General features: G+C 37.9%; 1 protein-coding gene across 1 annotated transcript; it reads right to left on the reverse strand.

Annotated features, from left to right (window-relative positions):
* Nucleotides 1-30,864: 30,864 nt before the first annotated feature.
* On the reverse strand, nt 30,865-42,764 carry LOC129890544 (uncharacterized). The gene is made up of 5 exons (XM_055966079.1): nt 42,641-42,764; nt 34,940-34,999; nt 33,950-34,009; nt 32,156-32,377; nt 30,865-31,412 (listed from the first exon to the last, which is right to left on the reverse strand). The coding sequence occupies exons 1-5, from the start codon at nt 42,762-42,764 to the stop codon at nt 30,865-30,867; spliced, it is 1,014 nt and encodes a 337-aa protein (XP_055822054.1).
* Between the last annotated feature and the right edge of the window lie 18,685 nt (nt 42,765-61,449).

Consider the following 61,449-nt stretch of genomic DNA (forward strand, 5'->3'; position numbering starts at 1 on the left):
ATGTTGCAAGTTTATGTTGTCATGTGACATTTCTTCATTTACTATTCATGGTTTAGACTCTCTTATGATATTTCCGATTTTACTTTACCTTATGTATGCTTATGATATGTACAAAAGGCTTGGTTGGAGACCTTTAGGGTTTCGAGCGTCGTGTTACGACTAGGCCCTAGGTCGAGTCATGATAGTAGGGTATTGTCCCGACACCTATTCATAATAATTAGAGGCTTCATGAACACTGTTAGAGAGTTCATTCAGTTATTTTTAGTTTGATGTTTTAAATGTTAATGTCTTCTAATTCAGAGTTATTTAAAGATTCTTAACTTAAGAATAATCAAGATGATCGAGTTGTCTCTTTTAAATGTTTTGAATACTTATCTTATTTAACTTTTATATTTGAGTTTGGTCATTAGTTTAGAAGTTATCCAGGCCAAGGGTTCGCTTGGAACGAGCAATGGTTTTTGAGTGCTGGTCACGTATAGGGTGTGGACTCTGGGTGTGAAATCATACCACCTAACTACTTTGATAAACTAGTTTTCGAGATATATGAGGTATCGAGGACGTGCTCCTTTCCTACTTTGTAACTTTAGAGTCATGTGGGATGAGATCAGTTTTTACTTGACTAACCGGCATGTCTTCATTCTTTTCTATATTGGTTTTTCTATATAGCTCCAGTACCTGGATGGAGTAGGTCCATACTATTGATTATAAGTCCCGTTTCAGGCACAGACAAGTTATACACACTTCTTGTGTCCCCTATGAGTTTCTTTGTCCATGTAACACATTGAAATGGATAAGGGAGTTGTATGGGGCCCTACCTTGCTATTTGAGGGTTGGGGTGTGGGTGTATGATTCGTTTCAGTTGGCACTTTTTATAGATGAAACTGCTTTCAGATGGTACTATGATTTTTACTACATAACTTGCATTCACATTCATCGCCTATCACCATTATATTGTTTGTTGTTTGCACATCCGTATCTTATAGGGGAGGTTAGATTATGGTTGTTGCTTGTACCTTCTGGGCTTAGGGGGTCAAGTAAGGTTATTGTTTTATTATAGATGTGTTTAGCTTGGATTGCACTGATAGCTGGTTAATTATGTGGCTTATACTTCACTTGATGTTGGTACTCCATGTTAGGTGGAGTTGGATTAGCCTTTAGGTTTGTTATGTTGTTTAGCGGTGATTTTCGTCGGTATGTCCTTGCTTAATTGAATTCTGTAGTACTTCCTTCATGCGAGTAGGCGTTTTGGCTTACGCTTTCAATTACATTCTTTGACTCAGTCTCTTATGTTCTATATACTTTTCCTTCATTCTTATTGTATGTTCTATCAAGCCATATTTTCTAAGTAGATACTTATATTGTGTTGTAAGATTCCAAAAGTTGGAAAGTCAGAAAAATAAAGATCTAAGGATGAATTTCTCAGAACAAACTCAGTTTTGGCACCAAGTGGTCTTCATGGGACCCACTATGGCCCGGCAGAGAACCACAGGCCGTGAAGAGCCACCTTAGTCCAAGCCCTATGTTTTGAGTTCAGAGGTGGTGACCATGAGGGGCCATCACGAATCGTAACATGGATGACTGTTCGTTATGGGCTCCGTGGTGAGCCTCTCCTGCAGTCCTCTGATAGGGCCTGCATCACACCCATAATTCATGCACCGTAGTGACTCCCACGGGCTGTGAAGATCTCCGTGGATAAAAAACTAAAACTTTTTCTACAAATCCTAAAGTTCAAGACCAAGTCTATCACCACGGATGATAACAATCGGTCGTGGTGCCCTTAATGGGCCGTGGTGTGTCCTGTGGTGGCACCCTCCTTTAAAGATCTTTTCCTAAAAGTTCAAGTCTAACTCCACGATCACCACCACAGACCGTGGTGGGTCATCTGTGCAACCCCAATTTTCAGATTTTATGAGGGTTATTTTAGTCATTTCCTTATATTTCATTAATAAATGTGGACGGTTTTTTGGACTAGGTTATCACCTATTAACTACCCTAAATTCTTCTAACCTTCTCATTCTCACATTATTCTCCAAAATCCAAAATCTCTCCCAAGTTTTCTCTCAAACGTCTTCTTCTTCCTTAAGCAATTCAAGGGATTCTTCCAAGGTCAATCTTCCATTCTTTTCAATTTAGGGCTCAAAGAGGTCAAGGTATGTGAGACTTCATCCATGGGTGCCTTTCATCCATGGAATCCCAAAGATTTCTTCTTAATTCTCTTATGATTTATTCAATTAAGCGCCCTAATTTCATGATTGCATTGAGTCTTCTCAATTATGATATATTTCAATGATATTAGCCTAATTATGCATAGTTCACATCACATTTCATGATTTCAAGTTGAATTTGAATGGCCCATGCTTTGTGATAGTTTATAGTATGAATTATGAGATATGATCATGATTTTCAAGTTATTTCAATGCAAGTATATGCTCATAAATGTTATGCTAAGATGCATGGTTGGGGTCCTTCGGAATTCTAATTGATGTGTTATGACTAGGACTTAGGTAGGGTTGTAACATGTGCTTTCCTTAATTACATGTGGTTTATACTTGTATTATATTGGAGCTCAGTTGGCCTATGCCTACAAAGCACCATTTGTTTTCTACTCACACTACACTTCTGCACCCTATAGATCATAGTGCAAATTCTCACTATTGATTTAGATCACGTTCGGAGCATCTATTGGGATTCAGAGACTTTGGTGAGCTTTTGACGTCCAAAGTTACCTATCTCCCTCTATTTTGGGATAAGACTAGTCTTTACTTTTCTTTTAGAGATAGTAAATATATACTTGTATTTTAAAACCATGTATCTATTTTTTATTAGTAGCTCGAGTACCGGATAATTCCAAGTCTTGGGGAGATTGTTGTATACTGATTTTATCTATCTATTTTATTTGGTTAAATTGTTCCTTACTTTCTATATATTCTTCTGCATTATAGCCCATTGCTTCTGGCTCCAGGCTATGGTCTAGTCTTACCTACTGGTGGGTTTTAGTAGGTGTCATCATGGCCTAAAAATTCGGACATGATAATTTTTTATATAAATAAGCATGTTAGCCGTCAGGATCCAACCCACCAGGTCGTGCAGGCATCTACTCCAATACCTAAATAGGATAATCCTTTCAACCCATTTAAATCATGCCATGCATAAATAAATCTAAACTAAACTAAACACCTATTAAATACATAATTAATCCCAAATATATTAAGAACAAGTTCTTTGAAAAAACAATACATTGATCCCTCCCCAAGAAACTAGTTTAAACAGATATAAGAACTTGTAAAAGAATAAGAGATTTAAAATAAATAAGACAAAAATCTTACCATAAAGGAAAGAGAGGTAGAAGCATCTAGAGATCATCTCCGTCTTCACGTAAGAAATATCATTGGCCCTGCAACTAGGCTATGCTAAGTGGAATAGCAAGAGTTGTATCAGTACAACCAACACGTAATGATAGACATGATCAGTCGATTCAAATCCACCATATAATGTCATTGAATCAACCAAGAAACATGAAGCTTGGATATACAATTAGAACGCCGGCCCTCAAATCACCTCCTTACCACAAGCACTATTACCTTGAAACCCATACACTTTATCTCAAGTCATCCTACCTCCTTCCCCTTCCAACTCCACCATCTAGGCAATACCACCCTCATATCAGATTGAAATCTAACCTTTCTATCACATTGGGAGATCCCTCATACACCCCACTACTAAATCTGTTAACCAGCCCACCACCCCACTCCACAAGCCATTGAATAGGCCACACTCTAAATAAACACCCTACCTTAATAACGTTGCATTTATACAACCTACGAATAGGTAACCACAACTTAGTAAAACAAATAACATACAATTATAGCTATAGTCAAAAACATAATCCTTACCCTCGGTCCTCAACCAGACTTAATATTCACAAATCACATGATCCCCATTATTACAACAAGCCAAACCTTAGTTAATCTCCCATTTCAAATAACCCGGATCCCTATTTCCTCAAATATCACTATAATATTTAGTATGTGATGCAGGCCTACACAAGGACAACCCACATATTTAATCCAACCAACATGGCCCCTATAGGACCAACATATAACAATCGATTCACGAAGAACTAAACTTGGTTCTCTCAGAAAATCCACACACAAATTGTTAGTGTACCGGCGTGATTCTAATTTAATTTTTAGTATGTACCAGCGTGGTACCTGATCCACTAGTTAGTATGTATTAGTGTGACACCTGATCCACTCATCAAACACACATCACAAGCACAAGGAATAGCAATCATACTTGTACACCATGTAAACACATTCATCATATCCGATTGACGATTTTTATCATTCAATTCATGTTTTTTTCTTTTTTCCTAATCATATCTCATGCATGCAGTACTAGCAAAATAATTAACAAACACATATATTATAAAAAGGAGAAAACAACTATCACCTATCGAATTCCTTCCCGAATATTTTTTGATCATACTCCTATCACCCACAATTACCTTTCCCAAGAAAATATCCAACAACCGTCACAAATTCACAATAACTAGTTAAATTCATCATTAGCCTACACTAACACTAACCACATGATCAACCATCCAAACTCAGTGCATGATGTCCTATACATGGAATCTCCGACAATCCACAAGATATAACGTAAGTAAAATCAGGTTAATTTCTCAATGAAGAAAACTTAGCCTACCTAGACAACAAACACCATTGTAGAATTCCGAACATAGGCTTCTGGCTCCATGGTGGTGAATCATGATGAACGTAGATTGGGAATCCTTGGATTTTAACCTTCCTTACGCTAAAATTCCTCCCTTCCATGGTTCTTGAGCTTAGAGTGGCTTAGGAGAATTTTTAGAGCAGCCCTCGCATATGTTTTTCCTGAAAAGTGGGAGAAAAAATAAAATACACCATCTTATCTAAAGTCAGATTTTTGTAGCATTGCTATAGCGGTCATGCAGGTGCTATAACGATGCCATAGTGGGAGACTATTGCTATGGCGGGCTTATGCCAGTCCGGATCAATTCGAATTTCTATTTTTTCTCGTACCCAATTTTTAAATTGCCCACGTATTTTAAGAATTTTTGAAATTTTGCACGAGGTTCCCTTTGAATAACTACGGTTCAAATCTTTACAGTTGCTCTCATCAATGTAAGTTTCAATTATCTTCTTTAAAACTATATATAGATTATAGTTTTGAATTATGCTTTTCCATCCCTAAATCAAATGTATTGAAGTCTAGCTAATTTCTTCATCACCAATCTTACGAAATATTGAATATGTGCAACATAAGTTATTTTATATTTTTATTTGTACGCGAGCTTAAATATGACTACAAATTTTGATGTAATTAGATTTCCTTTTTTCCCCCTTTTCAATTTCTTTCGGTGAAAAGCAATATTAATGTATTATCTAATAGCTATGAATTAGATTCATCTAATATAATAGAGAGGGAAAGAAAATGGAGGAGCGAGGGAGGGCATTGAAGAAAGATAGAGGTGAAAATTATTGAATGAATACAACATGTTTCTATTATTGAGAATGACATAGTCGTGTCATGCTTGAAATGTAATCAAATTGTATCACTATCATTCAGGAGGCATATAGACAATCTTAGGAAATATGATGTATGCACCTTTTTTATTTCTTAACTTTTGTTTCATTTTAATACAAGTATATTGCTTATTTATTTATAGCATCATAACTTTTGAAAGTGAAAAGGAAAATAAGAGGAGATCGATAATAGAATGTAGAAGTTAAGTTTCTTTCTATAAATTCAAAAAACAAAACACCATTTTACAATTGAAGCAATCTAATTCATATAAGGAGTACTAAAGAAAATTATTGCGGAAGAATTTATAAATATTATATTTTTATTAACTTGAAAATAGATTTATTGATATAAATTTTGTGCGTATAACTATAGTTGGTAGTTCCAAAGAAATTACTAACTTATTTTCCTATTAACAACACAATACAATACAATGGGTGACAACCATCCAAACAAGTTGTTAATGTAAAATAATGATTTTTGTTTTCATTACTCTCATATTTGTTTTATTATCATAACCTCTAAAATAATTAATAGGCATAGTCATAGGTATTTCATATTGTAATTCTACAAATAGAAACAATGTAAAACTTTTTAAAAATGATCACATTAGTCCTTTAAGTTATTATATTTTCAGTCCTTATTACATGCTTTAGTTTGACTTGAAGATTAAGATAAAGGATATTGAATAATGATTGACTTGTGGGAGTGCACATTGACAAGAGCTCACAAGATTGTGCATTGATTTTATATTTGTTTTCCTTCTATTTTTAATGATTAAGATCGTAAGAATGATGTTGCGCTTTTTTTATATGTTCTCTCTATCATTTTTGTTATTTTGTATTTTATATGAATTTTTTTTATTATCATAAGATTATAAAATTTTTGGGGTTCAAAATAATAACTTATGACTTTGTTGTAAGTCTGCTAACTACTTACTAATATTTTTTCCTCTACATTTTATTTAATAAAATAAGTAATATCTTACTATTTTCTATAACCGCATGAAGCGGGGATAAATTTACTTAATAGATAATAAATTGGAAAGGGAGTGGAGGAGGAGGGGACATTTAGCCATTTTCTCAAAAAATATTCCATGGCAATTGAATCAAACAAACAATAGGGGATAAAACTTTTAGCACAAAAAATAATAGGAAAAGAAGATGAGTATACAAAAATTAGCTTCGTGTTTATTATAAAAAAATACTTTTTTAATATATAAAAATTATCTTCTTTTCTCTTTTTATCAAAAAAAATTCTTTGATCGAAGTTTATAAAACTCGTCACTTGAAAATTGATGTGATAGCTAGCCTTAACTAGTGCATTTATGACTTTTGTAATAACTAAAACATACTAAAATGATTCTTATATAACAAAAAAAAACAGAGATAATTTTTATGTAATAAACACAAAACTAATTAGCCATCCATAAAATTTACTCGATAAAGGACACACTAAAAAGGTGAAAGAAGGATAAAATAATAAGTAACTTTTATGCTATTTTTGAGGTGAATCAATGGAGTAATAATAATTTCTTTTCTACTATATAGAAGCATGAAGAGTTAGGACGACCACAGCTGTAATGACCCTTCAGGTCATTTTTGAATTAAAGCATTCATTCCTTCGTTTAAAGTATTCCTGTAGTGATCCCAAGTCATTGATGACTTGCTGGCACTAACTGCTCGGTCATCAGATCGTTCATTTGGGTTTTAGGCCTGTTTCCCTGTTTTGGAGATTTTATAACTTGAAAAGTTGACTTCGGTCATAACTTCAGCAAAACGACCTCAGAACGAAATTCTAACAGTTCATCAGCTCCGCAATGGCCAAATTATACAAGAAGCATGGTTGGCATGAGTAGTGAGGCAATCGGTACGAGTTTAGAATCTGTTGGCGCTTTTGCCTTTTAAAATTTGGCCTATAGTTGACTTTGGTGAACATTCTTGGAAAACGCACTTGGATGAAAAATCTGACAGTGCGGTTAGCTTTGGAATGTCGAGTTTGGTCTAGAACGACCCTTTGTTCACTTCGCGAGGCTTCCGGTCTACTCTCGAGGCCCCATTGTGGATTTTGGCTCAAAATGGCCCTTGGGTGAGGGACCCACTTTTAGTCATAATGACCTGTCACGAGCCCGATCCACCGTGAATGGCACCCACAATAATTCTCCAGTGGAACAACGATTTTGTCAGGACCCGACCTAGGTCCTAGTCGTAACACGATGATTAAAATCCCAAAGGGCTCTAACCAAGCCTCTTGTACATATCATAAGCATATATAAGGTAAAGTAAAAGCGGAAACATCATAAGAGAGTCTAAATCATAAATAGAAATTTAAGAGCGACACATGACAACATAGACTCAAAACATTTATCCAACTAGATGCCTCTACTCATAAATATGGGCGGGGGCTAAGAGATGTCCCTAGCTCACCCTCAATATGAAACATAGCAAAAGTCTTTGAAAACAATGACTACTCGATAACTAGTCCCCGATAAATGAGGACTCACCACAACCGCTTGATAGAAAAGCTTACCTAGCCATGTAGATGAGTGTGATCTTCAACCTCAACCCCTATATTTTGAGACAATGTAGGCAAAAAATATGCATTAGTACGTTGGAATGTACTAAGTATGTTGGCAATGCAACGCATAGAAAACCATGTTTGTACAACTGACCATTTGAACTAGCATGATAGGAGAAGTAGTAAAAATTATAAGTAGTCTTTAAGAAGGATCAATGCATAATAAATCATAAGAGTACCATATAAAGTAAAAGAGAGGATTAGTCATTTAGAACATGAGAAGACCATACATATGTGGGATAGGAACCATAACCGACAATAAGACCATGCGAGCTATACCATGGAATCCCAATGTTACCCCTACATCGGAGGAAAGGGGGAGACTACTTGCCAAGGTAGACTCCTACATGCCTCAGTGGATCCACTAAGAGGTCGTGTGAACCGGTACTCGCCCCTAGTTCTTAGACTCGGGTACTCACCTCCAAGCCTTGATATTTCGAGTACTCACCTCTTAGAGATTTGGGTATTCACCTCTAATCCCTTTGTACCTATGGTGGCACGTAGTTATGCGACAAAAGACTTTATTTAAGTACCCCATATTTTGAGTCCCCACCTCAAGTCCACATTCAGTGCTTAGTCAAATCTCACAGAATACATACATATCATAGAAATCATAATTTCATATATCATAGTCATTATCATAGGTTTAAAATCATAGAGTAGCTCATTTTCATAACATAAGTGCAATTGGGTATTGTTCTTCCACATTACAAATCATACATACATAAACATATCATTATTGAAATACATAATCATAATTCATTCTTTGAAAATTCATGACCATAGCTTGTACTTGAAATTAAGGTAAGACATGAATGCATGATCAATTGATTTGAAAACCATGAAATTTACTTGAAAATATGGATGATCATAAACTTTCGTTCAGCCCATACATAATTCATATAGATAATATCATTATGAACTATAATTGAAAATACTCATAATTTTCATCATGAACCCTAGAAATCAAAATAGGAGAATTAATGGAAAAACTCTTCAATTGCAATAACCATCAATTTATATCAAAATAGACTCATAATCATACTTTGAATCATAATTCATGCAATAGGAATAGAGATCATAAAACCTATAAAATACCATAATTTAATTTGTTAGAAAATCTTAAGAAATTGATTGGGATTCATAGATGAAGTAATCCATGAATCAATACCCACATACCTTAAGTGAGAACATCAAATAATATGGAAGAACTTGATAGTTTTGATGGAGAGCTTGAGTGAATTTACTTGTAGTCTTCAATGGAGTCCTTGAGAGTCTTTTGTAGAGAGAGAAATATTTGAGTAGGTGAATTGTAGAAGAATGAATAGAATTAGAGGTTTAGGTTAATTTGTAGAGTTGAATTAGGTCCTAAAAACGTTTAGGTTCATTAGCTAACAATTGGAAAAAATTCTAAAATGCCCTTACTAAAAATACAACTCGGCCAAAAACTCTTGCCAGGTCCGCGATGTGGACTTGTCGCGGACCTTTCTATTTTGTGCAGTTTCTTAAAAAATTTATATTTTGATCTACGGGTCCTAAAAATCCACCGAAACTATTTTCCCATAGGTTTTGATCACCTGATCGATATTCCAAACTTGAATTTTTCCAAAAAGATTAAGATTAATGCATTACTTGAGCGGCCTATTTCCAAGGCATTCTTAAGGCACTTATGAGCATTTTGAGGGGTGTTAAACATTTTTACAACCAACTAATCAAACTTAGAAATAACAATTAAAGACTTGTGGAAGAAGGACTAAAACCAGAAATAATGTTGAGTATCCATAAACTCGGCCAACAATTTTAATAACAATGAAATGCGGAAACAACCTAGGAATTGAAAGTTGTCCGTACCAAAACTCTAACCACATGTCAATGTAAGAAAAGGGGAACACTCCCAAAAAAAGTCAAAATACTAAAAAAATGTCTGAACATCTGAGTCCCGAAAGAAGGACTGAGACTAATGAGAAAGTCCACGGCAGCATGACAGAAAAGTTCACCCTAGGACTTCGAGTAAGCTTTTACTTTTCTAATCGAGGTCTCTCCGCAGCTGGCTGAATATGTTATGTACTCAGCAAAAGGCAAAGCAAGAGTAGTATCACTACACAAAAACAATGGTATACTGGTAGGATTATGCGGTTATCCAGTAAGTGAATCATAAACAAGTAAATTCAACACACTTACACACACACACACACACATATATATATATATATATATATATATATATATATATATATATATATATATATATAAAGAATAACTTAACTAATCTCAAGTTTAACTATAATCAGCAATATCATAACTCATTATCTTTCAAATGCTATAACTTCACACAAGGGTCCTCTCAAGGGACCTGCAAATAATCAACCTTGTGTCGGAACATGACACACGATCCAATTATATGCCAGAGCGTGACACTCGATCTAATTATATCATGTCAGAATGTGACACCTGATCTAATTACGTGTCAGAATGTGACAGCCGATCCAAACATATAACAATCACAAATACATTCAATATTTACAATATTTATATCACAAAGAATAGGTTCATCACAAGAACAAGCAGCAAGGGATCATTTCACACATAATCTAGCATGTTTCCCTATTCATATACACACATGCATATCATGAAGCAATTTAATAAGTATATAAAACCTATACGGGAAACTAGACCATCACATACCCCAAATTCATGCTTCAACAACTTTACAATGCAAGAGTTTTCCCTTTTCAGGTTCGTTCCTCTCGTTCTTGGTCTAGAAAATAGTAAAAACATATAAAGGATCAGCACAATGGCCTAACTATCATGAAATATAACACAATTCACACCCTAGACCAAACCCATGATCCTAACCCCGCTCTAGGGATATTTTCCAATATTAGTTTTCAGTTCAAACCCTCCTCCAATGATTACCAACCATAATTTCTAGGTTCTAGGGATCAAAGAATGAATTTAGGGAGTAAATTCCTTACCTCAAGCGTGGAAATCCGTAGGAAATTGATAGAATTCTCCATAGGTCGCCTCCTGAAGCTTTAGGAATTATTTTTGCAGAAAAAGACCGTTCTAGGGTTTTTCCCCAACTTAAGTCACGTTTACCCTGCTCTGGAGGGACCCATCACGCTCTAGCGGGGCCACTCTGGATGGAGAAATCTTGCTCTTATGGGTTGCACAGAAATAGAGCGATCGAAGTTTGAGCTCCAAGCCCCTATTTCACAACTCACCTCCTTCCCAAGTAATATTAAAATATCCTCTTCACACCAATTCCAATTCTAAGAGTTTTACTCACCCAAATGCAATTTCGCGAAAGCATAAATGCTCCATATCATTTAGAATACCATTCTATCTAATAAAATTAGAGATTTGATCTCCCATCATTCACATAATCACCCTAGGCTTTGCCTAACTTAGAATTCCTCCAAGTCTAGCCTAGGCTAAATTTTTTCGAAGTTACTACCCAAAGTTTTCTACCTTGAAGTCCTTACCCATTGGCCTATTCCTAATGAAGGGGATAGGTCATTATAATATATACTAATTTACCCATCACTCATCCTCGAGTGACTAACTAGGGAAAAAGGGCTAAAATAAAGATTGAGTAGTACTTGTTTCATTGAACAATTGAGGATACTCGTCTCACATGTCTTTCTCTGTCTCCCAAGTAGCTTCCTCAATGGAACGATATTTCCATTGCACTTTAACCATGTTTATCTCTTTATTCCTTAACTTGCGAACATCAGGATCAAGAATAGCAACTTCTTTTCCTTATACTAGAGTTCCTTGTCTAATGACACTGAGTCCCATTTAATGATGTAGTCCCCATATCCATGGTAATTTTTCAACATGGACACATGGAACACAGGGTGTACCCCAAACAAGCTAGGTGGTAAGTCCAATTTGTATGTCAGTGGCCCTACACAGTCAAGAATTTCAAAAGGGCCAATATAGTGAGGATTGAGTTTTCCCTTCTTGCCAAACCTCATTACCCCTTTAATAGGTGACACTTTTAGAAGTACTTGCTCACCAGCCTCGAATGTCATATCCCTTAATTTTCAGTCAGCATAGTCCTTCTGATAAATTTGAGCTGCTAGAAGCTTATCTTGGATGCCTCTTACCTTATCCTGAGTATCCCTCACTAAGTTAACCCCCAATAGCTCCACTTCTCCAGCTTCAAACCACCCTATGGGAGACATGCATCCCCTCTCATATAGGGCTTCGAATGGTTCTATATAAATACTGAAGTGGTAGCTATTATTGTAGGAGAACTCACACAAGGGAAAGAACTTATCCCAATGTCCCCCAAAGTCTATAACACACGCCCTCAATATATCTTCCAACACTTAAATAGTCCGTTTTGACTGCCCGTTTGTCTGTGGATGGAAATCTGTGTTGAAAGTGAGTTGAGTGCACAACTCTTCATTCAACTTCCCCCAAAATTTGGAAGTGAACTGTGTACTACGGTCTGAAATGATAGAAAGGGGTACCCCGTGTAGCCTTACTATCTCCTTCACATAAATTCTGGCCAACTATTATGCATTGTAGTCCACTCTAACCGGGATAAAGTATGCTGAATTTGTTAACCTGTCAACCACCGCCCAAATGGAGTCATACTTTTCCAAAATCTTAGGAAGTCCCACCACGAAGTCCATGGATATTCTCTCTTACTTCCATTCAGGAATGGGCATTCTTTGAAGCAAACCTGCAGGTCTTTGGTGCACATATTTCACCTATTCATAGTTCTGACACTTGGCTACATAATCAGCTATGTCTTTCTTCATATCAGGCCACCAATACAACCATTTCAAGTATTGATACATCTTAGTCACTTCCGGGTGAGTAGATTATCGTGAACCATGAGATTCAGACAAAATTTTCTAAATTATTCCATCTACCTGGGGAACACAAATCCTTACCCTAAAGTAAAGCACCCACCTGCATCAAGTGTTGAGTTTTGAGCCTTGCCCATCAACACATTTCCTCTAATTTCATTTAAACTCACATCCTCAAATTGATTGGTCTTGATCACTTCTATGAAAGTGGGTCTTAGATCAACTCCGACCATTATCCCACCTTTCTTTGAGATTCCTAGACTCATAAACCTGGCCTCCAAGGCTTGGATTTCTCTATCCAGGGGTCGCTTAAGAGTTCCCAAATAGGCTAAACTACCTATGCTCATCAGTTTTTGTCTTAATACATTTGCTACCACATTAGCCTTACATGGATGGTACTGGATAGTGACATCATAGTCTTTAAGCAACTCCATTCACCTTCGCTGTCTCAAATTCAAGTTCTTCTGGGTGAACATTGTGTTGCAAGCTATGGTGATCCGTACATACCTCACACTTGACGCCACACAGATAATGTCTTTAGATTTTAGCGAAAATACTTCCGCTGCCAACTTCAAGTCATGAGTAGGGTAGTTCCTCTCATGCATCTTCAATTAATGCGAAGAATATGCTACAATATTCTTATCCTTCATTAACATAGCACCCAAATTGGAATGTGAAGCATCATAATAAACAATGAAGTCTTTACCTTTAACCGGTAGAGTCAGAAATTTTTTGGAAGATCTCTTCACACTTCTCAGTCCAATCAAATGGCATCTCCTATTTAGTCAGCATGATCAAGTGAGTAGCAACAGAAGCAAAGTTTTTCATCAAACAACAATAATAACTAGGTAGTCCCACAAAAACTTTTCACCTCAATCATGGAACTAGGCCTAGCCCAGTTCTTAACTACCTCCATTTTTTGTGGGTCTACCATTACCCCTTCTTTTGAAACAGCATGACCTAAAAAGGCAACTGAAGGCAGTCAGAATTCACACTTAAATAATTTTTCATACAACCTTTATGTTCCCAAAACACCTAACATAATTCGAAGATGATCTGCATGTTTCTGTTCACTCTTTGAATACACTAATATATCATCTATAAATATTATCACGAGCAAATCTAGGAAAGGTTTGAACACCCTATACATCAAACTCCTGAAGGCTGCAGGTGCATTGGTCAACCCAAAAGACATTACTAAAAATTCATAGTGCCTATACCTGGTCCTAAAAGTTGTTTTGGGTACATCCTTAGGCCTAATTTTCAACTGATGATAGCCAGACTTGAGATCAATCTTTGAGAAGACTAAAGCACCTTGAAACTGGTCAAAAAGGTTATTAATACGAGGCAAAGGTTAATTATTTCTGATGGTGTCCTTGTTCAGTTATCGATAGTCAATGCACATTCTCATACTACCATCCTTTTTCTTGACAAACAACATCGAGCACCCCAATAGGAAACACTAGAATGAATGACCCCCTTGTTAAGAAGCTCCTAAATCTAAGCCATAAGCTCTCTTAAGTCCGTCGGAGCTATACGATAGGGAGGAATGAAAATTGGATGAGTACTCGACTCTAAGTCAATGCAGAAATCTATATCTCAGTCAGGAGTCATACTAGGCAAGTTTGAAGGGAAAACTTCCGAAAATTCACACACTACTCGAATAGAATCAATAGTGGGAGACTCTACCTCCACATTTTGGATATGGTCCAAACAAGCCAAACAATCCTTCCCCACCATTTTTCTAGCCTAGAGGAAGGATATGACCTTAGTTGGCTTAGGCTTGTACACCCCTTCCCACTCTAACCTTTCCCTTCCTGAGGTCTCTAGAGCCATAGTTTTTACATTATAATTAAGTACAAAAAAATAGGGGGATAACCAAGTCATGCCTAAGATCACATCAAAATCTTTCATGTCTAAGATTACTAATTCAACCTAAGTCTGGTATCCCATAAACACAACAGAATATGCACGATACACATAGGTGACTATGACTGACTCTCCAACAGGTTAGAAACATGAATAGGGGAATCCAATATATCACATAGTGCATCAAATCCTAAGGCATATTTTATAGACACATAGGAATAAGTAGAACCCGGATCAAATAAAATAGTAGCCATCCAATCACAGATAAGAATAGTACTTGTGATAATTATGTCAGATGCCTCTGCCTCGGTATTTCTCGTAAATACATAAAAATAAGCCCGGTCATCCTGAAGGGCTACCTCCCTGACTGGTTGGGTCACTCCTTGACCTTCACTAGCATTACCTTTACCCTACAGTCTCTCGGATTTCCTCCTTGCCCACCCTTTGGACATCCTCTACCATTGCTCCCTCTAGCTATTGGGACCACTGCTCTAGCATGTTGGGGTGCTGAGACTGTTCTACGGGGGTAAGGGCACTCCTTCTGTATATGGCCTAGCTCTCCATAATTTAAACTTTCACGATCAAAGGATGGGCGGCTACCTGAGAATGATGCTCCCTGACCCTTATGGGCCTGGTGTTATTATGGAGTACCTAAAAAGATACCAGTAGAAGTGGGCAGTGCTGACTGAATTGGCCGGGAAATAATCACCGGCATACCTGACCCTCTGGAATAGGATCCTTAAAAGTTACCTGTACTCTTGGGCTTCTTAGCCAAAGCTTTATCTTGCCCATCTTTACTCACACCTTCAACCTTCTTAACAAAGTTTGTGACTTTGTTGAAACTCCTACTAGATGAAGTCATATAGACAGAAAGTACCTGCAATTCGAGGTTCAACCCCTTCACGAACAATATGAACCTCTCCTTTTTTGTAGTGACCATATGAGTAGCGTACTTGGATAATGCATGAAACTTGGACTCATAAGCAGCCACTAATAACCCTCCCTACCCAAGGGCTATAAGCTCATTCTTCTTTCTGTCGCTCAAAGTACGGGGCACATACTTTTCTAGAAACAGAGCATAAAACTGAACCCAAGTGAGTGGGGGTAATACAGGTGAACGACACTCCACAAAGCCCTCCACCACTGCTTGGACGATACTCTGTAGCTAGAACATCGCAAACTCTACTCCATGTTGGTGCACTATACCTAGCTTGTGCAACCTATCATAACAATCCAGAATAAACCCATAAGCATCTTTATTTTTTATACCCTAAAAGACTAGAGGTTTGAGTTTGAGGAACTTGGTGATCATGTCATGCTCAGTACTAATCATCACAGGACCCAGTAGTAGACTTAAAAATGTATCTATACCTACCACATTATCTACTAGAGAATTTGCAACAATAAACAGATGAGCAACAGGACTAGGTATTGCAGGCACAATGGGGATGGCGCTAGTGTCAGCCATCCCACTCAAGAAGGCTATAATCTGCTGAGCTAACATTGGATCCAGAGAGGGGATACCAACAGCCCAATTTGGGTGTCCTCTTCCTGTTCAGCCTGCTTCTGCTCTTCTCCAACTTCTACCTCTCCTTCAAACTCATTCTGGGGAGCGGAATGGGCCTCACCTACCAACACCTCCTTAATAGGGATCTCTACTCTGGCAGGTGCTTCTCTCCCTCTGCCCTGCCTCGCCTCCCCTTCTACCTCTTCCTCTACCACACCCTCGAATGACTTGCTCTTCTTTTGGATCCACTGGAGCTACGGGCCTGACACTATTATATCAAGTATTGACCATCTACGGACAAGAGAGTGAAATAGGTTGGATACTAATTTTGATTGCCAAATACCAATTAGAATTAAGTTATAGCATAAAGGAAAGAAGATAATGAAACTTTTTCTGAAATTCTGTAGCCTCTCAAAGAAAAGGACAGACATCTCTGTACCATTCTATAAGGCTCTACTAGACTCATTTGTGTACGATGAGATCAACAAACCTAGGCTATGATACCAACTTTGTCACGACCCCTACCCACCGTTACTGGCACCCACAATAACCTTTTAATTGAAGAGCTATTTTTACAGCCCAACTTATCAAACTTAAGAGATAACAATTAAAGACTTGCGGAAGTAGGAATAAAACCAGAAATAATGCTGAGTTCCCATAAACTCAGTCAATAATTTTAATAACAATAAAATGCGAAAACATCCTAGGAACTATAAGTCGTGCATACCAAAACTCTAACCACATGTTAATGTAAGAAAAGAGGAACACTCCCAAAAGAAGTCAAAATACTAAACAAATGTTTGAACATTTGAGTACCAAAAGAAGGACTCAGACTAATGAGAAAGTCCACGGCAGTATGACAGAATAGCTCACCCTTGGACTTCGAACAAGCTTTTACTCTTCTAATCAAGGTCTATCAACAACCGGATGAATATGCCATGTACTCAACAAAAGGCAGATCAAGAGTACTATCAGTACACAAAGACAACAGAGTACTTGTAGGATCACGCAGTTAGCAAGTAAGCGGATCATAGATAAGTAAATTCCACACAATAGACATATATATATACAAAATAAGTCAACTAATCTTAAGTTCAACTATAATCAGCAATATCACAACTTAATATCTTCCACATGCTATAACTTCACACAAGGGTCCTCTCAAGGGACCTATAAATGATCAACCTTGTGTCGGAATATGACATCTGATCCAATTATATATCAGAATGTGACACCTGATCTAATTATATCATGTCAGAACATGACACCATATCTAATTATAGTCAAAATGTGACACCCGATCCAAGTATATCACAATTACAAATACATTCAGTATTGACAGAATTTATATCACAAAAATAGGTTCATCACAAGAATAGGCCAGCAAGTGATCATTTCATACATAATCTAGCATGTTTCCCTATTCATATACACACATGCATATCATGAAGTAATTTAACAAGTATATAAAACGCATATGGGAAACTAGACCATCACCTACCTCAAATTCATGCTTCAACAACCTTACAATGCAAGAGCTTTCTCTTTTCGGGTTCGTTCCTCTTGTTCTTGATCTAAAAATAGTAAATATATAAAGGATCAACACAATGTCCTAACTATCATAAAATATAGCATAATTCATAGCCTAGGACAAACCCACGATCCTAACCCCACCTTAGGGTTATTTCCAACCATTAATTTTTCAGTTCAAACCCTCCCCTAATAATTACCAACCATAATTTCTAGGTACTATGGATCAAAAAATGAATTTAGGGAGTAAAATCCTTACCTTAAGCATTGAAATTCATTGGAAATTGATAGGATTTGCCCTAGGTCACCTTTTGAAGCTTTAGGAACTATTTTTGCAAAAAATGACCATTCTGGGGTTTTTCCCCGAATTAAGTCATATCTATCCCGCTCTGGTGATACCCATCCCGCTCTGCCGGGGTTGGTCTAGTGGGTTGCCCAAAAATACATAGCTTGGAGTTTTAATTTCAACACACACCCCCTTCACGCCCAATCTAATTTTACTCACCCGAATGTAATTCCATGAAGCCCTAAATACTCTTTATCATCTTGGATATCAGGCTATCCAATCAAATTATATATTTGATCTCTATTATTCACATGATCACCCTAGGCTAACATGATTCAGAGTTCATCCAAGTCTGGCCTAGGCTAAATATTTTCAAAGTTACTACCCAAGGTCCTTCTCCATTGGCTTATTCCTAATGATGGGGACATGTCATTACACGAACTCATATAGAAATTTCTACTATTCCATTGATTTAGGAATGTTGAATTTAGTGGGGTAGCATATTCATTTATGCACACGGGGTTCTAAATAAATCTCGAGCACCCTGCCGGAGGATTTAGCATACTAAGCTTTCTCTTACACCATCTTTGTCTGGTTCCATTGCTTAAGTGACCCCTAGTCACTAAAGAAAGTGTCGCTTAAGCAGCCAGGAGCTTGCTAAAGCAACCAGCCCTTTTGGGCAAGTGTCGCTTAAGTGACTGGTCACTTAAGAAACTAGGCGTTGCTAAAGTGATGCTCACCTTTTAGGTGGGTATATCGTAAGAGATCTCCGGGTAGTCGCTAAAGCGACACCTAAGGGTCATTCTTAAGACCAAAATTTCAGATTTTATATCAAATTTCAAACTTGGTTTTCTCCTTCAATTCTTGGGCGATTTAGGCAATTCAAAAGGCTAAATCGCGTAGATTTTCAAAGAAAATCCATTGGTGTGTTCATAATTAGAAGTGGAGGCGTGTTTTGAGGTAATGTCCCATTTTTCTATGCTTCTAGTGTTCTTGAACTTGTAGTTGATCATGAATGCATGATAGTTTTGGGGCTGATTTGGTGTATGAATTGTGTTCCCTTATAGAACATGAGATGGGGGTAGTAGTTAGAGCCTATTCTTGGAGTCAATTTCATGAGTTAAAGAGTAGGTCACACAATTCTCAATTTTTGACTCCGAAATTGGCCAGTCTCTGAATTCTATAATTTTTATGTATAACGATCGTATTAACATTGTGATTCTATTATTGATAGCGTGGCAATATTTAGAGGTCGTTCGAAAGAAAAAAGCTCTAGTTTGATTAGATAGAGTGCGCGTGGTCTGCCTAAAGGTAGGCTACGATTTTCCCCTTGTGAGACTGAGCTTGTTTAGGCAATTGTCTATTGATTTTATGAGTTTGGAAAGGTTGGGTGTCGAGCATGTTAAATTCCTAGAATCTATGTCCTATATGTTATTTTCAGGAAATTGATAGACTGTTTAAGCATGACTCATGTGGTTATAATGAATGATGTGCTTGTGGTTATATGTTAGGAAGCATGTTTGGCCTTAGTGTAGGCTTAAACAATGATTGCCTTAAACTTGTGTGATTTTGGTGCCATTGGGCCTTAGAACTTCTTCAACGTCATTTCGGATGGTTAGGTTCCTATAGACTGATATAGTAGACTTTAGTCTCATAGTTTGAGCTTTATTTAGGTGGTAACACAACTTGTGACCTTAAATCCATAATGCCCTATTCTCCTATCGGTCTTGTAATGCTTCGCTGTTGATTATTGAGAGTCTTTTCGATAATTTAAGTTATATTTATTTCAAGTCGGGTGGTGTATTGATGACACTCGATTTGGGGTACTGCCCATGACGTATGGTGGGACGCTGATTCTAATTCAGTTCACTCCTTTATCTACAGTTACTAGGTTAAAGTCCATGGTCCAGCTTACTTGTGTTTAGATCCTTAGCTATATTTACCTAGTTGAAGTCTGTGGTCTAGCTTACTTGTGATCAGGATCCTTAGCTAAAGATACCCAATTGAAGTCCGTGGTCTAGCTTACCCCTGTTCGACCCCTGGCTAAAGTTACCAGGTTAAATTTTGTGGTCTAGCTTACTCGTGTTGACTCATTAGCTACAATTACTCAATTATAGTCTGTGGTCCATCTTATACGTGGTTCAATTACTGACTCCCTAGTGAATATTTGGTTCAAGTCTTCATCTACTCTCAGTTTCGGTTTAAGACATTAGAGTTTGGAAATAGTTCGGTTCAAGTCTGAGAAATGGTGATATAATTGGAATCCTTTTGGCTCTATTCATTTTTTTCCTACAACTATTCTTGCATTTGTTGGCTTTCTGGGAGTCCGTGCAAGTGGTTACTCTTTACTTGTGTATGAGCATACCCATCAGGTTTATGGGTGCCCATCGGATTTAGTTAAATTCTTTCTCTTTATTTGTTAGTATGCTCATGCACATACCTATATTTACTTCTTGCCCTTTCGTTGGTTATGATTTTTTACTCGTATTTCAGTTTACTTTTCCTTATCTTTCCTAGTTGGCCTATGATGCCTACTAGGTACCTATTATTTTGCTACTCATACTATCATCTGCATTTGTTTTCATGATGCAGGTCCAATTACTAGAATCCGGCGTTGATTTGATCCATCTACGGTCGTAATTGGAGGCAAGGGTGAGCACATTGCATCCTAGATTTAATAGTCTCCCTCTATATATATTTTTTCCTATCTTTTTCTTTTGAGACAACTCTGTTTTTGCTGTCCACTTTTGGGACTTGTACTCTTTTACTAGTAGCTTTGTACCTATGATTTTTAGGTTTTGGGAGGGATCCTTTTTGTTTATATATATTTAGTTGCTTTTTCCCGTTCATGTATGTTCTTATTATTATTTTACTATTTTAGATTGTATTGTCGGTCTTCTACCCTAATATTTTATTACTTACAATTTTAGGATATTGGTTGTCCTGTCTAGTAATAGATCATAGTATGCGCCACCATGACCTGAGAGATCGGGTCATGACAAGTTGGTAACAGAGCTCAGGTTTACTGGTCTCACTTTAACAGAGCTAACGTCTAGTAAAGTCCTACAGATTGGTGCAGAGACATCTGTGACTTATCCTCGGGAGGCTACAAGATGTCTTTAGGAATGTGTCTCTTTTGTATTATTTTTGTGCGGTATGTGTCTTGTTGGTTTCTTGAAATCTCATTTGTTCCACTCTTCTACAAAATGGCTCGCACGTGCATTGCAGGTAGAGGCCAACCTCGGGGTCATGCCAGGGCTGCAGCACCAGCCCAAGATCAAAAGCAGACTCTGAAGTCGGAGGTGGAGCCATCAATAGCTGAAGCACATCAGTAGTCGATGGGCTTGAGAGCAGCCCAGCCAACGCCCACGCTAGTCGCAACTCTAGACTTAAATACGATGTTCACCAAGATTTTTGTTTCTATTAGGGGCATGCATCAGGCCGCAACTCCCTTCGCTCCAGTTCCGTAGGACCAGCCTACACCAGAGGTACTGGTTGTTTATTAGCCATCGGTACTGGCTACTCAGCCTGACAATTTGGAGGGCATCATGCCATTCTAGGAGCAAAAGATATTCAAGGTGTTTCTTAGACTATCACCACCGAGAGTTTCTAGGGTTGTGGGTGAGGATGCTTACGAGTTTCTACTTATTTGTCGAGAGCGCCTGCAGACCTTGGGTCTAGTGGAGTCAAGAAGAGCCGACTTTACTTCTTACCAACTAGACGGTATCTCTTGAAAATGGTGGCATGCATACCTAGAGACCAGGCCAGCTTGGTCCCCACCGGTGACATAGCCCAGCTCATAATAATACTTTAAATTATAATTCATGCAATAGGAATAGAGATCATATCTTCCAACACTTGAATAGTCCTTTCTGATTGCCCATGTTTCTGTGGATGGAAATTCGTGCTGAAAGTGAGTTTAGTGCACAGCTCTTCATGTAAATTCCCCTAAAATTTGGAAGTAAACTGTGTACCACGGTCTGAAATGATAGAAAGGGGTACCCGTGCAGCCTTACTATCTCCTTCACATAAATCCTGGCCAACTGTTGTACATTGTAGTCTACTTTAACCGGGATAAAGTGTGTTGACTTTATTAACCTGTCAACCACCCCCCAAATGGAGTTATACTTTCCCAAAGTCTTAGGAAGTCCCACCACAAAGTCCATGGCTATTCTCTCCTACTTCTATTCAGGAATAAACATTTTTTAAAGCAAACTTGCAGGTTTTTGGTGCACATATTTCACCTGTTCATAGTTCTGACACTTGGCTACATATTCAGCTATGTCCTTCTTTATATCAGGCCACCAATACAACCATTTCATGTATTGATACATCTTAGTCACTTCCGGGTGAGTAGAGTATCGTAAACTATGAGATTCAGACAGAATTTTCTAAATTATTCCATCTACTTAGGGAATACAAATCTTTCCCCTAAAGTAAAGCACCCACCTGCATCAAGTGTTGAGTTTTGAGCTTTACCCATCAACACTTTTCCTCTAATTTCATTTAAACTCACATCCTCAAACTTTTGGTCTTGATCGCTTCTATGAAAGTGGGTCTTAGATCAACTCCGACCATTATCCCACCTTTCTTTAAGATTACTAGACTCATAAACCTGGCATCCAAGGCCTGAATTTCTCTATCCAGGGTCGCTTAAGAGTTCCCAAATATGCTAAACTACCTATGCTCATCAGTTTTTGGCTCAATGCGTTTGTTATCACATTAGCCTTACATTGATGGTACTGGATAGTGATATCATAGTCTTTAAGCAACTCCATTCACCTTTGCTGTCTCAAATTTAAGTCTTTCTGGGTGAATATATATTGTAAGCTGCGGTGATCAGTACACACCTCACACTTGACACCACATAGATAATGTCTCCAGATTTTAGCAAAAACACTATCGCTGTCAATTCTAAGTCATGAGTGGGGTAGTTCCTCTCATGCACCTTTAATTAACCCAAAGCATATGCTACAATATTCTTATCCTATATTAAGGGTGCACGGGGAGGTCCCTGGGGAGGTTGGTCAAGAGATAGAGTAGATGCGTAGGGTAAAGGAGCCTAAGCCCACTTCTATGCAGCTCCAGCTAGAGCAGAGGCACAGGCCTCAGATGATATGATCACAAGTACGGTTTTATTATGCCATTAGCCCACATCTGCTTTATTTGATCTCCACTCTATTTATTCTTATATATCTATATATTGTACCCCTCGACTGAGTATGAGTCGTTGTGTGTTTTGACCTTAGTAGGAGATTTTTTAGTAGTGGATCAAGTCTTTAGATACTGTATGGTGACTATTTAGAGGTATGATACTAGGTTTGATCTCATTTTGCTTGATATGGTGGATTTTGATTTGATTCTGGGCATGGACTGGTTATCCCTTCACCATTCGATCTTGGATTTCTATGCCAAGACCATTACCTTAGCCATGCCTGGTATTTCATCAGTAGTGTGGTAGGGCTCTTGCAGTCGTACGCCGGTTGGGGTGATCTCTTTTGTTCGATCCCGGAAGCTAGTGGCTAGCGGGTGTTTGGCATACTTGTCTTGTATTAGATATGTGAGTAAGGAGGGCCCTACAGTTGATCCAGTACCTACAGTCCGAGAGTTTGCAGATGTATTTCCTACCGATCTGCCTGGCCTCCCTCCCAATAATGATATTAACTTCGCTATTAATGTAAAGATGGGTACTCATCCTATTTCCATCCTACCATAAAGTATGGCCCCCGTAGAGCTCAAGAAGCTCAGTGTTTAGCTTCAGGATCTCTTGGATAAGGGATTCATTTGGCCTAGTATATCATCTTAAGGTGCCTAATCCCGATCGTTAAGAAGAAGGATGGTACTATATGAATGTGCATCGACTACATGCAGTTAAAAAAGGTGATGGTGAAGAATCATTACCCTATGTCTAGGATTAATGACATATTCAACCAGCTTTAGGGTGTTGTGGTGTTTACTAAGATCTATATGAGATCCAGGTACTACCAATTGAGGATTAAGGCAGCAAACGTTCCTAAGACCGCATTTAGGACTCGTTACGGCTACGATGAGTTTCTAGTGATGTCTTTTGGGTTGACTAACGCCCCATCCTTATTCATGGGCCTGAGGACCCATTTTTTTATGCCGTACTTGGACTCATTTGTTATAGTCTTCATCAATAACATTTTGGTATACTCGTGGAGCTAGGAGGAGCATAACAAGTATTTGAGATCTCCAAAATTTGAGAGATCAGTGGCTTTATGCTAAGTTCTCAAAGTGTGAGTTTTGGCTTGAGTCTATAGCAATTTTGGGGCACGTAGTGTCCAAATATGACATTATGGTGGATTCGGCGAAGTTTGAGTTTATTCGTGATTGGGCCAGGCCCACCTCTGTTACTGAGATTTGTAGCTTCGTCGAATCGGCAGGGTACTACAGACACTTTATTAAGGGGTTTTCTACTATAGCGTCACCTTTGACTTGGTTGAATTCACTAAGATGTCGAATTTTTATGGTCGGTAGAGTATGAGAGAAGCTTTTTGAGGCTCAAGGAGTTGCTTACGACCGCTCCTATATTGACTCTTCTAGTTGAGAGAGAGGGATTCACCATTTATTATAATGCATCCGACGTTGGTTTGGGTTGTGTACTAATGCAGTAGAACCGAGTTATTTCTTATATGTCAAGATAGCTTAAGCTGCACGAGCGCAAATACCCCACCCATTACTTAGAGTTGGTGGTGATAGTTTTTATGCTTAAGATTTAGAGGCAATATCTATATGGAGTTCGATGTGAGATTTACATTGATTATAAGAGCCTTTAGTACATTATAAGCCAGAAGGATCTTAATTCGAGGCAGTACCATTGGATTGAGCTCTTGAAGGACTATGACCTCTCTATTCTCTACCATCTAAGCAAGGTGAATATAGTAGCAGATGCCTTGAGTCGGAAGGCTATGAGTATGGGTAGTCTAGCCTTTCTTTCTACTGTGGACCGACCATTAGCTTTGGATATTCAGTCCTTAGCTAACCAGATGATTTGACTTGATAACTCTAATTCCTAGTACGTATTAGCTTATATGGGGGATCATTCATCTTTGTTGAACCAGATTTGTAGTCATTAGTATGAGGATGAAGAGTTAGTTGCACTGTGAGATCGGGTTTTAGGAGGTGACGCTGGCTTGGCCACCTTAGATTCAGATAGGATTTGGAGGTTTTGTGGATGTCTCTTGTTTCGAGAGTTGGAGGTTTGATTCAGATGATCATTAGCGAGGCCCATGACTCTAGGTATTCTATCCATCCAAGTACCTCTAAGATGTATCATGACTTGAGGTAGCACTACTGGTGGAGCAGCATGAGAAGAGTTATTGTGAATTATGTGTCGCGATGCTTAAGTTGCCAGTAGGTTAAGGCCGAGCATTTGAGGCCAGGTGGTGAGCTTCAAAGACTGCCCATTCCCGAGTGGAAATGGGAGAGAATCACTATGGATTTTGTTGTGGGGTTGTCTCATATTTCCTGCGGTCTTGGTAGCATTTGGGTCATCGTAGATTGATTGACTACGCCAGTGCACTTCTTTCCCATTCATACTTTCTACATTGTTGATAGGTTATCCCGTATCTAAATTTGGGAGGTGGTTAGCCTACATGGTGTGCCTATTTCTATCATCTCAGACCAGGGCTCCCAATTCACATCTAGCTTTTGGAGGACTTTGCAGGAGGAGTTGGGTACATATGTTGACCTTAGCACAGCATTCCACCTGTAGACTGATGGTCAGTCAGATCACACTATACAGGTTCTTAAGGATATGTTGCGGTCTTATGTCATAGACTTTGGGGGTCAATAGGTTCAGTTCTTTCCCTTAGTAGAGTTTGCGTACAACAACAACTACCACTCTAGTATTTAGATGGCCCCATTTGAGGCCTTATATAGTAGGGATTGTCGCTCTCTAGTTGGTTGGTTTGAGTCTACGGATTCAAGCCATGTGGAATAGGCTTGATGTAGAATGCCTTAGATCATGCGAGGGTAATTCAGGATAGGCTCAGGATAGCTCAGAGTAGACACCAGATCTATAAGAATCGTAGGCGTCGATCGTTGAGGTTTGTCGTTGGTGACAGAGTATTCCTCAGTATTTCATCCATGAAGGGTGTGATGAGATTTGGGAGCCGGGGTAAGCTTAGCCCCAGGTATATTGGTCCTTTTAAGATATTGAGAATAGTTGGCGAGGTTGTATATGAGTTAGCTTTTCCCCCAGCCTTTTGAGCTATTCATCCAGTTTTTCATATTTCAATGTTGTACAGCTATGTTCCAGATGAGATCCATGTGCTTCAGTATGACGTAGTTGACTTGGATGATCATTTGAGCTATATTGAGGAGCTAGTTGCTATTTTGGCCAAAGATGTTAGGCAGTTGTGTTCTAGAGTCATTCATGTGGTTAAGGTCCATTGGAGGCATCATCCATTCGAGGAGGCTACCTAGGAGACCAAGCATGAGATGTTGTCACAGTTCCCCAGCTTATTTGAACCTTCAGATACTTCTTGACTCTTACTTTCGCAGATGAAAATTCTTTTAGTAGTAGATGTAATAATGACCCTCCAAGTCATTTTTGAATTAAAACATTCGATTTGTCATTTAGAGCATTCCTGTAGTGACCCTAAGTCATTTATGACTCGTTGGCACTGACTATTGGGTTGCATGGCCGTTCATTTGGGTTTTAGACCCATTTCCCTGTTTTGGAGTTTTTATAACTTAAAAAGTTTACTTTAGTCATAACTTTAAGAAAATGACCTCAGAACAGAATTCTGATGGTTTTATCAGCTCTAGAATGGCCAAATTAGGCTAGTAGCATGATTGATATGAGTACCGAGGAAATCAATACAATTTTAGGATCAACTGGCGTTTTTGTCTTTTGAAATTTGGCCTATAGTTAACTCTAACCAACATTCTTGGAAAATGAACTTGGGTGAAACTTTTGACAGCTCGGTTAGCTCCACAATATCGAGTTTGGTCTAGAGCAACCCTTCATTCATTTCCCAAGGCTTCTAGTCTAATCTCAAGGCCCGTTGTGAATTTTGACTCAAAATGGCCCTTGGGTGTGGGATCCACTTTTAATTGTAATGGCCTCATATGAAAATTTCGACTGCTCCATTGAGTCTAGTACATCAAATTTAATGGGGTAGCATATCTTGTTTGCGCGCATGAGGTTCCAAACGAATCTCATGCACACCGTTAAAGGATTTAGCATGCTAAGCTTTTTCTTCCACCAGCTGTGTCTGGTGCCGTCGCTTAAGCAACCCCTGGTTGCTAAAGCAAGTGCCGCTTAGGCGGCCAGGATCTCAATAAAGTGACTAGCCCTTTTGGGCGGGTGTCACTTAAGTAACGGGCCTGTCACTAAAGCGATACCTACCAGTGTCGCTTAAGCGATCCCTGAGTGGTCGCTAAAGCGACACCTGAGGGTTGTTCTTAAGATCCAAATCTCAAATTTTATTTCAAATTTCAAACTTGGTTTTCTCCTTCAATTCTTGGGTGATTCAAAAGGCTAACTTGAGTAGATTTTTTAGGGAAACCCAGTGGTGTGGTCAGAATTAGGATTTGAGGCTTCCTTTGAGGTAATTTCCCCTTTTTTCTGTGCTTCTAGTGTTCTTGAGCTTGTAGTTGATCATGAATGCATGATAGTTTTAGGGATGATTTTTGAGTGAACTGTGTTCCTTTGTGGAATATGAGTTGGGTAGTAGTTAGAGCCTATTCTCAGAGTCAATTATGTGAGTTACAGAGTGGGTCCCACAATTCTCAATTTTTGACTCCAAAATTAGCCTATCTCTGAATTCGATAATTTTAGTGTCATAATGACTGTATTAACGTTGTGATTCTATTATTGATAGTGTGGCAGCATTCGAAGGCCGCTCAAAAGGGAAAAACTCTAGTTTCGTAAGTTGGAGCACGGGCGGTCAACCTATAGGTAGGCTATGATTTTCCCTTTGTGAGACTGAGCTTTTTTAGGCAATTTTATATTGATTTGTGTAAGTTTGAAAGGTTTGGGTGTCGAGCATACTAAATTCCTAGAATCCATGCCCTAGGTGTTATTTTCAAGAAATTGTTGGACTATTTAAGCATGACTCTTGTGGTTGTTGGTTGTTCCTATCCTGTGATGAATGATGTTCTTGTGGTTATATGTTTGGAACCATGTTTGGCCTTAGTCTAGGCTTAGACTAGTGATTTTCTTAGACTTGCGCGATTTTGGTGTCGTTGGGCCTTTTAACTTCTCCGACGTCAATTTGGAGGATTAGCTCCCTGTAGACTGATATAGCAGACTTGAGTCTGATAATTTGAGCTTTTGCTAGGCTGTAACATAGCTTGTGACCTTACCTCCATAATTCCCTATTTTCTTATCGGTTTTGTATCTCTTGGTTCTTGATTCTAGGGAGCCATCTCAACGATTCAGGTTATAATTGGCTCGGGATGGGGTGGTGCATTAATGACACTCGGTTTGAGGTACTCCCCATGACACATGGTGGGTCGCTGATTCTAATTTGGTTCACTCCTTTAGCTACAGTTATCAGGTTAAAGTCTGTGGTCCAGCTTACCTATGTTCGGCTCCTTAGCTATAGTTACCCGGTTGAAATACGTGGTCTAGATTACTTGTGATCAGGCTCCTTAGCTACAGATACCTGGTTGAAGTCTATGGTCTAGCTTACCCATGTTTGACCCTTGGCTAAAGTTACTAGTTTAAAGTTCGTGGTCTAGCTTACTCGTGTCGACTCGTTAGCTACAGTTACCCGGTTATAGTTCATGATCTAGCTTACATGTGGTTCAATTCCTGACTCCCTAATAAATCTTTGATTCAAGTCTTCATCTACTCTCAGCCTTGGTTTAAGGTATTAGAGTTTGGAAATGGTTCGGTTCCAGTCCGAGAAATGGTGACATAATTGGAATCCTTTTGGCTTCGTTTATTTTTTTCCTTCAACTATTCTTGTATCTGTCGGGCTTATGGGAGACCGCGCTTGTGGTTGCTCTTTATTTTTGAACAAGTGTACCCATCGAGTTTATAGGAGCCCGACGGATTAAGTTAGATTCTTTCTCTTTGTTTGTTAGTACACTCATGTACATAACTACATTTACTTCTTGCCTTGTCTTTGGTTATGATATTTTACTCGCATTTCAGTTTACTTTTCCTTGTCTTGCTCAGTCAGCCTATGATGCCTATTGGGTATCTGTTATTTTGATATTCATACTACACTCTACATCTATTTTTGTGATGTAGGTCTAAGTAGAAGATACCGGCGTTGATTCGATCCAGCTGAGGTCGTGATCGGAGGCGAGAGTGAGCACATTACATCCTGGATTTACCCGTCTCCCTCTGTATATATATTTTGCCTGTCTTTTTCTTTTGAGATAGCTCTGTTTCCATGGTCCACTTTTGGGACTTGTACTCTTTTACTAGTAGCTCTATACCTGTGACTTCCAGGTTCCTAGAAGGATCATTTATTTTTTATATATATTTAGTCGCTTCCTCCCGTTCATATATGCTCTTATTATTATTTTACTGTTTTGGATTGTATTGTCAGTCTTCTACCCTGACATTCATTTACTCGCAGTTTCAAGATATGGATTGGCTTGCCTACTGGTGGGTCATAGTAGGCGCCATCATGACTTGAGAGATCAGATCATGACAACTGCATAATATTATTGTACATTGTGCAACAAAAATTGGACAGATTTCTACTTTTTAGTTATTTAACTCAAGACTAAGGGTATTTTTGTCTTTTATCTTTTACCAGTTTCTCGATCATTCTTCCCTTTTCTTCATAACTCTCCATAATTTGTCTCTTATTCCTCTTCTTTAACCATAAGAGGCAAGGCTAAGATCAAACAAGTATAAGAATCTTTCATTCACTCTTCAGAATTTTAATAGTAAGAAGATTCAATAAAATTTAGGATTAGTTTTTTTTTAATTCTCTTAATTTTTCATCTCAAATTCATCGATTTAGAATATAGCTTAGCTTTGGTGAGTGAACTCTACCTGCACGGCCTACGATTGAACTACTACTCAGGTCTAATCCTCATTCTATACCGTGTTCATATTTTACTTTGAAATTCTTCTTATTTCTTCTTAGTTAAAATATTTTTTTTATATTTTCGTCCATTACCTTTTCTCTGTTACACTTAACAATCTGACTTCTTATCTAATTAGTACTCTTAAAGTTTTGAATTTAGATTCTTCCATTGCTCCTTTGATTGTTAATATAAGTTTTCATAACACAATGAGTTTCATCTCCTTTCTTAAAGCCAACACCAATCAGTGGCGGAGCCAGGAATTTTATGAAGGGGGTTCAAAAAAAATTAAATACGCTAATCATATCTATAAATAAACGGGTCGGATCAAATATACCTGTTTTGCAAGAAGCAGGGCCCTCTACAAGTTTTTTAGTTTCTTTTGAATTCTCTTTAGCTCCCAAAAGTGCAAATGGAGAGCAAACATAAAATTTTATATTTAAAAAGACTTAAAATAAATACCAATTCAAAGTAAAAGCACTCTTCCTCGACACAAAAAAATTGCATTAAAATGGCTTCAAAACAATACAAAAACTCCCTGAACAATAGAAATTATTATATCTTGATATGTATTACAAAACATAGTGATAATTACACCACCTTGAAGAGGGATTAAGAAACCAAACACACGAATAAGCATATCAAAACATTGTTTTACAATTGAAATTCAACTACATACATTATTACAATTGTATTCTACGAGGTTTCATATCTTGAAATGTCTTAATAATAGCATCATTAGAAATGCTATCAAATACATCTTTTTCTAAATAAGGAAATAAACAACCACTAAAAAAATCATCACTCATTTGGCTCCGCAAGTCATTCTTGATAAACTTCATTGTCAAAAAAGCTCTTTCAACGAAGGCAGTGGCAACTGGTAGAAGTAGAGCAAGTTTCACTAAGAGGAATACCAAAGGATAAGTAGAATGTTTCTTTGTCTGAATTAATCTTTTGGAAAGATCATAAAGCCCATTTAGATCGGAGAACCTTTCATCAATATCACGAACATTAACAACATAACTTGCAAGTTGATTCTCAAGAACACTCATATTAGATTCATCAAAGTCATCCGGATATAATTTCGCCATTCTCATTACTTTTTTGATGTCAAAACTTGAAAATGAGTTAATTGGATTTAAGCAAGCAATTCCATGGAGCAAATCGGTAGTCACCTCATTAAAACGATCACTAAGTTCTTGAAGTTGCCAATCAATAATATTGCAAAAGACTTCAACACGATAATGATGTAAGATTGTATAGTTAGCAAGCTTTCGTCATGATCTTAAAGAGCTAACATATGGCTCCTCAAAGTTAGGTATCAAAACATCATGTTTGATACAAAACGTAGATACCTTAGCAATAAGAGAGTCATAGTCATCATTCCTTAAAACTTGCAACCTTCTCTTTGCTACTTCAACAAGTAGCATGGCATTTGCAATATCTTGCTCCTTTTTTGTAAGCATTTATTAAGCTCATTTGTAATTGCTAAGACATTTCTCATCAAATGCAACATGAACACAACCTCGTATGTTTGGCAAGCTTCGAGATGTCCTATTTCCTTAGCTCTTTCATCCAAATTTCGTGCATCAAGAGCAAGTGATTCAAGAATATCAAGAATAGAGCCAAACATAATAATAAAATTATTAAAGGATTTGTAATGAGATCCCCAACGAGTGTCACAAGCTCTTGAAAGACCAAGTTGTTGATTCAAGCCCCTACCGGTTGTAAGTTCACCCATATCTAATGCCTCTTTAATTATTTCTTTTTGATAATCACATAATTCATCCATATGTTTAAAAGAAGATCCCAATATATTTAAAATATTTGAGACCAATACTACAAGTTTTCCCTCTTCAACACACTTTTTAGAGACCCCAACAAGAGTTAGTTGAAGTTGATGAGCAAAACAATGGATGGAATGAGCCGATCTACTTTCTTGCCTAATCAACATTTTAAGGCCATTGATCTCACCTTCCATATTGCTTGCCCCATCATAACATTGTCCACGCACACTTGATGGACTCAAAGAATGTTGAGCAAGTAAATTAACAATTGCCTCCTTTAGAGATGAAGCACTAGTATCTTGAACATGACCAATGTCAATAAGTCGCTCCATCACAAATCCCTTTTTATCAATATACCGAAATACAATAGCTATTTTCTCCTTGCGTGACACATCAAAGGATTCATCAACTAGCAAGGTAAAGTAATCATCATTTAATTCCTCAAGAATAGCTTTAACGGTCTCTATTTTACATGCACTCACAATATCTTTTTGAATCATTGGAGAAATCATTTGATCATTTTTGAGGAGCATGTTCTAGTACATAATCAAAGATTTTATCACATTTGTTTGCATACCATGAGAGAATTTCAAGAAGGTTACCCCTACTAAGTAATGATTAGATTCATGATGACCTCGAAATGCAAATTCCTGAGTTATGAGAAGTCTTACTACATCAATCGAAGCACTTAAACGAATCCAATATCCATACTTGAGTTGATTAGATTGCCTCTCAAAGGCAAATTGAATAGACTGCCATTGTCGTAATAAATCTTGACATTTTTTTTGATTGATTATGTATGCTATTTGGTAGACCAATATGTTTGTCAAGACTACTCTTTTTATTCCAACGCTTAAACCCAACACTTGAAAATACGTCACCTCCTCCTTGATGAATGTTATGGTCTTTAAATAGATAACAATACAAACAATAGACTGCATCTTTACTAACACTATACTCCAACCAATCATTATATACATCATCAAACCATTCATGATTAAAATGACGTATTGATCCAGAAATAATTGTTTGAGGATACTCATGCACTGCTAGACGAGGTTGGCAAGGACCATTCAAAAGGTATGCTCTTCTAATAACATCACGATGATTTGAATGATAGTTCAATATTGCGATTCTTTCACCAGGATCAAACTTTAAAGAACTCAAATCAAATTCTTGAGAAGAATATAATGATACTTCCGAATGATTAGCATTTTCTTCTTGGTTAGATTGACTATGACTATGAGAGGCTAAACTTGATTTTGAAATTTTGGTGAATTACTTCTTCATTAAAGTTTGAGACTGAATCGTAAAGAGCACGTAAATAAGATAATAAATACCATTATACCAAAGCCAAAAAAAGGACAAACGCACTAAGGTTACCTTCGTCCGCAAAATAAAACTCAGATATCAGATAAATAGTTATGAGTTTGAGTGGTAAGATATTGATGTTTGGCTTTAAATGGTACTTGTAGCTACAACTGAAGAATTTAATAAATTTATTCGCAAGAGAATCATCAATTAAAGTATTTCTTCACCTATCACTTTAAAAGGTTAGCTTTACTATTTTGTTTGAACAATTTTTTGTACCATCAAATTTTATTACAGAGAACTGAAAATTACATCTAATCTAAAACTTCTAATATTTTTTGCTCAAAAAACCAGTCTCTAGCAAGTGGCTGGGCATATAGTTAATTATTTTGGGGTCTTTCAAATTTTTCAAACAAATTATGTTTGTCTCCTATCACTTTAAAATGTTAGCTTTTTCTGCTAAACATAATTTGTTAATTGTTGAACAAATCGCGGTGGCCTACTAGCCTTTCCTCTTCGGCATATAGTTGCAAAAAGGAAAGGTCTTCAACTCCTCATATGTTATCTAATAGGAGGCAAAACGGTATTAATGTTACAATAAAGAGGTGTACAACAACGAATTCTGAAAATTTTTAGAACAAAAAAAAAGGAAGAAGAACTAAGAACTTACAGGCTACAGGCCTACAACAACGGGCAGCGACAATGAAAAGAGGCAATGGAGAACGGACAGCTGCCAAAGACAGCAGCAAAGAGAGCAGCAGAAAGTCGATTGGAGAAGAGAAGAGTTGGAGAGAAAATAAAATCCCTAGAAATTAGAAAAAAAAGGGTTTTTTTAATTTGTTGATTTTTCAATTAAAGATTTAAAATTAAAAAAATTAATATATTAAGAAGTTATTTCTTAATTTACATTTAATTTTAAAAAGGTCAAAAACTAAGCCTAAAAATGTACCTAAAATCAAAAGAAAAAAAATGTGGTTATTCGGATTCGAAACCACGAGCTAAGACAAGATAAGACAAAATATTGAACCCCCTTTGCCACTAAGCTAGTCCTTTGGCTTATGCTCAGGGGATTCAATATTAAATATATACACATAAATTAAAAAATTTATTTTATATATACAGTGTATTTTTTAACTAAGGGAGTTCAGATGAACCCCCTGGACTGCATGTAGATCCGCCCATGTTCGCAAGAGAATCATCAATTAAAGTATTTCTTCACCTATCACTTTAAAAGGTTAGCTTTACTATTTTGTTTGAATAATTTTTTGTACCATCAAATTTCATTACAGAGAACTGGAAATTACATCTAATCTAAAACTTCTAATATTTTTGCTCAAAAAATCAGTCTCCAGCAAGTGGCTGGGCATATAGTTAATTATTTTGGGGTCTTTCAAATTGTTCAAACAAATTATGTTTGCCTCCTATCACTTTAAAATGTTAGCTTTTTCTGCTAAACATAATTTGTTAATTGTTGAACAAATCGCGGTGGCCTACTGGCCTTTCCTCTTCAGCATATAGTTGCAAAAAGGAAAGGTCTTCAACTCCTCGTATGTAATCTAATAAGAGGCAAAACGGTATTAATGTTACAATAAAGGGGTGTACAACAATGAATTCTGAAAATTTTTAGAACAAAAAAAAGGAAGAAGAACTAAGAACTTACAGGCTACAGGCCTACAACAACGGGCAGCGACAACGAAAAGCGGCAATGGAGAACGGACAACTGCCAGAGACAGCAGCAAAAAGAGCAGCAGAAAGTCGATTGGAGAAGAGAAGAGTTGGAGAGAAAATAAAATCCGTAGAAATTAGAAAAAAAGGGGTTTTTTTAATTTGTTGATTTTTCAATTAAAGATTTAAAATTAAAAAAAATTAATATATTAAGAAGTTATTTTTTAATTTACATTTAATTTTAAAAAGGTCAAAAACTAAGCCTAAAAATGTACATAAAATCAGAAGAAAAAAAATGTGGTTATTCGGATTCGAAACCACGAGCTAAGACAAGATAAGGCAAAATATTGAACCCCATTTGCCACTGAGCTAGTCCTTTGGCTTATGCTCAGGGGGTTCAATGTTAAATATATATACACATAAATTAAAAAATTTATTTTATATATACAGTGTATTTTTTAACGAAGGGGGTTCGATGAACCCCCTGGACTGCATGTAGATCCGCCCATGACACCAATCTCTGTATACCTGTGGGGATTTCATCAGCTCTTCTGCGTGTAAGGTAAGTTATAATTTCGCTTAATGACTTAAACCTTAGGCCTCAATTAGTCATCGTAAGGCCGACATGTCTTCATCCCAAAATAAGTAGATGCCTTTCCTAATATGTCTGCGATTTTTTGCATATACTTCCATTCACTAAAAAATAGTGTTTGTTATCAACTAACATGAACCATATATGATTTGGTTACTTTGTTTGAGTTACTTTTCCCCGTGAATTTCCAAAGAGGAGAATCGTCTTAATCTTATTTTTTTAATGAATCTTTACACATAAAAACAAAGTATAGTTTACCATAAAATTGGTTAGTTGGAGAAGAAAATGGAGAATTATTCGCAAGCTCTCTTAATATTTCAATTCTTGTAGGATCCAAGAGAGGATGTCATACAAGAAATTTTTAGTGATGTTTTGATGAAATTGTTGAACCTAGATTTCAGGGCAGTTTATGTCTTCCTCCAATACCTTCCGATAAGATTTTGGGTTTTCTGAATAAGGATCTAACATTTGTAAATTTTGGCTAAGTGGATAAATTACTCTCAGTTAATACTGCTAATCTAATATGCTGTCAACTTTCTTGGTATTTTGAGATTAGAAATTGAATAGGTGAAAATATTTTTCTTATGTTGCCATTGGTGGATGAGAATCCTACATTGATAGGAATGTATTGTCATTTATCCAAATTATTGTTGTATTTGTCCAGACTTCATATTCCCTTCTTAATACTATGTGAAATTTCAAAACTTGGAATGCTCGGTTGGAGATTTGATACCAACAATTATGAGACCGATGAGAAGTTGAAGAAAATTTGAAAAGATTGTGGATATTCATACATTGTATGTTAAAGTTACAAAATCGAGACTTTTCATCAGTATACGGATAGAAGTTGGTCCCTTTTTTATTTTTTATGAGTACTGAAGCTTTAAGGGTTCATAATTTGCTTCAGAATTTCTGTGAGGTTTTCCCCAAGAAACTATCGAAACATCAATAACTTTTGTGAAGAATACTTGCACAACGATGAGGAGATCTGTCACTGTGTTGCAGGAAGTGGTACGATAACAATTTATTGATTGGATTTTGCTATTCTGCCTTCCAATTGCAGCCCATTGGGTTGCTTATGAGCTACGAATATATTCCTTGGACAATGCAACGTAAACACTAAATATAATGGCTTTGTTTTCTTTTCTTTATGCTTACACTTGCTATTGATTTTTTCCTTTGTTCTTTGTTTCTTTCATGGCTTTGTTTGGTGGTCACTTGGGAACTCTATTATCCTGTTGCAGTTTTGGTTCAGTGCTAATATCTTGAGCAATTAGAGCTGCTCAATGTTTGACTTCAATTTAGGTAAGTACTTCCTCGGGCTCCGTATAAATTGGTTTGCAATCCTAAACTATGCTTTTGGTAAGATTTTGTGGTTTCCGGGGGAGCATGAAGTCTAGATGGTTTTCTTGTTGTAATATTTCCATCTTAAAAGCTTTGAAGAAGTAAAAGCAACATGAATTGTTAGATGAGAAAACAAAAGGGGGAAGGAGCAACTCTACTCTCTTTTTTTCCGTTGCAGAAAAGAAACATTGGCTTTGAAGAGCTAAGCTCTCTCTTTTGTTAGGTTTTCTCTTCAGTATTGTAGAATATATCAAGTATAACTTGCATAAATCTCATAATGTAAGGAGCAAATTACATTCTATCCCTATTCTTTTTTAATTTACAAAAATTCCTTCAAAATTTGCTACATCTGGATACATTAATTGTGATACATTAGACAGGTTGGTTGTTATGTTTAAAAAGGAAATTAAAGGTAAAATTAAATGTCAATTCCACAAATCACGCAAAATAAATTGATATCAATCCTTTCCAAAACTTTAGGAACTTCAAACAGTTCAAATTTCAAATTTTCTTCTCCCCAATCTATCCCAAATCGTAACAAATTTTCTTCTTCATCCATATTTTTCTTTTCAATTTTCATAAATTCTCTTCTCCCAATCTATCCCAAAAGATGGAAATTTTTTTATCACATACTTTATATCCTGCATTAACGAAACTTATACTTAAATTTGTAGCAATTATATATCAAGTATCGAATCATACAAATGATACATAGAACTTTATGATTCAGAGACTTGAGATTATGTATCAAGAATAACCCTAGGATTGTGAATGATACTAGATGAATATATCTGATACTAAATTGTACTTAAATTTGAAGAAGTATGTATCTAGTACAGAATCATATAAATGATACATGAAAATTTATGATTCACGGACTTAGGGTGATATATAAAAAATAAACCTAAGTTTGTGAATGATATTAGATGAATGTATCTGTTACAAACTTTTACTTATATTTGAAACAGTTATGTATCAAGTACAGAACCATACAAATGATACATATAATTTTATGATTGATAGACTTAGGGTCATATATTAATCCTTTGTTTGTGAATGATACTAGTTTAATGTATCTGGTATTAACTTGTACTTAATTTTGAAATATTTATATATCTAGCATAAAATCATACATATGATACATAGAAATTCATGATTGACAGACTTAGGGTTATGTATCAAAAATATCATCAAGTTTGTGAATGATAGTAGCTGAATGTATCTAGTACCAAATTTTACTTAAATTTGAAGAAGTATATATCTAGTACAGAATCATACACATGATATATGGAAATTTATGATTCAAAAACACAATTAAAATTATAAACACGGTCATGTTAGCTACGTTTAATTGGATAATAATAATGTTAAAAGAAGGAGCATCATTCATATGTATCAGGACTTTGAATATGCAAAAAAAAAATATAAACGGTAAGTTGAAGAAAAAATTTGTATTCTTCTTCATGGATGCAAATTACCGATCTGAACTTTTGTTTTCCTCTCCTCTTCATGGATGCAGATTTAAAATCTCCTATGATTCATAGATCCTAATGGTTTTTCATTTTATCACAAACCTGGATCTCAAGTTTTGTCCCTCTTCATGGATACAGATCTAAAATCTCTCCTCTTCATGGGGACATGATTCATAGATCCTAATGAAAGAACCAACTCAATGTTATTTTTCTTTTTTCCGTCTCCATTAAGACCAACCAAACTAATATAACAATATGGGAGTTTTGTTTTTATGAGTAAAAAAAATTGTAAGTTGAAGAAAAGAAAATACTACGGAAGTTGATATAGATTAATTGGAGAGAAAAAAAATTTAAATTTCAAACTTGTAATTAACTGTTAAGACTGTGGGAGTAAAAATACAAAAAATTGAAGGAGTGGAAAAAGAAAAGGAAAATATGGGTTTGGATTAAAAGGAGGAATTTTTGATATATTTTGAAATGGTAGGAAATAATAGAAAATATGGTAAATAAAGATATGTAGATAGATAATTTTTCCATATATTATCAATATAAGGCTTAGATGTAACATGTGCAGCGCAAGCCTTATACTGGTCTACAACTATTTTCTCATTGATTCCATTAGGATACGTAATCTCATCCTGAAAAGGTTTTTTTATTTCTTCGGATATATTCTTAACTTTCCTTATGTTTCTTGTGGTCCGTATGTTTCTTGTGGTAATAAATATTCAGAAAAAGTTTCTTTCTCCGTTATTTTTGTCACCAAATTACATTAGGATCCTTCTTTAGTTATATACATACACACTCTATTGACCAGAAATGTATTGTATGCTTGAAATGCTACCTAATTAAAAGAAGTAGGTGTTTGAATTGACTTATTTTGAGTAATTTTTGGTTTTTAAACTCTTTTTTAGTTTTGAAAGTGTTTTGGGTAATACAAAAAGTGTTTTAAGTATTTTTTTTAAAGCTGAAAAAGTACCCAAAAAAAGCCAAAAATTGAATATCTCTAATCTATGACTTTTGATTTTTAACTTATAAGCCACTTTAAAAAAGCCAATCCAAACACCCCGAAATCTAATGAACCATCATCTGCTGATTTGCTAAAAGTAGTGTAAACTTTTAGTTTTTGTCTTGCCAAAGTAAAATATGCTTTCCTTCGTTATTAATTCTTCAATATTGTTTAGTTAGGAGATCTCCTTTCATGTTTCTAGACAAATACCATTTTGCCAGTGTTTGACAATTTATTTATGGTTTAAACTATGTTGTCTGTCTTGATGATTATTTATTTTTCGAAAATATTGGCTTAGATACATTAGCCAATTCTACTGTTTCTTGTTCTATTTGAGAATATATAGTGTCAACTATAAAAGTCTGCATAACAGTGTTATAGCTTTATTTCTCTGTAATTACCACTACAAAATCTCATAAGTTTTCTTGTTAGAATATGTTAAAATATATTATGCTTTTAATAATATATTTTGAATATATTCTAATTAATATTGTATTTTTGTATTTATAGCAAGCATATATTTAGATTCCTTAGTTTTAACTATTAGTATCAATCTTTGTATTTAGCATATCTTGTAATTTGTATATATTGACCAAGTTCAATGAAATTAAGCAAGCAATTCACTTTCTTCATGGTATCAGACTAGTACGATCTCCTAATCCTAGCCTCATCTCTTCTTCTTCCTATCTCCTTTCATCTCTTCTCATGGAAGATTCGCCCAAATTTCATCCCGCTCTCACCGTCACTAATATTAAGTCTCTCGTACCCGTAATATTAGATAATGAGCAAGGCTTGTATCATTCTTGGGCTACTATGTTCATCAATCTTGCTAGGGTTTATGATCTTTATGATCATTTGGTTCCACCCACGGAAGCGTCGGCTCTGGTTGCCTACACTACGGCCAAGTCGGCTGATCCGGCTCTTGGAAGCGTTTGGACGTTGTTATACTGCAATGGATTTACACTACCATTGCTCCTGATCTTATTCTAGCTATCCTCAAATACAATGACACTGGTAGAGGGTGTGTGGAACCGTCTTGAATCTCTTTTTCAAGACAACAAAGCCTCCCGAGCCACCCATCTCGAGGAGGACTTTACGAATGTTGTTTTCGAAGGTTTCACCTCAATTGACAGTTATTGTAATTATTTACAATCCCTGGCAGATAGGTAGGCTGATGTTGATGCTCCGGTGATTAATAGTCGCCTGGTTTTACGTCTTACCGACTCCTTACTGGAGGCGTATAGTGGTACGGTGGATTTTATACAAAATCAAGAGCCATTGCCCCCTTTGAAAGTTGTCGTTTCAGGTTGAAAATGGTTGAGCGTACCATAAAGGCTCGCCAAGCTCGTGAAAATGATATGTCCAGAAGTCGGGTCGATAGCGCTGCCATGGTTGCCGCACCTTCTTCCTTTTTGAATGACTCCTCTGCTAGCAACAAAAAAACAACAATAATAAAAATAGGAACAATTCAAAATCAAATGGCAAGAAAAAGGCGGCTCAACAAAGTTCAAGTGGACCCAGTCTAAGTCAGCCTCCACATCAGCAGCACCAGTGGTAGCCACATCATCAGGGCCTACCACCACAGTGGCAGTCGAGGTGGCAGCCTAGTTATGGAGGTTGGACAGTGCCTCCTTGCCCGTTTCCTACATTCCAATGGCAGCCAAGGCCCAATCCAAGGGCCCAACGCCCTTCAACCTCTAGGCCAGGCGTACTTGGGCCCAGATCTCAATCTTTTAATGCTCTTGCACCTACTGCTCCTAGCTACACACCCACCGATATTGAAGCCGCTATGCATGCTCTTTCATTTTCTCAACCCAATGGAAACTACTACATGGATACCGGTGCTACATCTCACATGACGACGGATGTAGGTATTCTCTCTTCTTATTTTAATTCAAGTAATAAGCATCATAGCATTGTTGTCGATAGTGGTCATTTAATTCCAATTATTGATCATGGTCGCACTATTTTCCCCCACTCTATCCATCATTTACCTTAAACAATGTGTTACATGCTCCAAAACTCATCAAAAATCTAGTCTCAGTTCGTAAGTTTACCACAGATAATATGGTTTCTATATCATTTGACCCTTTTGGTTTCTCTGTTAATGACTTACAGACGGAGAACAAACTAATGAGATGTGATAGCACCGGAGACTTATATCCACTTTTCTCCAACTCTCAAGCCATTTCTTCTACCAATCAATCTGCTTTTACTACTTTGCCATCGGATATTTGGCACAATCGTTTAGGTCACCCTGGCGATAATATACTTAAGTCTCTTTGTAGTAAAAAGTTTATTGATTGTAATAAGGCTTGTAAAACTTTTTGTTCTTCTTGTCCTCTTGGGAAACATTCTAAGCTACCTTTTTATGATTATGTTTCATATACTTTTCTTCCATTCGATATTATTCATAGTGATCTTTGGGACTTCTCCCATTGTTAGTAATTCGGCCATTATTATTATGTTCTTTTTCTTGATGACTATAGTAAGTTTCTGTGGACATCTCTTATTACCAAGAAATCTCAAGTCAAACACTTTTTCTTAGTTTTTCATGTTTTAGTCAACACTCAATTTGAACGTAATATTAAGACGTTTCAGTGTGACAATGGTACGGAGTACATAAATAGAACTTTTATGGAATATTTTAAGAAACATGGCATGTTTTTTCATCTTTCATTCCCTCATACATCTCCTCAAAACGGCAAGGCCGAAAGACACATAAAATCCATCATTAGTATCATCCGAACTCTTCTTGCTCATGCATTCATGCCACTATTCTTTTGGCATCATGCACTCTCCATGGACACATATCTTCTCAACATCTTTCCTTCCAAGGTATTGAATAACCAATCACCAGCTCAAATCTTATATCAAAGTGATCCGGATTATTCGGGTTTGCGTGTTTTTGGTTGCTTATGTTTCTCATTATTCCCCTCATCTACTATTCATAAATTACAAGAAAGGTCCACTTCTTGTGCTTATTTAGGTCCGATTCCTAATCATCGTGGTTCAAAATGCTATGACATGTCGAGTGGTAAAATCATAATCTGTCGTCATGTTCGTTTTGTTGAAACTAAATTTCCATTTTGCAAACTTCACAAAATAAAACATTCGGATTATGATATTTTTAGTGACACTATTAATTCCCATTTAATATATCATTTATCACAAAATTTCACTCAACCTACATTGCAAACTAATCCACCTAATCAATCGGACCAACCTGTGTGGCCCAAAATAAATTCGGCCTCTCTTCCTCAATCTGGGTCGCAGTCTTACACGGGCCCAGATCACACCTCTTCTCATGCTGCTTCTCCTTTAGCCCAACAGCTATAGCAGCCCACTCACTCTCTTCCTCTCTCTGACGCCACTGCCTCAAGTAGTGGTGTCCACGGCCCGTCATCTCTTACACCCAGCCCAGCTATCTTGACCCCTCCTCACACCACTTCTAGGCCTACTAACCCCATTTCACACTTGTCACGCCCCGAGAGCGTACCCTAGACATAACTGACACCTGAAGGCCATTTCTAACCTCCGAGAAAACCACCTGGTCCAGTCACACATTCATTCAATCACATTCTCTTAGCGGAAACTCAATTAATGAAATATTATTCACAATATGAGGGCCAAAGGCCAAGCATTCATCAACTCAACAACAAATATAATAAGACTCCTCGAATTAACCATTCAACCTCCCCACACTCCAGTCTATGAAGCCTCTATCCAAGTCTAAAAGGTGCCAATGACAAGTCCATGGCTACCAACAATCAAAATAAAAGAAATGACAACAAAACTATACAAAAAGGCTCAATATCCTCCGGGAACTAGGAGGACTCACCAACTAGCTGGAAGTGTATGTGGATCTTCAATGGAGCGCCGGTTGATGATCTCTAGTACCTGTCTCCGCATCATGAAACGATGCAGGCCAAATGGCGTCAGTACATGGAATGTACGAGTATGTAAAATGGCTGGATGAAACCATATTAAGAAAACATCAATATCAACTCAGGATCTCAACTCATACATATATACATGACAACTCACTCAAATGTCCTAAGTCCAACAAGAATAGTTTAGACAGGACTAACTCATAAGCCACTTAACTTAACTGACTCGGAGCACTATCAAGGCCTAAATGGGAGTTTCTCTTAACCGATAACCATCACCTATGAGCTGGTGATAGTACAATAATCAGACGTTGTTCCCACATCCGTCCATACCTTTCCAGGGCATGAACGCCTCCCTAATCATGGATACCATCGATTAGTCAAGTTCTATCATTTCAGGACAATAAAATGGGAAATATCCGACTTTAATGGTTCGATCCCATGGGAAGCATCCGACTTTAACGGTTCCATCCCTACCTACGTTGGCGGTGTAGTTTTTGGGGTTTGAGTATGGACTATACTCTTACCCGCTTCGGTGCTCGATACTCCTCCCATGACTCTATGCTCATAAGACTCCCTCCAATCATCTCAAACAAGCTCTCATGGCTAGTTTCATGTGGAACATTTCCCACTCATCAACTCTATCCTCATTCTTAACTCAATTTAAGTCATAATGGCAAGTCTCATTTAGGACCTTGTCCACTCGTCAATTCTATCCTCCAATTAACTCAATCAAGCCTCATTTAGGTAAGCATTTATGACATCTCCTCAAGACTCATCACAACTCTATGACTTTAGCTCAACAATTCAAGTAGAATAATACATTTAAGGAAAATGACTTAAGCAACATAATCACTTGGCTAAAGAGATCAACAAAATATAATAACAAGTCATCTCCATCAACTCATACTAACATGAAGGTTTTAGGAATTTCTTAGCTCAACAACATCAACACATAAAGCATTAAATAAATAGGGGACAAAACTCATTCAAACATGAACCACACCAAAAAACTCCATTTTTCATGGACATCTAACCTCAAAGAAAGAGTAGGGCACATGTGTGGACTTAACCCATGTTTTGGATAGCCTTACATACCTTAGTGAAGGCTTGAAAAAAACCTTGTGGTTGGGTCTTCAATGGAGGACTCAAATCTTGAAGCTCTTGGACTCTTTTTGTGGGAAATGGAGAAGAAGAAGAAGAGAGAGAGAGAGAGATTTCTAGGGCTTTTAGAGAGAGAGTGAGGGCTGAAGAAATGGTCCAAAAATGTTCAAGGCTTGTGTATATATAATTTGGGACAATTCCCAAATTACCCTTCCTCCAAAATTCTAAAAAATAGGCCAAAACGCCCTTGGCGCGATAGTGGCGCGTCGTGCCCTTACAGCGTCAAGGCCAATTACGCCTACAAACCTGCACAACTTTTAGTGGCGTACCGCGCTAGAGCTCAAACTACTGAGGCATGTTTCTGGCGCGATAGTGGCGCGTCGCGCCCTTATAGCGCCAAGGCCAAAGGTTCTGGGTTTTGGAATTTGGCTTGAAAACCCTGCACACTTTTTAGTGGCGCACCGCGCTAGAGCCCAAACTACTGAGGCATGTTTCTGGCACGATAGTGGCGCGTCGCGCCACTGCGGCGCCAAGCCCAGTTTTCCAGCAATTGCAACCCAGGCCAAAAAATCTCTGTTGTGCTAGTTTATCTTAGGATCGCCATATCTTTTGACTCCGAACTCCGAAAGTTACATTCCTGGTGGCGTTGGAAAGAAGACTCGGCGACCTTTAATTTGATGGGTCACGGGCCACCCAGATTGTCGTCTTTCAAAAGATAGGGTCATTAGAATTCGACCCCTTATTCGAACTCATCCTAAAACTTAGCCGCGACGGATCTTTTGGACTTAGCTCGGTCCTAAGGGTCCTTGGTGACCCCACATCACCTCTAACACTGCTCAGTCCCTTAGAGACTCATCTTAACTCACGAATATACTTCAATATACTCGGGTTCGACCCCTTCCGAACACAAGAAGGGTCCGAATCTTTGGAAAGATTTTGAGGGGTGTTACATTATATCCCTCTTAGGATCATTCGTCCTTGAATGAAGAGAAATCAAGAATAGACTCGGGGTGAAAATCACAATCAAAACTCAGTCATTCAATTAATCAAATTCTCAATCAATTATCAATCAAGACTCAAAATGCACAAATGAATTCAAATCAAGGAAATGGGCATTACCTTCAACATTCCCATTGGTAGGCACGAATAGATGTGGATATTTAGATTTCATGGCTTCCTCCGCTTCCCATGTGGCTTCCTCGACGAATTGATTCTTCCACAGGACCTTTACTAAGGCGACCTCTTTGTTTCTCAATTTGTGAATTTGGCGATCAAGAATTTGGACCGGAACCTCTTCATTGGAAACAATTCTTAATGTCCTATAGCCTCTTGATTATAAGTGTGGTTCACAACACACCCATAAGCAAGACTCTACTAGAAACAGCTTTATAGAATCCCTAGGACACTTGAACTTTATGCTCTGATACCATGTTTTTCACGCCCCGGGAGGGTACCCTAGACGTAACCGGCACCCGAAGGCCATTTCTGACCTCCGAGCGAACCACCTGGTCCAGTCACACATTCATTCAATCACATTCTCTTAGCGGAAACTCAATTAATGAAATATTATTCGCAATATGAGGGCCGAAGGCCAAGCATTCATCAACTCAACAACAAATATAATAAGACTCCTCGAATTAACCATTCAACCTCCCACACTCCAGTCTATGAAGCCTCTATCCAAGTCTAAAAGGTGCCAATGACAAGTCCATGGCTACCAACAATCAAAATAAAAGAAATGACAACAAAACTATACAAAAAGGCTCAATATCCTCTAGGAACTAGGAGGACTCACCAACTAGCTGGAAGTGTATATGGATCTTCAACGGAGCACCAGTTGATGATCTCTAGTACCTGTCTCTACATCATGAAACTATGCAGGCCAAATGGCGTCAGTACATGGAATGTACGAGTATGTAAAATGGCTGGATGAAACCATATTAAGAAAACATCAATATCAACTCAGGATCTCAACTCATACATATATACATGACAACTCACTCAAATGTCCTAAGTCCAACAAGAATAGTTTAGACAGGACTAACTCATAAGCCACTTAACTCAACTGACTCAGAGCACTATCAAGGCCTAAATGGGAGTTTCTCTTAACCGACAACCATCACCTATGAGCCGGTGATAGTACAACAATCAGACATTGTTGCCACGTCCGTCCATACCTTCCCAGGGCATAAACGCCTCCCTAATCATGGATACCATCGATTAGTCAAGTTCTATCATTTCAGGACAATAAAATGGGAAATATCCGACTTTAATGGTTCGATCCCATGGGAAGCATCCGACTTTAACGGTTCCATCCCTACCTACGTTGGCGGTGTAGTTTTTGGGGTTTGAGTATGGACTATACTCTTACCCGCTTCGGTGCTCGATACTCCTCCCATGACTCTATGCTCATAAGACTCCCTCCAATCATCTCAAACAAGCCCTCATGGCTAGTTTCATGTGGAACATTTCCCACTCATCAACTCTATCCTCATTCTTAACTCAATTTAAGTCATAATGGCAAGTCTCATTTAGGACCTTGTCCACTCGTCAATTCTATCCTCCAATTAACTCAATCAAGCCTCATTTAGGTAAGCATTTATGACATCTCCTCAAGACTCATCACAACTCTATGACTTTAGCTCAACAATTCAAGTAGAATAATACATTTAAGGAAAATGACTTAAGCAACATAATCACTTGGCTAAAGAGATCAACAAAATATAATAACAAGTCATCTCCATCAACTCATACTAACATGAAGGTTTTAGGAATTTCTTAGCTCAACAACATCAACACATAAAGCATTAAATAAATAGGGGACAAAACTCATTCAAACATGAACCATACTAAGAAACTCCATTTTTCATGGACATCTAACCTCAAAGCAAGAGTAGGGCATATGGGTGGACTTAACCCATGTTTTGGATACCTTTACATACCTTAGTGAAGGCTTGAAAAAAACCTTGTGGTTGGGTCTTCAATGGAGGACTCAAATCTTGAAGCTCTTGGACTCTTTTTGTGGGAAATGGAGAAGAAGAAGAAGAGAGAGAGAGAGAGATTTCTAGGGCTTTTAGAGAGAGAGTGAGGGCTGAAGAAATGGTCCAAAAATGTTCAAGGCTTGTGTATATATAATTTGGGACAATTCCCAAATTACCCTTCCTCCAAAATTCTGAAAAATAGGCCAAAACGCCCTTAGCGCGATAGTGGCGTGTCGCGCCCTTACAGCGCCAAGGCCAATTACGCCTACAAACCTGCACAACTTTTAGTGGCGCACCGCGTCAGAGATCAAACTACTGAGGCATGTTTCTGGCATGATAGTGGCGCGTCGCGCCTTTATAGCGCCAAGGCCAAAGGTTCTGGGTTCTGGAATTTGGCTTGAAAACCCTGCACACTTTTTAGTGGCGCGCCACGCCAGAGCCCAAACTATTGAGGCATGTTTCTGGCGCGATAGTGGCGCGTCGTGCCACTGCGGCGCCAAGCCCAGTTTTCCAGTAATTGCAACCCAGGCCTGAAAATCTCTGCTGTGCTAGTTCATCTTAGGATCGCCATATCTTTTGACTCCGAACTCCAAAAGTTACATTCCTGGTGGCGTTGGAAAGAATACTCGACGACCTTTAATTTGATAGGTCATGGGCCACCCATATTTTCTTCTTTCAAAAGATAGGGTCGTTAGAAGTCGACCCCTTATTCGAACTCATCCTAAAACTTAGCCGCGACGGATCTTTTGGACTTAGCTCGGTCCTAGGGGTCCTTGGTGACCCCACATCACCTCTAACACTGCTCAGTCCCTCAAAGACTCATCTTAACTCACGAATATACTTCAAGATACTCGGATTCGACCACTCCCAAACACAAGAAGGGTCTGAATCTTTGGAAAAATTTTGAGGGGTGTTACAACACCGCATGACCACTCGTGCATCTAACGGCATTTTTAAATCCAACCCCAAATACTCTTCCAACTACCACACTACAATCATTACTGATATTTATCCTATCCCAAAAAATCCTATTAGTGCGCTTTGTAATCATAATTAGAAAAGTGCAATGTTAGATGAATTTAATGCTTTAATTAAAAATAAGACTTGAGAATTAGTGACTAGGCCACCTAATGTGAATGTTATTCGGTCTATGTGGATTTTTTGTCATAAACATAATTCTGACGGTTCTTTTGAGCGTTACAAAGCTCATCTTGTTGGTAATGGACATACACAACAGCAAGGCATTGATTGTAATGAAACGTTTAGCCCCGTGGTTAAATCGGCTACCATTAGAGCAATTCTCAGCATTGCTCTCTCTAAATCTTGGCCCATTCATCAAATGGATGTCAAGAATGCTTTCTTACATGGTCGTCTCAATGAAACAGTTTATATACATCAACCCATGAGTTTCCATAACAAACAATTTCCAGACTATGTTTGCCTTCTGAAAATGTCTTTGTACGGGTTAAAACAAGCTCCTCGAGCTTGGTACCAAAGATTTGATGATTTTGTGGCTACCATTGGGTTCTCTCATAGTGCTCTTCAGTATCTCACATTTACTCGGCCAGACATTTCATATGTCGTGCAATAGGTCTGTCTTCATATGCACGCTCCGACTAATGAGCACATGCGTTCCCTCAAGAGTATTATACGCTATCTTCAGGGTACTTTAACCCACGGTTTGCATTTGTACAAATACTTCATTAATCGACTTATCTCTTATACAAATGTTGATTTGGGTGGGTGTCCTGACACCCATCATTCCACTTCTGGGTATTGTATTTTTCTTGGGGATAATCTGGTCTCTTGGTCTTCCAAACGGCAACCTACTCTCTCCCGTAGTAGTGTAGAGGCGGAGTATAGGGGTGTCGCTAATGTTGTTTCTGATTCATGCTGGATCCGAAACCTACTACTAGAGTTGCATTGTCCCATTCAAAAGGCTACCCTAGTTTATTGTGACAATGTGAGTGCGATATACTTATCTTGCAACCCAGTTCAACATCAACGCACTAAACACATTGAGATGGATATTCACTTCGTTCATGAGAAAGTGGCTCGTGGCGAAGTACGTGTGCTACATGTGCCGTTCCGTTATCAAATTGCTGATATTTTCACAAAAGGCTTCCGCGCATTTTATTTAATGATTTCCGGGACAGTCTAAGCATACGTGAACCTCCCGCTTCGACTGAGGGGGTGTGTTAGAATATGTTAAAATGTATTATGCTTTTAATAATATATTTTGAATATATTCTAATTAATATTATATTTTTGTATTTATAGCAAGCATATATTTAGGTTCCTTAATTTTAACTATTAGTATCAATCTTTGTATTTAGCATATCTTGTAATTTGTATATATTGACCAAGTTCAATGAAATTAAGGAAGCATTCACTTCATTTCTTTTCTTGAAAGTTACTCTATACTGCAAATACCAAAATAATACTTTTTTACTTTTGTAGATTACTAATGTTTCACTCTAGAAATATGACGTCTCCAAGATTATTTTCTCTTTAATTCTGACTTTCATTCATTGTCAAAATGAAATGTTGGGGCCGTGGTAGCACGGGCCATACCTATCTAATAAATGAATTAAGGATGGAAGTTGAGGCATTATCTTAGGGACTTAATTCTCGCAATGAATAAGAAATCTTCCATTTTATTTTCTTCAATTTACAAACACCACACGTGAATCCCCAATTCAATTGAGTTGGACGGTCCAATGTCCATGTGGGAATATAATAGGAATACATATTTATCTTCTTTTTTTTGGGTCATTGACTAGGATATTATCAATTACGTATATTTTCATTTTTCAAATTAGTACTAACTACTTGTGGTACTATGTATTTACTTGTCATTTTTTATTTTTCACATATTTTAGAAAAATACTAATAATATTTATTTCAGTTTATAATAAGTGATTTTTTAATTTAAGCTAAATTAAGTAATTTTTTTGAAAACAAAAACAGAAAGATATAAATTTTCCTTTTTCAATTTAGCCTTTTCGAATACTCTAAATGATATGATCTGAACAAATTTCTAAATGTCTTACAATACTTCTTTACATTTAGATCAAGTTCAGGCTAATTCATTCAAATGACCCTCATAAGATATATCATTCCGCTAAAAAAAACGCCTCTTCTCTCTCAACGAAGAACCCTGAAGAAGCTCTCTACTGTTCATCCAACACACCTTCACAATATCAGGTCTGCCGGAATGGCCTTACCGCCGCCGGTGGAGCTTCCCAGACCACCAGAACAAGCCTCATCCTCTAATCCAGCTAATACCACTTTGAATCTGCAAAAAGATACTGAAAATGCAATTTCAAGTGAGGTTGGATTGATTCCAAATGCACAACATTTTCCCAATCAAATTGGGAGCAATATTCAGGCGATTTATGCGAGAACAGCATCTGAGTCGCCTGAAATGCACCTCCAAAATCGAACAACTTCAGGCGAGATTCAAGACATGGCAGCCACTAAAAGAAGCCGCTCACATTCGCCGCCGTCGTGCCTTCATATTCGAAGCGGCTCCGGAGAGATTCGAACCATCGGACCTACTGGGGGTTGCTCACAAGGTCTTGGCGCAGCTGTAGGAACAATCTTCACCGGAGAAATCATCGCCGGTGAAGAAAGTGGTGTCGGCGCAGGGGCTCAGGCGACTCATTTTAAACAAAAGTTATACCAGAATGTTCCTCAGTTTGATGCGCCTCTCCTAAGCTCAGAGCGCCACTTCGAATCACCTCCATTGGATTCGAATATCCCTTGGACCTCTGAGAACAGTAGGAGCCACGAAGTTGCAGGTTCAGCAGGTCAATTTTCAAAAAATATTAACTTTCAGGACCAAGTACAGCAACAATTGAATGGAATACAACCGTGTGATCACTATCATCATGCTCCAGCACAAATTCAAGAAATTCAAGGTAAGGAGAAGGAATGTAACAGTAAGTCGTCAACGGAAATTCAAGATAAGTCCTCTCAGCCCACTAATTTCTCTCAATCTGAACAATTTCATTATGTTAACAATAATGTTGATGGTCAACTACCTGTGAATACACTCGAACAAATGGCTTATGGTTCTACTGCAAGGAATAATATTATAGCTATGACCAATGACAAAAGAAATGATCAGAATGATAGAACTCAAACTCCCTTAGTTGTCAATCAAAGTGGTCATGAAAAGAATCAGTCGCAAGGAATTCAAAACATGGAAACTGTTAAGGATCCTAACAATAGGAAACATGTTGATCAAGCCATCATCGAAAATAGTGTCGAAACTATTGAAAAACCCACCGGAATCGCTATTCCGGTGAACGCCCAAAATAATTCGCAATCCCAAAACGACCCACATACCATTACGAATGAAAAAAATCAAAAATCCCAATTTTTAGGCACCCCGAACTCAAATTCTAAAATTCCAACTTGCACAAATAGGGCCGAAAACAGTCTTCTCGTGCCCGAATCTGTTTTGGTTGATTGTATCACCACCCCAAGCAATCTTAGCACTTCCACTAATCCCAAACGTACCAACCATCCTCCCGTTTCAGAATTCCCTCCCATCTCATCCAATTTCCAAAGATTCAACTCGAAAAACTCTAAAAATCCGGTAGTGTCCTTAACCCCCACCGCGCTACCTCCTAATACTAAGCCCCCTACCAACCAACCCACCACCACAAACCACCCTCCACCCCCTATAGCAAAGCAATCCATGGCTACAAGACTAAGAGCCAAACAAGCTGAGCCTACAACCAGAATTGACCTAACACCCCCAAAAAGGGTGACAAAACAAGGTTGTCCGGCTATCATGTTTAAGAGAGAAGACTACATGATTAAGATGGCTGAATCATGTAAGTATACTCTCATAGGCAAGTTTTATAGCCCAATGCCAAAGATGGAGGTAATACGAAAAAAGTTCATTACTCAAACTGAACTTAGGGGCAAGGTCAAGATCACCCATTTTAATTCTAGACATATATATATTGATCTTGACAATGAACATGATAGAGCTACTGTTTTAGACAGTAAGAGAATGTACATAGACGGTGTATTCATGAGATTTCAAGTTTGGATCCCTACTTTCGATCCAAATTATGAAACCCCCATTCTCCCTGTTTGGGTCATACTCCCGGAACTCCCTTGGCATTGTTTCCATAAAGAATTTGTTACGCTTCTGCTCGCGGACGTAGGACAAGTGTTGCACTTGGACATGGCCTTCATGCAAAAGACGAGGGGGAGCGTGGCAAAAGCAAAAATCCAAATGGACATCACCAAGCCTAGAATCCAAAGTGTATGGATTGGATTCGACGAAAATGATGATCCAAATGGAGAAGGAAGATGGCAGGACATCGAATATGAAGATGTTCCCCTTTACTGTACCTACTGCAAACACCAAGGTCATACTCCCCTGGCTTGCCACGTCAGCAGAAGAGATGCAGAACGAAACAAGGCCAAAGATAAGGAAGAAGAACCAAAGAAAGATGCGTCGCCAAAAAACACAGGTATGATCTCTACTCCTATTGTTTTAGCTAACACTCTAAGTTTCAGACAACAGGTACCTCTAGAAGAAACCACCACCACAACTCAGGAAGGAAGTCGCAAGGCGAAGGAGCACTCAATCAACCCAAACAGAAATCAAGTAGCAAACGACCAATGGCAAACCCAAAAGCGAAGAAACTTCAAAGGTAAGACCCAAACTGTGCAGAACACCCAAAGGATACAAGGCAATACTCAACAGGTGTACAAACCCATTCAAGCAAAGACGCCAGGTATTGACTCAATGCTCCCAAACCCCAATCCCCAATTTGATTGTAATTCTGTTGTTATGACTGGTCCAATTCAAAATGGACAGCGCGAGCATCAACCAGGTATTGACTCAATGCTCCCAATCCCCCATGGCTCCCCGAATAATATTTTTACTGTATTGTCTGATTCCGAAGTTGATGGAGGTGAGGATGGTATTGAGGAGGAGCCAACTAACCTGCAGGATGGGGTGTCCAGAGGGGGGGTTTTGTCTCATGTTTTGCATGAGAACCTTAGGATTGACCCTAGGAATGACTTGAGAGCTCCTGCTACCACTTCAAATATTCAGCATTTTTCTTCCCAGCAACTTGACAAACTGGACCTTGCCTCTAAGGAATTGCCTGAGAATCTTAAAGGCTCAGATGGTACTGAAATGAGGCTTGTGGATGCCCCTAGTTCCACACAGGAACAAGGTAACACTGCAGCTCCAATTCATGTGCACCAGCTGCAGTTTTTGGGAGAAGGCTCTTCACTTTGTCCAGCTGTTGGTTCCAAGGAAAATATGCTTGGTTTGAGTGTTGGTGCAGCTGCTACAGTGAAAGAAAAGAGTATACAAAATAAGGCCACTGAGGTGCAGGGATTGAGACCTGCATGTGCTACTATTTTCACTCCTGAAATGGGCATCAATGCAGCCCCTTTTCAGCCTCAGGATCTGCAGGTTGTGGGAGATGTCCTAGCTGCTGGTTTGAATGAAAAATTGCAGGTTTTGAGTGCTACTTCAGCCCCTAATCTGAAGGAATATAGAGTAAAACATAGGGACACTCAAGTGCAAGGATTCACACCTGCAGTTGGCCCTATTTTCAATCAACAATTTGACATAAATGCAGCTCATCTTCAGAGTCAAAATCTGCAGGTTTTGGGTGGTGGTTTAGTTGCAGGTTTGCATGAAAATCTACAGATTTTGGGTGTTACATCAGCTGCTAATTTTGAAGAGAATATGATGAACAATATGGCCACTCAGGAACAGGGATCAAGACCTCTAGTTGCTCCTATTTCCACTCAGGAAATGGGCAACACTGCAGCCCCTACTCAGTCTCAAAACCTGCAGGTTTTGGAACATGTTCCAGCTGTAGGATTAAAGGACAACTTGCATGTCTTGGGGGCTAGCTCAACTCCTAGTTTGAAAGGAAAAAGTGTGCAAGTTGTGGTCCCTAAACTAATACCATTTCAGCACCAAAGTCTAGATGTAGATCACAATGACAATGCTGAAAATGACCAGGAAAAGGGCTGCAGTTTCAGCTATGCTTCAAGTGTTCAATTCCTCAATCCTGTCTCCCAACAAGTGCAACACCCAAACCCACAAATGCAGGCCTTTTATGCCTCTTTAACTCAACTTCCTGCTGCGAACCTTGTATTTAAAACACAAGGAGAAGCTACTGTTTCTCCAACTGCTCAAATCAACTGTAGTAATTCCAAACAGACATCCAACTCTAGGACTCATAAAAGAAAGGAAGCTAGAAAGAGGAAAGAACTAAAACAACATCAAGCTGCTGCAGCCACGAATGATGTAGTTGCTAATACATGCTCGCAGTTGGTTTTAGTTAACCAAAATACACATATCAGAAGCCCCGATTTTAAAGGTGAAGATCCCATCACTATTACTCCACTAAACATTGAGCCTATTCCTTTTATGCAGCCACAACAAGACTCCACCATTCCCTGCGCACTAAATACTACTCCTACCCTAGCAAATGAATTTGATGAGTATGGTGTCATACATTCAAAAGATGAATATGACCAAGAGTTTCAAGGTGAGGTTGAACTAGAGGATGAAGAAGAGACTGCTGAACAGTCTAATAGAACTCTTGCACCATCCAAAACCACTACCAAAGTCACAGATAATGAGATGAACCAGCTAGCTAGTGAACAAGGCTTATCACCTAGAGGTATTCACCATAATCTAAAAATTTCTACTATGCATGCTTCGTTTAGTAGACCAAACACTAGGCTCTATAACCTCAGAACCCATCAATGATTAACACAATTGTATGGAATGCTAGAGGTATCAATACCAAAGGTGTCATAGATAGACTAAAATTCCTCAAACAAATCCATCAAACGTCCATAATTTCCATCCTAGAACCTTGTTCCAACAACGCTCATCTACAAAGCTTTAGAATCAACCTTGGTATGGATAGGTCCGCTTGCAATCCTAATGGTAAGATTTGGATTTTCTGGACTCAAGATGTTGATTGTAAAGTTACTGATATTGACGATCAACAGATCACTTGTGAGATGAAACATGTAGAGCATCCAAATGCATTTCTCATGACATTTGTCTATGGAAAATGCAAAGATACTCTTAGACGACCACTTTGGGATAGGCTTTTGCATCACGCTTCCACTAACCTTCCTTGGTGCACAGTTGGGGACTTCAATGTCACCACGTCCACTACTGAGAAACTAGGTGGAATCCCTTACAACATGCAGAAAAGCTTTGAGTTTATCAGCGTTATCGAAGCTTGTGGCCTAACGGATTTGGGGTATCATGGCTCAGACTACACTTGGTGTAATCAACGAGATATGCATAAAAGAATATGGAAGCGACTCGATAGAGCTATGGTGTCCGATAACTGGTTAGCTGTCATGCCACACACTTCAGTTACTCACCTCCCTTCGACTGGCTCTGACCATAACCCTTTACTAATAGAGATGAATGCTAGACAAGATTCCCTTATTAAATATTTTAAATTCTTGAATTGTTGGGTGGATAACCCTACTTTTCTTGAAACTGTAAAGTCCTGTTGGGACATACCTATGACGGGGAATCCAATGTGGTCATTCCACCAAAAAATGAAAAGGCTATCCTCTACCCTTAGCAAATGGTCGAGAGTGGAATTCGGCGACATTTTTGCCAAGGTTAAGGAATATGAAGAATTGGTGAAAAGTGCCGAAGAAAATCTGATAATATCCAATAATGAAGAGAACAGGATGCAATTGCATGCTCTCAACGCCGAATACACCAGATTTCTTAAAATTGAAGAGAACATTCTGAAACAAAAAACTCAACTACATTGGTTCAAGGATGGAGACGCTAACACCAAGTATTTCCATGCTTTAATTCGTGGCAGGAGAAGACGATTGTTCATTCACAAGGTTACTAACGAAGAGGGGGATTTGATTCAAGGCGAAGAACACATTGCTAGAGCAGCTTGTGATCATTTTCAAAAAATATTCACAGGTGATGAGTCTCCGATTTCGGAGAACATCTTGAATTGCGTTCCTAGAATGATCACAGCTACTCAGAATGAAAGCCTTCAAGCCACGCCTACCATTGAGGAGTTAAAACAGGTGGTCTTCTCCATGAACCCTAACTCTGCAGCCGGTCCGGATGGCATGAATGGAAAATTTTTCCAAGCTTGCTGGGAAATTATTTCGGAGGACCTACTTGCAGTGGTTAACTCTTTCTTCTGTGGCCATGCTATGCCTAAGTTTTTTTCTCATGCATGTTTAGTCTTGCTCCCAAAGGTAGATCACCCCAACATGCTCTCTGACTATAGACCCATTAGTCTCAGTAACTTTACTAATAAGATAATATCAAAACTCATTTGCCTCAGGCTCTCTCCCATTCTCCCCGGTCTTATTTCTCCTAATCAGTCCGGCTTTGTAAAAGGAAGAAGCATCTCAGAAAATATCATGCTAGCACAAGAGATTATCCACGATATTCGGAAGCCTGTTATTGGCGAGAATGTGGTTATCAAGTTAGACATGGCCAAAGCATATGATAGAGTCTCCTGGTCCTATACTTGTCTGGTACTGAGAAGAATGGGCTTCGGTGAGACCTTTATTGATATGATTTGGCGAATCATGTCTAATAACTGGTACTCCATTCTCGTTAATGGGTCTAGACATGGTTTTTTCCACTCCACCAGAGGGCTAAAACAGGGTGACCCTCTTTCTCCCGCCTTATTCATTTTAGGAGCGGAGGTGCTGTCCCGAATGCTGAATAGTCTTCATAGCTACCACTTCTACCAGGGTTTCCATATGGCGAAAAGAGGCCCACAGATTAATCATTTGAGTTTTGCGGATGACGTTATCATCTTTACCTCCGGAAGGAGGGAAACTCTTCAGATTATCATGAAGACCTTGACCCTATATGAGCAGACATCAGGGCAAATTATAAACAAGAATAAGAGCCACTTCATGATGCATTCCAATGCGCTCCAAGACAATGTGGATATGGTGAAACAGGTTACAGATTTCACTCAAAAGCATAGTCCCATCACCTACTTAGGATGCCCTCTCTACATTGGTAGGCAGAGAGTCATGTACTACACGAACATGGTTTCTAAGGTTGTCAACAGAATTAGAGGGTGGCATTCCAAAATCCTCAGCTACGGCGGTAGAGCTACACTTGTGAGATATGTACTTCAGTCGCTTCCCATTCACCTCCTTTCAGCCATTACTCCTCCTAGTACTACTCTCAAGCAGATTGAGAGAGTTACCGCTGATTTTTTCTGGGGGTGGAAAGATAATAAGAAAAAATACCATTGGTCTTCATGGAAAAATTTGTGCTATCCTTATGATGAAGGAGGTATTGGGTTGAAGAGAACTACAGATGTCTGCAAATCTCTCCAGTTCAAGCAGTGGTGGATATTTAGAGCTAAACAGACGCTGTGGGGTGATTTCCTTAGAGCCAAATATTGTCAGAGAGCCAACCCCATCACCAAAAAATTCCATTCTGGGCAGTCGCGTGTGTGGAAACATATGATGCACAACAAACACACTGCCGAACCTCACATTCAATGGAGGCTACACTCGGGCTCGTGTTGTTTCTGGTGGGACGACTGGCTAGGTGTCGGACCATTAGCAAACTATAGACATGAGCTGGTAAGAGCGAACAATGCTAGGGTGGCTGATTTTCTTATAGATGGGCAGTGGAACATCGACATGCTAAATCAGTTGGCTCCACCACAGCTCATTACTCTCATAACTTCTACCACACTACAGACGCAAGAAAACAAACCGGATCAGGCCATTTGGAAGCTGAATACCAATGGAAGCTTCACGTGCTCTTCGGCATGGAAGCTTGTGAGGAAACACAAGACCAAGACACTCTCCGACCACTACACTTGGCACAAAAACATACCCTTTAAATGCTCTTTTTTGCTGTGGAGGGCTTTTAGAGGCAAGCTGCCCACGGAGGAAAAGATCGTTACATTCGGCCATGTTTCCACTCCATGTTCTTGCTGCCACAGCCCAGGTCCGGACACCATAGAACACATTTTCAGCACGGGCCAATTTGCTAGGAATATTTGGCGTTACTTCTCAGATTCCCTAGGCATCAGACATGAAGTCACGCCCCTCAAACCCCTTATTATGAGCTGGTGGCTTCGCAAGTACCGCACAGAAGCTCACAAACTTATCCTTCACTCCACCCCAATATTTATATGTTGGAATTTGTGGAAGAATAGATGCGCGAGCAAATACGGGGGGAAGAGTTCTAGCTTGGCGAGAGTGAAATTTGCAGTTTTCAAGGACATCTCTAATCTTCTTAGAATCGCATACCCCTATATCCATTGGCCTTCGAACTGGATCCACACTATCTCCTACATAGATAAGTGTAGTCATGAGATGAAGATTACCCAAGTCTCATGGATTAAGCCACAACTCGGTTTCGTTAAGCTAAATACTGACGGTAGCGCATTGGGTAATCCGGGGGCTATTGGGGGGGGGTGGCATTGTAAGAGATCACATGGGTAATTTCCTCTTCGCTTACGCCATACCACTAGGGGAGGGAACCAACAATCAAGCTGAACTAGAGGCGGCTACTTATGGGCTTAGATGGTGCATTCAACAGGGCTTCCATCATGTTATCCTAGAAGTTGACTCGGAGTTGCTCACTAAATGGATCAGTCACCAGATGAAACCTCCGTGGAGCCTTCACCAGGTAACTCATGACCTTGTTGATATTACCAAATTATTTGCCTTCTTTGCTTGCAAACATGTATACAGGGAGGCAAACTTCACTGCGGATGCTCTCTCCAAGCACAGTCACACTCTTACCTTTCCAGGCCACTACACTACCCTCCAGCAGCTACCTCGTGGTATTCGAGGATACTACATGCTAGATAGAATCGGCCTACCTAGCTTTAGGCGGAGGAAGACCAAACGGATTAAGAAGCCTCCATGATCTACTACTTTGTTTTGCATCCTTGGATTGATCACTCAATTGCAGTGTTTGTGATTCCCCATGTTATAATTTTAGCCATGTTCTTTGATGATTTTCGTTTACGCTAAAATTTTGTTGTATATATAGCTTTTATGAAGATTATCTCCTTTTATATTTAGATTTTTCCTTTCCTATGTAAAGGGAGAGTCTCCCTTATTTATGTTTTTCTAGTTTCTTTGTATTGAGAGGAGTCCTCTCCTTTAGGTGCATAGTTTCTAGGACCCTTTTTTGTGTGCTTGTATCGGGGATGAGCTGATTGACCTTATTAGGAATATCGGCTTATGAACCACCATAGGATTGGAGGTTAGGTTTATGCCCCCCTCCGTGTATCTTTCTATTTTTATGTATAATACAGCTTGGGGGTGAGCGGCTCAACCCCTGGCCGCGCATGAGAGGTGGGAGCCTCGTGTATGGTCTGTTTCCAAAAAAAAAAAAAAAAAAAAAAAAAAAAAAAAAAAAAAAAACCTCATAATAAATGTTATTAAGGTTTTTTTAATAAAAAAAATTGGCTCATTTATGCTATTTCTGTTAATAAATAATGGCATAGATGAGTTTTTTGTCAAATGAAAATGGCATAAATAAATTAAAATTTTAACGGATGGCATAAATAAACCTTTTCTCAAAGTTCAATGACATATTTGAGCTTTTTTCCTTTGATTATTTGATGTTATTTATTTTTTGATCTGACAATCTTTTTAGGAAAAACTACACAATAAGGCAATATATGCTATGTATTTATTATTACAAGTTACTTAAAAGAGTATTTTTTTTAACAAATAATTACTGATTTTAGCGATATTTTTTTATTTATTACCATTTATACCAATACATAGTAATATTATGATAAATCTGCATTATGTATTGAAAGTGAATTATGCATGTAAAAAAAATATTATAAGTGTTTTAACAATATATCATGATTGATTGGTAAAAACTTGACACTGTGTATTATAATTGTATTAACGTATGTGATAAATATATTATGTACCAATAAAATTTGTATTATATGTGTTTTATAAATTTTTTTTTGTAATATGTATTAAAATTGTATTATAAGTATTCAGCAAAATAAAAATGTTATTGCTATAAATAGTAAATATTTTTTTAATATAGTATATCTATGTAAGTTTTCCTATTTATTATATGTAATTATAGTTTAATAAAATTATTATTCGTAGCTATAATAGCAATTTTCCATTTTAAATTCTATCTTTCAATTAGTGTGTTTCTAAGCTTAATTTTAGGTATTGTATTTACTTCAACTGTCTATTTTTTTTCTTATCTCTCCAAATTAGTATATAACCCCAAATTAGCACCTGCTACCCTCTTTTATGGATGATTATTTTTCTTCTTTTTTTCTTCCATGGACGATTCTTTCAAATAATTTTTTTTTCAAATTCAAACTTAATGATGATGCGCTTCCTCTCTCTTTCTCCAATAAAGCGTTGTTATCATTGGCTCAAAATGATTTACGAAACTTTATTGTTAACCATGAGAGAAAGTTTTGAAGCTTAAGTTAAACTACGGATTTATGAAATTGTTACTAAAATTATGGGTGATATTTTGAAAGATTGAATACATTATGAGGAGTTCATATCTCGAATTTGAGAAATTTTTGTGCGAGTTTGGAGACTTTTCAAGGAATCAAATGCACGCATGTATGCATTCTATTATGAGGAGTTCATAGCTCGAATTTGAGAAATTTTTGGTGCGAATTTGGCGACTTTCAAGGAATCAAATGCATGCATATATGCATTCTATTCATGTATCAATGTACTTGTATCTGCAGTGTATTCATTTATTTGAGTGTTTTTATTTCACTATTATTGTATTAAATGTATTTATTTGTATCTGATATTGATTACACATTTGTATCAATGTATCAAAATGTATATATATTTCTTGTTATTCATTTTATATCAATGTATTGTGTATATTGCAACTTGTTCTACATTTGTATCATTGTATTCAACTCTGTTAGTTCCTTGTTTTACATTTGTATCATGTATTTGATTGTATTTTTGTTCACCATTATATATTTGTATCAATGTATTTGAGTATTTCTATAGTGTATTCATCAATAAGATACATTTATATAAACGTCATACCAATGTATTCACATTAAAAAAATCTAACAACAAAAAG

Source organism: Solanum dulcamara, chromosome 5 (genome assembly GCF_947179165.1).
Source record: "Solanum dulcamara chromosome 5, daSolDulc1.2, whole genome shotgun sequence".
Lineage (NCBI taxonomy): Eukaryota > Viridiplantae > Streptophyta > Magnoliopsida > Solanales > Solanaceae > Solanum > Solanum dulcamara.

Coding starts and splice junctions, on each gene's coding strand:
- LOC129890544 (XM_055966079.1), bottom strand. CDS start 42,764: ATGACGGGCCGTGGACACCACTACTTGAGGCAGTGGCGTCAGAGAGAG. Junction 35,000..42,640: donor GAGGTGTGATCTGGGCCCGT/GTAAGACTGCGA, acceptor TGTCTCTGGCAG/TTGTCCGTTCTCCATTGCCG. Junction 34,010..34,939: donor TTGTTGTAGGCCTGTAGCCT/GTAAGTTCTTAG, acceptor TGTCTTTGGCAG/CTGTCCGTTCTCCATTGCCT.